At 40.4% G+C, this 72,089-nt stretch overlaps 1 protein-coding gene across 1 annotated transcript; it reads left to right on the forward strand.

Moving 5' to 3' along the window:
- The first annotated feature begins 20,748 nt into the window (after nt 1–20,748).
- OLFM4 (olfactomedin 4) lies at nt 20,749–43,904 on the forward strand. Its single transcript, XM_066313352.1, has 6 exons — nt 20,749–20,841; nt 23,022–23,099; nt 26,649–26,801; nt 32,744–32,956; nt 33,858–34,011; nt 41,685–43,904. The coding sequence occupies exons 1-6, from the start codon at nt 20,758–20,760 to the stop codon at nt 42,476–42,478; spliced, it is 1,476 nt and encodes a 491-aa protein (XP_066169449.1). The 5' UTR covers nt 20,749–20,757; the 3' UTR covers nt 42,479–43,904.
- The last annotated feature ends 28,185 nt before the right edge of the window (nt 43,905–72,089 follow it).

Here is a 72,089-nt window from a genome sequence, read left to right on the forward strand (position 1 = left end):
ACAGTATAAAGCTTGCTAATTTCCAAATAATGGGAAATGGTCTGCCTGACAGGCTTTTCTTTTTGGTATTTATACTGCTTATATAGCAGCAAAATAGCAGGAGCAGAGGCAAAGCTGGGCAGGCAGGGCAGGCTCTCCAACAGCTGCATCAGACCCCTGCTGTGTCTCTGCCAAAGCCCGTGCAGTGGAACAGCGACAAGGAGACAGGCTTTGGGGGTCCCCTTATGTGATTAGCCCTCTCCTTTTGGCCTGAAAAGGGAGAGAAATGTCAGGGTTTTTTAAGAGGAAAATGAAGGCTTCACCTACGTGGGCAGATGGGTTGTTTTCCATATGTTTCCATTCCATGAACAAATATCTCTGAAAAAAAAAGCTTGATTTGCAAAGGCAACTTGGCTAAGGGTCTTGCAGAGCTACATTTTTACTAAACCATTTTTCATTTTCCTATTTCATTTCTCGCATCTGAAACAAGGGGAGGGAATTGTGCTTTGCTTTTTGATGTTATAAAAAGCATATGGGTTGGAGGTCTGTGGATTAATAGAATAGGAGGTGGCTTCCTGCCTTCTGTCAGTGGGACATAAAGGTGCCTTCTCACTTCACATGTCTTTCTGAATGAATCCATGAAGTTTGGTGTTCATAAGAAGAGTGGGTGAAGTGGGTGGAGAGAAGCACTTTTCTGGAGTAGAGTTCATACTTTATACTGACCAATGATGTCATGAGTGTACTGGTCATATTGCTCTGGCAGTATTTGGGATGAAGGGGAATAGGGGACTATTTAGGTAGCTAGAGGTGATTTTTGGGAAGAGGGTTTAGCCTGACTCCTATTTGGCTGAAGAAAAACCTGAGATGGGAAAGCACGAACAAAACCCACCATGCACACCTTCTTTACAAGATATGAAGGTTGAAGAAAGGCTGTCCTATCTACTGGCTTTGGCTGCTCATGTCTTCCCCTGTCTACATGAGAAAGTGCTCAGGAGGCAAAGAAGGATTGGTTCCCCATTGGTATGTAGTAAGACTATGTGGTGGCACTGTAAGTCACTGAAAAGCATCACACATTTTGTGAACCATCTACTCTGCTCTGTAGAGATAAGGTCAAGTGTTCAGTCTTTTCAGTTTCTTACTGAATTCTTTACAGTGACATCTTTTTGAAATCTTTTAGAGAGGTTAACAGTCCCTTAAGAATCCTATAAACTTCTAGACTTGTAGCAATAGAAGATCTTCAAATTTACTGTCCTTTGGGATTTTATACCCCCTAAATCCTAGAAAGCTTTACATGTGACCCAAACTGCAAATATATAGCAAGTAAAGGGTAGGACTCACAGGCCCAAAGAATGTTGATAGCTGGAAGATGCAAGGATTCCCCTTGAGGGCTAGTTGAGTACCATCTGCTCAAGAAGGGCTAGAAAGCTACCTGGTCAAGGAAGGCTTAAAAGGATGAAAGAACAATGAAAAAAAAAGTTAAAAGAGTGTTATGAAATGCCCATGAGAAAAGAAGGAGAAAAGAAGACTCGTATGCTCGTGGGCTTTTAAGGCTTTGTGGAGCAATGGTCAGTCATCTTACATGCTTTTCAGGAGGCTCAATACTGCCTTGTACATGGAAACACACATAACAAATCTTGTTATCTTTTCTGATATGATTACTTTGATTATTCAGTGTATCGTGGAGGAGAATGAGCAATTAAAATAAAATCTAAATGTAGATTTTATTTGCACAGATACTGAAAAGTATCTCTCTTTAGCAAAGCCTTTTGCTATTGCTCTTTGCACCCTAGGGAGTCTTCAGATGCCTGATCATTTCCCTTGGCTCCCCAGCTCTGGGGAAATCATATCTTTTTGTTGGTTCCCTTGGCTTCTTAGGCAATGTGAGGAGCTGGCTCAATGTGGGACATGAATGACAATTCATTGCCAGAAGGGAAGTAATTTTCAGGCCTCCTCCCCTTCTTTTCTTGCTGTGAATGTAATAATACACTTTGGAAACATTACTGTGGTAATCTGAAAACAGCAATGCTGTCAGAATTCAGAAAATGCCTGATAGAACTGATCATTCACATAGCTTAGCTATGATGTTTAGAATTGCTGTACATCATATTTCATTCTTCACTAACATCCTGATGGATTTTTCCCCAGTGAGTTGTCTTTGCACTAAAGCAGTGTAAGAGCACTATAGGTTGGATGTTGTTATTTTTCATCTCCTTCCTTCCTGTCTACCTCTTCTTTTTTCTTTTTTTTTTTTTTTTTCTTTGTGGTTTTTTTCCCCTTTTTTTATCCTTTTTTCTCTTTTCCAAAAAGCTACTTCATGTTGCAAAGATCATCAGATGAAATGAATGCAGCCCAGCTGGGATTTGCTGGAAATGTGTTCAGCTTGGCAACACCTCTCACAGAGTAGCTGGGTCCCTAAAAGCTTTGTTTAAAACGACGAAATGAAAACAAAGGAGACATAATTAGCTGCTGTGTAATAATAGAAAAGGCTTGTATCCAGTTACTGTAAAAGTCATTTAATGAAGGGTAATCTGGACATAAGCCTGCACACTATAGCTGTAAAATATTTAAGCTTTTTAATGAGAAGGAAAATGGAGAGAAGGGTTTGCTAACGTGATTAGGAAAAATGCCTTTCATAACCATTTTTACAGGGGCTTGCAATTCCTAAACTGAGGTTTGAAGCTTTCTTCAAGCCAAAGCAGCAATAAAACTTTTATGCTGCACCAACACTTAAAAGCTACATACATCACATTGGTTTTATATGTCTGAGTGGGAACATCAGCGTACTGCTTTTTATGTCTGCAAAGGGCTACACTGGCTATTGAGTAGCAGCTCCAGTTTCTTCCACTTACTTCAGATTGTAGAGTGCTTGTGGATGAGCAGTCATTAATCTTAAACTGCAGTAAAAGTTGCTTTCAGTGATGCTCTTTCTCATCTCCCTCTCCTTGTTCTGTTTTTGCTGTCTCTGTTCCCTATCCTCCCCTTCTTTCTCCTTCCTGCAAAGCTCCCTTTTCTCATACTCTCTCCACTATTGAAACTAAAACAGATGCTGCTTGGTCTGAGGTGGACCAGCTGCTCTGATGTGAAGAATACATAGCATTATTTTTAGGCCATTGACAGGTTACTAGGCAAAATGCAGGAATCAGCTGGGGATTTTCTGTGATGGGACAATCATAAATGATGTAATAAAACATTATTTTACCCCTTTGTAGTATTTAGAGATGGGATTTACTATTACTATGGTATTTACTGAATCTGAGTGCAAATGTGTCTATGTTTTTGCTGCCTATAGCTGGGAGGAAGGGATAATCCTGTCCCCTCTGCAGGGGACACCTTCTTTCTAATCACGAAAGGTGGACACCTGAGAAAGGTGGGCACATCTGTAAACCCCCTGCATTATAGAGGTTCCTCTCTTTGTTCAAGAAAATGAATGGAGTTTCACAGTGGTACACCAGATTTCCCAGTCTTTTCTAAGATGGCCCTAAGAAGGGCCACATGATATTAAGACAGAGTGAAGGATTATCCATCGCTATCTGACATCTAGGGGGGAATAATGGAGACAGGATGGTTTCTACCCTAAACCTCTCCATGGAAAGTCTGATGGTTGTTGATAGCAGGATGGACACTGATAGAGCCTTCCCTGAGGTCATCAGGGCAGTGACTGGCAAGGGGGAAGGAGGGCTTGGCAATGGGGAGGAGCTGCTGGGCAGTGGTTGGAAGTTTTGCCACTGAAAATTTGAAGGGTGTGAAAAGGAGAAAGGACTGGGAGTTCATGTGCCCTCATTGTGCCAAAATATCGCCTGGCTTATGTGCACTGCCATGGTTCAGCTGCCTTCAGCTGTGCTCTTCCCCTGGTTTCCTAGCTGCCTATTTTCAAGGGCTCCATGAATTGTACTCATTGTCAGTACAGCCAATTAGAGTAATTGTTGCCATTATTTCAGTGATATCTCACAGAAATAACATGCTCACAGACACAGCTTTTTTACTCCTTCAAAGTCATTACCGTGCCATCAGAATTTTAGCTCAAAGGTTTTGCTTCAACATATAAATAATATTTGTAGGTCTGCCCCTCATATTCTTGCAAATTCTTCATTTAAGCTTCCATGTGGAAATGGAGATAATAAATATTCATGCATTTCTTCCTACCTTGATATGCTAATTCTGGTATGAATGGTAATCTAGAAGCAGCTGAAAAGGATGGCTTGATTCTGGTATTATTTATGAATCTTGCTCTGAAATATTGGGCTGGGGGTGTGACAATGCCAGTTAAGAGTGATTTAACAAGAATTGTTCTCTGGAGATACTGTCTTTTCTTTATCCATTGCATAAAATCATTTAAGATTATTGGATTCTCTATTTATTATCTTATTACCTCAGCGAATTGTCTCAAATTAAGTGAAATTGATTATTTGTTCTCCTCTCTTTCACAGCCTTCTAAATAAGGTGCTGAACTCATGTGCTTTGAGGTGTGCACCTAATAGTCCCATTGACAATGAGCTAGTTTAACAAAACCTAAATATTTGTAAGAGTGATGGATCCTTTATAGTTACCAGCTGTAAAGTATAAAATGAAGTTTGTTTCTGAGCAAGATGAGTGAATGTTCAGATTGACTCATTTAGTGTTTGAAGCAGTCACAAAAATATTTTCATATTATTGGAGAATTAAGGGTATGTCTCAAATGAATTTCAAGCACTTAGACTCCCAGGTTTTGTTTTAAAAGCTTTGTATTTGAAAAATCTGGGACAGAAACCTGTTTTTTTTTTGCATTCATATTGAGCAGGGATCCAAGCGCTTGCACTATACTTGATATTGATGAAAATATAGAATCATGACTGTATCTCAGCCATTTATTTGTAGTACCGACCTCAGGACTCTGCTATTGCCTTCAGTGGCAGCAGAGACCTACTTTCATTTGTGCCAGAACGTAATGGAGGTAGAAAAGCAGCAGTGGCTCAAACCAAACCAGTCACTCCAAGCTAACCTCTATGACAGATGCTTGAAAAAAAGGCAAAAGACTGCTGGAGCTACTTCTAAATTGGTAACTCTGATCAGTGTGTAAACTCTGTCATGCCCCATTGCATGTTTGCTAGGTGTCACACAAATGGACAGAATTATTTTTCTGTTCTTTTTTTTTATTTTTAGCATTTCAATGTAATTGCAAATAGCAGGAAGGATTAGAAAAACATATAACCCCGTGGTGGTCAATTTTACATGTCACTAACTTGTCTCCATTTTTAATAAATATGAAATGATGTTTGTCATATCAGCAAACCTTGACTGCTAAAAGATCAAATGACCTTTGAATGTAAGGGGTTAAAAAGACCAGATGCTCAGAATTGAGCTAATTGTACATTCCAAGTGCATAAAGCTAAAAGCCTAAAGACTGAGCTTGTGTTTTCTCATTTGATGTTGCAGGTCACTGGGGTTACATGCTCTTAACTATGTGATGGCCTTGTAAGTATGAAGACTTCTTCCTTTTCATTCTAGTGGCTTAGCAGCAGAATAACCCATTACAGTTATAAATTACAATTTCCTTTTTAAATGTCTGGAAAGACAAGAAGGGCAAAGCTTAAAACCCTGATTCAAATATACCCAGTTTCAAGCTCTTTAATGTGGGAATTGTGAGGATTTTATTTAAGTGGTGGTGGGTGACACTCAATTAAATAATATTAATTTGGCTCATGAGCTGCAGCATCACCAGATGTAGCCATAAACTGCAAACATCCTCTTTATTTTGATTTCCCATCAACATTGCCTAGGTTAAAGAAGAATATTTGCTTTGTAAGCGGTCAAAAATTTTGAAGTCCATAAAAATGACAAAAGTTAGTAAAAATATTTTAAAACATATAGAACAACTAAGTTTTACTTCTTTATGCTCTTTGTAATAGAGTTACTGTAAAATATCAGTACAATTTTCAAACAATGCTTTCCATTTGAAAGATAAGTTGTTTATCATATTTTTTATTATCAATATATTTTATATTGATTTTATCGTGGAGAGGATGGTTTGCCTAATTAGACACAAAATATTCGTCCTGAGCCTAGATTAGCTGGACCCAAATAATGAGATTTATGGAGACTGCGGATGTAAAACTATTTTTTGTGTTTTCTCTAGACCAACCCTAAGAAAAGTGATACTCGCTGCATCAGATTTATGCAGTCTTACTATTGCTATTTCACTGTGCTGCAGGGAAGGCCTGAGTGGGAAGGATTCTGGGCATGTGAGAGTTTAATAATTCTTGGCAAAGATGTACAAGACAATGGAGGGAAGAGTGGGACCTCTGCCAGAGGTGTCAGTCGGAGAAAGTGGGTCATTGATGCCTTCTATCAAAATGACAACTCCCAGTAGGAGTTCCTCATCAGAGCCTGCTTGGGAGCACTGGAAAGGTAGTCAGTTTTGTTGGTGACAGGGGTGATCAGGAGCTGGCATTGTACTCATTGCAACCCTCCCAGCTGTACTGCTGTATGACCTGCTGGTGGGAAATGCACTGTACAAAGACAGGCTCTGCTGGTATGGAAGAAGTCTTGCAGAAGTTGAGAGATGTCAGGAAAGTACTGACAGCTTGTGCTTTTCTGATTTGGTAACCAGCTGATGCATGGCTTGTTTAGCTGTGCTGTGAGGGTAGCAGGCCTTTACATGCTTTTTTTATGGTGCTGTGATAAGTGTGTGCTTCTCATAGATTGGTTTGCTCTGCTGCTGCATGTGGTTTGCTTGTGTTTTTATTACTTTCCGTGTTTTGGAAACCAGATTGTGAGAATTACTTTTGTTTCAGCAAAACCTATCCTTAATTTACCCTTATCATCAATTTAAAGATGCTGTAGGCTATTTCCTACATTGGTCTTACCTAAATATTACTGTCTAAAAATGAGCAGTCTAGCCTATAATTAGATAGCTTGCCTCTGGACTCCACTGCCAGTGGGGGGAGAGAGAGAGTTAGCCCAGCTAGCCTGTTTTTGACAGACTTGACCATCTCTGAACCAGCTCATGCTTTTATGCAAGGATTTGGTGGCTACATCATTGAGAGTTAACAGATTCCTGAGCCTCAGCTTTGCCGTATGTACTGAATGAAAACCTATACTGCCCAACGCTGCAACACTCCACAAGAAATCAACTGTCACTGCTAAAGGCTGACTTAAGAGATTGTCATCTCAGGGAGTGGTAGCATGGAAATCACTTGAATCTGGAAACATTTCTTCTATTCTGTAATCCAGGTATGCACATTTAAAGTGCTTTCCAGATTCTGGCCTCGTTACTGTCTTCATGGGAAATTTTTACACTGCAACTGTTTTGTCCCTAGACACAAAAGGAACGAGTTTACTGTGACACACGGTGACACATTTTGCTAGAGGGATAAAAATGAGTGTTTTACTTTCAAAAAGACCCTGTTAAACAATATCCATCTTTCTCTTTGCAAAATTGGCAGTTATTATTAAGTTATTTCTGTGAATGCCCTTGCTATAATGCATTTTCTTTTGCATTTAGACTTGTTCAGTACCTCTTCATTAACATTGTTAGGTCCTTAGGAAGAGTAATCCATTGTAGTAACTGGCTGGGATACCAGTCACAGGAGCTGACACAGAGTAAAACTCAAATGGTCACTGTCTGCCTGCCAGGAGTGGGAATTGTTTAAAACATCTTTAAAAAGGAGCACATCTTTTCTTGGTGCCCATACCTGTTCCCCTCTGTTCAGGTGAACACTTGCTTTTCACTTTGTCAAGACTGATCTCTTTGGAAAATCTTGTTGATAGTAACAAAATCTCTACAAAAATATTTTATTCTTAGCCTTGAGAGATCATGACTTTTTTATACAGAGCCATAGGATTTTTGGGTACTGAATATTCCTAAATTTCAGCATCTGGAAATGCTGGGTGGTTTTGCATGCTTCAATCCAAAAGAAGTAAGTCTTTGTAAAAGAAAACCAACTTTGATGCAGGCACCAATAAAAGGATTTATTTCACCTCTGAAAGTCAGATGTCCAGTTGAAAGTAGCTGTCTTTCTTCCTCTCTGATTAACAGAAGGAAATTCATATAATAAATCTTTCCAAGACACTTGCCTTAGTGTGATGTATGTCATTCCTTGGAATTGCTTTTCTGTCTACTTGTTTTAGAGATGAATCCCATCCCTGTTTCCCATTGTTTATCCCTTGATATCAATGTGAAGCTGGATGTTGACATAGAAATTAAGCATCTAAATATATTTATGGATATAGGTCAAAGCTGGAAAATTTTGTTTTATGAAGTTCACAAGTATTGTCTTACTTTTTCACAGGGCAAAGGAGAAAAATCTCAGTTCAAATCCTTTCCTTTGAAAAATACTACAATCAACTGAACACCAGTAATTGTGTTTTAAATCTTTATAGCTTTAGTTCTAGCCTTTAAAGTCTATATAGAATAACATATTTAGCTGTATTTCTTCTCTTGCCTTTAGAATGCCAGGCACACCAATAGAACTATATGAATAATAAATTATAATACTGTTTATCATCTAAATTGTTATCATTTAGAATTTTTCTCTCAAGTGTTTCTTCTAGAAATCTATTCAGCCCTCCCTGATGACACATTTGGATGAACATTTTTCAACTGTGAATGCCTAAAGTTAATCATCTAGATCTAAATTTAGGCACAAAAATGAATGACCTGATTTTCAGAGTTGCTGATTACTTATTTTGATGCATTAATATGAATTTAATAGCTTTGCTGTAGGTGCCAAAGTCTTAAGAATGTTGGTTTTTTTCCCATGCACAACTTGTCTATCAAACTGCAGAACACATGCAGAATTAAATTACTAATGAACGATGACAATGTGCCATATAAAAACAATGTTACATTGATTCATTTATTTGTTTACATGGTTGGGAAGGCGAATATTATGCAGAAAGTTCACGATGGAAGCTGATTTATAGTGATTTGAACAGAAAAGCATGCATTTCTCTCATTTCACATCGAGACAATGGTGAATTCTATGTGAAGAAAGCACATCCTCTGTTTATTCTTTGTTGTATGCCAAAAAGAAATCTAATCTGAATACATTTTGTTCATTCTATAGAAAAGCAAACTTAGTTTTTCCTGATGGCTTTCATTGTGCTAAAATTGTGGAAAACTGGATACTGCACAATAAAATGATGCATATTGTAAAACAAAAGCCTTTCAGAAAACATTAACAGCCTTATGCTCATTTTAAAGATATGTGGTGCCGCTTTGAAATGTGGCTTCCTTGCTGTTTGAAGACCTGAATCATCAAAGCTCTTGGCTACTTACATTAAGGGGTCATAAGGATTTGCTTAAAGACATTGCTGAATAGGGGCCTAATAATCTTCTTTCCTTGTCTGGCTGAGTTTGAGAAGGTCCCTAAACTACTTTGAGAATGCAGGAGAGTAAGCACTGTTGAACTGCAGTGTGAGTTGCAGGATCTAGACTTCAAAGATAAGGGCAATAAATACCCTTTGTTCAGCATGTTGGCTGTTTTTTCATTGAATTATTTTTGATGCACACAAGGACATTTTGCAAAGAAATTGAAAGGAGGTGTTCAACAGATGCTAATTTTCCTCATCTTTAAGAGTTGGTCTTTGGGCCCTAATCAAACCAGTGGGGAGATTCTTATGAGCCACGGGGAAAGTGGGTTCAGGATCCCACCAACTGCACTTAATTTGCTTGCAAAAGCTTTAAGGAGAGTGTCTTTAATAGAAGTAAGCTTAGTGAGAGAGGCACAGCTCCACCTGACATTATATTGACAGCAGGTGGCAAACATGGATGGAAGTGCCTGACTATCACTGAATTAAGCACACAGTCCCTTCAGCATCAGCAGCTGTGTGATCACTGGGGAGTTGTTTGGTTACATGTGGTTTTTTCACATCTGTCAATTTATCTAAATTGGTGGTCTAAATGAACAGTGTCATGCACAGGAGCATTGCATGGATTTATGACAGCTGAAATGTATAGCACCTAGAGGATTTGGGTCTGTGAAACAGTGAATTGATTTCAGAAAAAGCATGATTTTCATCTGCGGTAGACATAAACTTGATCCATTATTCAACATGCTATGCAAAAGAGAATTGCACATTGGGTTCACAGGGCAGTCTTCTGGCAGTTCAAAAAGAAGAAAAAGGAATTTGAGAGGAAGATTTATATATTTATGTTTCCTCTGTTCATGATGCTAGCAAAGGAAGTCCAATTTCCTCCTAATTAGATTATAACAGGTGCAAGAAAATCCAACGGAAGGGAAGTTGCTTGTATGCACTTATCTATAGTGCATTTGGTGACTCTAGCAGGGAAATAGGAAGCATCTCTCAGCTGTGGTTTTCCCAAGGTATGGTCTGAGACCTGTCATGTTCTCTGCCATCAGCACTGTTACTGGACTTGGAGAGATGACCTCACCCTCAGGTCGGGTGGCTGAGTTCAGCTGAACCAACTGGGGAAGTGAGATCCCTTCTGAGATTCGTTTCACACTATGCTTTGTTCTTCTAAGAGCTGTATAGCCTCAGGTTCTTCTGTTCCATCTTGCACACCCCGTTTCTTGGAAGCTTGGGGCTGTTGCTTTCAGCAATGTGGGAGGCACTGCAGTCCTTGCCGGCTCTTCACTGTAGATCCTGCCTCAAGTTCTCCTTCCCTCCTCCAAACCAAAGAGGCAGCAAGAAAAGGATAGCACATCCTGCATGCAGACTTTGCCTCCTCCAGCCATTTGAGCTGAGGTATGAGCAGAGAAGGCTTGGAAGTGTCACATTTTCTGCTGTGTTGGTACTGCCAACACAGTGGTGCAGGGGACAGTTGAAGGCAGAAACCCTTAGAAGTGTCATGCCAAGGAATAGCCACAACTTGCCTCTCCAGAGATTTCAGGTTATCTTGGTGTGTAAAGATGGCAGAGTTTCTTTTCCTTTCTCCTCAGACTTGCACTGAAGAAGCTCTCTTGACCTGCCTCTGGTAATGAAACAGAGTCCAGATGGGCAGAAACTGAACAAGTGGTGTAAGAAGATGGATAGATGTTTCACTCCTGTTTTTTAAGCAACCCAGGGAGCAGTGTTACTTCAATTAAAGTGAAAACTAATGAGTTGAGAAACTTTAATTGCATTTTAAAGGAGGGGCAAGCTTTCTACTTTCATTTTGAGTCTATAACTTAATATATAAGAAGGGTGAAGATCTACTTTTTAATTAAACAACTGAAGAGATCAGAACTGAGATCCTAGTTGTCTATGATGCTAATGCTGTTCTTTAAAAAATGAAATGAAATATGTAGAGGAATGCTAATGAAAAATACAGAGGATTAATTTATGATTATTTTAAAAGAATGCACAGAATCATTCATGATGAAGGATTTAATAATTTTCTTGCGGACAAATTGAACTACTCTCATATAATGTTTTGTATTTTTGAGGAAACAAGGTAAAGTCTGTTTCTGTGTAAATGCATTTTACTATTGCTTCAGACTCCTGGCGAGATCATAATGATAAAGCTGCATAAATACTGTCAAAAACTGGCAGAAACCAGCCTGGCAGGAAATTTCAAACCCAATGGCAAACTTCCACAGGCTATTGGAAATTAGTTGCTCTACAGCTAAAACAGCCATTGCGAGTCTTATGGGAAGAGGACTGAGTTTTTAATACATAGACATGCAGATGAGTCCTTGTCAAGTTTATGGTATGGCACTCATTTACCTACAGGGAGAAGTTGAAATCCAGACTATAAAGAAAAAACAAGTTCCAGAGGTTGGATCTGTAAAAAAAAATCCCAACTTTTTTTTTTTGCAGATTTGTTCTTGACTATTCAGAAAGGTATGTGAAGAAGTGCATTTCTAGAAATTAATGGCTAAATAACTGAACATAATAATTACTTTTTATTTTATTTTATTATATTTTTTAGCAACTCGGATTTTTGCTCTACTTCTCTTTCCTTTTGGCCATAATTTCATTTGGTGCTACACTCTTACCTATTTTTGACATGTGTTTTGAGAAATTTCTTCAGACTTGTCTATATAAGGACCAATTAACAGCAATGCATTCTCTTGGCAGATGCACTAATTCCACTGATTGTCTTCTTTTTGCATTAGCTTAACTCCAGTTGGCATGGATTTAAACTATTTCAGACTAAGCCTATTTTGAAATAGGAGAGCTTATCCAAAAATTGAGGAAAAACTTATTTTTCTTTAAAGCTGACACTATCTCAGTTTAAACACATTTTGTGGTGTAAACAAGCCCGAGAGAGCATACCATGTGTTTTGAATTACGTTTGCAAGCTCTTGTGAATACTCCAACTCATGTTCATGTGCAATTCAACCTATAGCAATTCAAGATGCTATCAATTCCCCACCTTCTCTGCTATTTTTCACAGTTGGTCTGTCAGGAGTTCCTGCCAGGGTGGCAGGTAGCAGGTAGCAGACTGGAACACACTGGCTCATTCAAGTTCCAGTGAGAAGTGTGCTGTCTTAGCACAAACCTGGATTCGCTCATGAGTTACACTGGACTATGAACTGGAATGTGATTGAGGATGCAGTTCTGGATTTTTGACTCTTATTTTGGGGTTGCTAAACTGTTGCTGGGCAGCAGATGGATGCAACAAAAGCAATGCTGGAGTGAGATTAACAAGGTGCAGCACTTTGTCAAGATGCCTGAGAGGTGGTATGGCCCAGTGCCTCACCTGGGGTCTGGGCATTATAGGCTCATATTGTTTCTCCCTTCCCTGTAGAAGTCATATTTTATGGTGTCTTTGATATTTTTCTATAAAGAGAACAGCTTTTTCTTGGGGTCAACAAGCAAGGTTTTTCAGCCCCTGCTCTAGGTTCATTTGAATACCTGATTCCTCTGGATGCCAGTGAGGCTGTTCAGAAAATAGCATTCAGAAGAGCTGCCTGTTCTCCTTTAACCTTGTTCTCAAAGCAACAGCAACAAAAAATTGTTCTAGTCCCCTGGAGTCTTAAAAAATCATTAAGGCAGGCACTGAGCTCAGATGCTTGAAATTTGGCTGTATTACAAAGGACTGAAAATGAGACATTTACCCTAGTAAATGTCTTAATAGAGGGGTCATTACCTGGGCTCTCTCTGTGACTGGATTAAGCCCACTGCAGCTGAGGATGGATTGGACTAATAAACTCTGGAGCCCATAGAAAGCCTGCAGTAGTCAACAGTGGAGAAAGCAATCAGGGTATGTGTTATAGTGTGAGCATTATTGGAGGAAAGCTTGCCTTGCTCCAGGGTCCCCAGGGTTGCTTGGGCAGCTCTATTTCCTTCAGTTGTCTGAAAAGTTGAGAGCTGGTATGTTAATTTGTTCTGAGAAGCAGTCTGAGTTGCATAATAGCACCTGCAGGTGACGCAGTGCCTATCCCAGGTTTTCAGAAATCTGGCATGCCACTATATTTACAGTTCAGGTCAATCAGCTGCAGAGAATCTCTCTGAGCATGATCCCCCTTTGTGCTGCCCAAGAAGCACATTCTTGTGTGGTCCATCTGTTTATTTCTGGGAGAGCAGGGCTGCTTTGGCATTGCTTGCAGTTACCATTATGCAAATTATATATCTGGTCGGAAAGGATCATTGTGTCCATTGCAAAGCCCAAAGCACACATGTCCATGTCTACAGGTACTGCAAAACAGAACATTTGAATAGCTTATAAAACCAAATTATGACTTTCTTTTCCAGTGTCAAGTGTTATTTGGGTGTGAGCTTTCTTTCCCCTGAGTGATGAATGTGGCTGAAATGAAGGGACTAGTCATGAGAATAGCTTCTGGTCTGGTCTGTTTGTACAGCCAAGCCCCTGTTCAGCCTGTCTGACATGAATAGATCAGGCCTGTGCCACAAAGTGTGGGGCAGTTTGAAGATACAATGGTCACACCTTGATCCAGGATGTAATAATGCTGTGTTGATACAATGCTCCAAGGAGGCTGAATGAGTAGGTGTAGGATCGGTGTAACTTTTCTGTGCATGCCACAGGAAAGGGATGAGAATATTCTCCTTGCCTGGGATCAATGATGCCTTTGAAATACATGCTACAGGCCTCTTTAGGGATATCTAATATTAATGTGAAAATATGCACAATGCTAAAGGCTAAATAAAGCTGCAGCAGTGTCGAGCTGATAGTCTATAGATTTTCTCATCTCTTATTCCAGCTCTGATATTTTCCATGTCCTCTTCATTGTGATATCTGGCTGAAGATGAAAACCCAAAGGAGGACCTTTTTCTCCAACCATGCCAAGCCCAGAAGATTTTGTCAGTTGAAGAGAAAGTGTTCATTAATTCAGGCATGACTGAACACTTTACATTGTCTGGCCTATAGAGAGGGAAGAGATTATCTGTGTATTTGTGAGAAGGAAAGTATTCATAGAACTATCATGAAAATGCATTTCTCTCATTACCTCTTTAGGCTGGTCAAGACAACACTGATCTGAAATTCAAAATGGGTAGGAAGAGTAAGGAGAGTGCCACAGCTTTCAGGCATGAGATTATGGTGGGGAAGAAGATTATTTTTCTTTCTTGTCCTTTAACTCTGCACATCGAGGTGTGTGCACTTTTAATCAAGGGGTTGCTAACACTTGGTACCTCCAGGCTGGGCTGGAGCCACATTCCTTGTTCAGAGAGCAGCCAGGGCTGCTAGTGCATAAGGCTGGTGCTGTTCTCTGCAACTTGACAGAGGCAGCAGTTTGTCTGCAATGTGCTAAGCCATAAAAAGCATCTGGGAACCTTTCCCTCTGGCCAAGTGGCTGCATTTATATTCACCAGCCACAGACGTGTGCAGGCATTAGAGAAATGGCTTTTGCTTTTTTAATAAAGATCTTATTTTTGTTGGGACTTGTGATTTGGTGGTATGTGGAACAGATGTTTCAAGGGCCTTTCTGTATTAGTCTTTATTATGTAGGTGCTGGTAAGTGTTTGGGTTCATATTAATAACTCAGATTATATCCAAACCATGTTTCCTGTGTTCCTTGGGACCAGGACATATGTATGGAGGACAAGTTTTTCTGAGGGAGTAAGAATTCTTTTCCCTGGATACACTTTTAAGGGGAATGGAGAGAAATAAATGCAAGACTCTCAGAGTATGAACTGAAGTGCTAAACAAATAGCTGCTCAAATGAGAAGACAACCATTATTAGTTTGAGGTCTTTCCTAATTGTGTGTCAACTTTTAGTTTTGAAAATTGTTTATCCACAACATAATACCAAAGTAAATAATTTCTTTCAATGTCATACTGGGTTTGTTTCAAAGATGCCTTTCAAAGGAGCAGTTTTCTGTTGTCAGCAATAACATGTCCCCTGCCTTGTCATTGCCCCAGGTTGTTGTTAAGCAATTATTCCTTCTTCTTTAAAAAAATTTGCATGCAGGTTTCTCCTGCCTTTATAGATGTGGCTAGCTGTCCATGAAAATCTGTCATAATCCCAAGGCAGCAGTATACTTCTTTCATAACCAAAATGTCCTCTAATGCTCCTTCTCCTGGATGTTTTCTTCTGCCTTTCTTTGCCGTGCTGTAGGAATATACACCATTCTCTGGGTTTGCTCTCATTTCTTTTAAGGAAGTAGTTATTTCTTCTTAGGTGTCCTTGATGGGAATTGATTCTCACTCACCACCCTTGTGTATTTTGATATTGATGTCAGTGTTTCATATATACACCCTCACACTCCTCTTCTAGATTTTGCTTTTCATTCATTTTGATGTTCTCTAACAGAATATGCCAGTTTTCATGTATGCTTTTACCATTTTGTCATCCACTCTCCCTTCTGCCTGTTGTCTTCCTGTTTTCCAGACCAGGACTATACTTTCTTGATATCTTTTGGCCTTGAACTCAGGCAGATTATGGTTAAACTCGATTCACTTATCCTAGAGTCTCTGGATTGCTTTATTTCAGGCTAACAAGCTCTTTAGCCAAGCCACAGAATCTGTGGGTAATAAAACTCTCATCATTCCGGCTGGTGGTACCTCAGCTGCTGCTGTCCTGATTTATTGTCTTTCTTAGTGAAGGTTTTTCTTTTTTGGCATTATGGATAATTCTTTTGTCTTTCTTTTTTGGTGGATGAATCAGCCCAGTTGGTGTCCATGGCATTTCTGAAGCTGTAAAGGAAATTTCACCTTTTCTGCAAATTCTACTCTGTTTCTCGTTCTGCTCCAGGAAGATGCCCCTTTCCTAAAGTCTCAGAAAGTTGAGGCTCACCCTTACTAACATAATTTTTAAACTAGGTGTTAATATTTTCCATATACTTTCTTATTTTGAACATGGCCCAGAGGGATGTTTTTTAAAACACTAACCTGACATTCTACTGATAAAAGGATTAAATGAAAGTATTTGCATAATGTCTTCCAAATAGATGAGCTTTATGATAGATGACACCTAAATATATTGCATAAAAATGTGAATCACTTGGAGAGGGAAAAAGTGCAAGCAATTTGTAAAGGGATTAGCAGAGTAAAATGGGCCTATGTCAAACATTAGTATCATGAAATAGATGGATTTTGTGATGACAATTGTTCCACAACACCTTACTGAAGAAAGCTGACCCCTCTAACCTCCTTATTTCACTACAGGATGAGCCTATAATCAAAGAAGGCCAGACTCATTATTTTCAGAAAGAAACACCTTCCGAAAATAAAAAGGAATATTAGTTGTTATGTTCTTGTATCATAGGATGAATTTGAATTAATATTTTCTCCATATTTTTGGCTTTACTTCAGGAATACGTAGTTTGGTGGGAGGAGGGATTTAACAAGCTTTAGGCAAGCTTTGCTAAATCCACAGTATAGAGGGTACTGGACGACATGCACTGAAATGCTGATTCCACGAGGCTTGGAGTCTTATCGCGTCTGCAGGCAAACAGTACAAATGCTTTTTACATTAGACTTGCAAAATGTAATGTGCAGTGCAGTACTTTCTGGCTGAACCATTCTGGCAAGTTAGCACAGTGAGGTACTGCATCCCACTTTGGATCCACTGATTTTTTTTTTTTTTTTGTTTTAAGAAAGTGCAGGTCGTACACCTGTCCTGGGAATGTACTAAAGAATTCAGAGAGAATTTGAAGTTGTGACATCAGCTAGGATAAATGTATGTGTGGATGCTTACTTGATAGATAGAACCACCAAGATACATAACTTACATTCAATTAATCCTGTTATTGGCATAATAAACTAAACGAGTTACATCTTTTTTTTGCCTGTATTTTTGCATGTTTAGTGTGGTCCCTGTTCTCTAATAGTTGAGTGCCTCCTAGTCTTGTTAATGCATAGAATTGCGAAACATGGCTCTGAGGCAGGGAAATACTATATTTTCTAAATGTTGACGGGAAGCTGAGATGTAAAAGGTTATGTTCATGCCACCTATCTCTCTGTTGAATAGTAATCATTATAATCTCTGCTGTAATAAAAGCAGTGATAAGTTAGGCTGGTTTGAGAAGGGGTCTGCTGATCAGGTGTCCGAGAGACATAAATGTGCTTTTCAAGAAGGCATTTTTTGTATAGCTCCCACTGAAATCAAAGTCAAGGTCTGTTGCAAAATAAGGGACCTTGCCCTGAATTGCCCATTGGGACTGTTGCAATCCAGGAAGTACTGGTGAGGGTGCAGCTCTAACAAGAGAAAATTCTTGTATTTCCCTGTTTTCCCAAGTGGAAATTCCTAAGTAGGTGCAGCTTTCCTATATGACATATAAATAAAGTTATAAAGTTTCTCTCCTCTAAAATGTAGAAAATGAGTCTAAGTTATTTTTCCAGATTAAGAGTTCTACATTGATGCAGAGAAAGTGTTTTTATTTAGCATTAATTGTGCTTTGATTTGGAATAAAAATGTATTTCCCCATTGTCTCTGCGAGGTCATGTGCAAATGACAAATACTTTGGAAATTGCCAAAGCAACTGATTAACTATCATTACTTAGCTAATATTTGCTTCCTATCTCAGAAATGCCTTTTAAACATAAAAGAAAAACCGTTGAGGAACTTTCAGGCTTCGTGGGTGATTTGCAGATCCAGCCTCTAAAAGGAACAGAGACTCACTGTTATGCTCAGAAAACAGTTTTTTTTTTTTTCTCCTGATTAGATATCAGGCTCCAAACTCTATGCAATGTCTATGCTGACAGCACAAAGCTGCCTACAAAATTTCACTTGCTTGCTACACAGCAGAGTGTGTGAGTGTGGCCATGTGTGCTGCAAAGCTGCCCTCCCTGTAGCCAGCAGGACTCGTGGTGCCTTAGCAAGGTCAGTGGGGTTGTAGGTGCCATGGGCAGCTGCCTTCAGGCAGTTTGCATGCTGGTAAGGAGTTATTGCATGCATGGGGCATGGAGCATGCTACTAATCTAGAGTCTTCATATACACAGATGCATATGTACTGTCAGCTCGATTTACCTGTGTCTCTGTGTTGTGCTTTCCCATGCTGCTTCATCTATTATGCTAAATGCATTCACCCTTCGGAATAATGCCTGGGCCTCAGGAAAAGTGGCCTCTTTGTATGCTGCTCAGAGCTTGTTCCCTTACAAACAGCCCAGTGGTTTCCCTTGTAACCACATGATGAAACACTTGTCCTCCTAGATCTCTTCTGGGCCCTTTGGTGCTAAGATGTGATCATTACTTTTCTGTGTGGGTTTTTGTAGGTCTTTTTGGTGTGGGTCTTTCTTTTTGTTTGGAGCATCAGAAAGAGCCTGAGGCATGGATTGCCGCCTACCAGGGTGGCATTTTTATAACAAGCAATGTGATAGAAGGGTTTATGTCAGGAGTTGGAGGGCTGGTTAGGACCAGCTAGGGCCGATAGGGAACAAACATCCATGACACATTTAGGGAGTGATCTGTTTCCAGAGTTTCCCTTGGTTTTGTATGTAGATCAGTTGATTCACTCAAAAAAACCCCCCCAAAACCAAGAAAACTCTGGGAAGGAAGTGGCAATTTTGCAATATCAGGATAACACAACCTAAGAGAAGCTCTACCCTGGTGGGCAGTATAAGTTGTCTGCAACATGTATGTGCTGGTTTGCACCTGAACTCTCTGCTGGTGTGGCCAAAGAGTTTTTCTTATAGTGCAAAGGATATTTCACAGCCTTCAGCTGCACTGACAGGGGCCAATCTGCTTCTCTTGGAGCTCAGGGCTTTAGTCCTGACTGTATTTACAGCATCAGTCTCTCCACCCCCTTGACAGCACTGTGATTTACCAAGGAAAGCACACAACTGTAACCTGAGAGGAAGAAGCCTGGATTCATTTTCTTGCTTTACCAGCAAGGCTCTGGTTCTTTTTGCTTACATATTATCACATGCCTTCCAGGTCTTGTCTATCTTACATTGAATTATTATCCATGAAATCCTCCAGTAGAGATGCAGCTTCTGCTGTGAAAAAATGTCTTTGCAAGTAGTTATTATATCCTTACCCTGCAAGATGCTGCTGCCAGCCTTCTGAATATGTCAGGAAGCTTATGCTTATGCAAAGCTGTGGTTAAAAAATATGTTACACCAATGGACATGGCTTCTCTCAAGAGTTTTCTAGTGTGCATTTGCCCTAAGCTGCAGCTTTTCCATTGCCACCTGGAGCTGACAGTGCTGTGGTAATACAAGGAAGCCTTAAGAGCTCCTCACTAGGGAGATGAGTTTCATATGAGGCAGCACTGCTTCGCAGAAGTACTGCTGCTCCTGCCCTGACCTCTGCCAACCAACTTTGGAAAGGAATAGGGATCTCCTATCCTCACCTAGGCACAGCTCCGGCCTTTTGTTGCTGACTCAGTAGAAGAACTAAGCCTGAGAGAATGAAGAAAGAAAAGGAAAATGATGTTTTGGTCATGATAATATTTTGGTCTAGACTTCTTGACTTTTAAACGTGCATGGATATAGCCATTGCCTTAGTCCTGACTAGAACCTTCCTTCCAAACACCAAGCTCATTTTCCCAGTGATCCAAGGAACTCGTGAGAGAAGTTTAAATTTCTTCTGCACAGGAGGCTTGCAACTGACCCTATCAAGGTAGTAGCTTGTTGCAAGTGGAGAATTCCCATGGTGGGTTGGATGCTGTGGGAACTACAGGCAGCTCACTGCCCCTCATAGGGTGGTGTGGCTCAGCTGGGGAGTGTGGGGGCCATGCTAATTGCATGTGACCTTTTTTCATCTCTCTGGATTAGTGCTCTAGAGACAGGACAGTGTATCGTTGTGGTTGGGTGCAGCTCCATGAAAAGAGAGCAGGTGAGTAAGCACAGATGGGTACACAGTGCTAATGCACAAGTAAGCATTAATCGGCACGTAGTGTTAATAATTGACACATGAACCTGCTGGGAATGAAAGGGAGTTAGTCTGTGTCCCACCTGTGCTATGTGAGAATCAAGGGAACTTAAAAGCTGTAGAGACCTTAATGTATTTTACTTATTGGTAAAGGTCTGTCAGCCTTTGGGAAAAGGGAAGAATGGTTCTGGTGTGTGAGCAGACTAACCTGACCTGCTCTTCTCTGTACATGTGAGAAGTAATAAATGCACAAAAAGATGTGTGTTGTCTGCATAACTTTGAAGCAATCTTCAAAGAATCTACAAAATTTTTTATGATTGAATAACAGTAAGGAAAATGTCTGCTTACCTCTTGTAGCAAATAAGCACCTGATGTTCTATAGAATTAGGATTAAGATTAGATACTGTACCCCGTGGAAAAGGCTTCCTGTTAGAAAACTGGAAATAGTTAATTTATGATGGCAACTTGTGTTCTTTGTACGTTAGTAATTTGGTTATTATATGAATTTATGACGTCACTTTCCCAGAACCTGTAAAAATATCATAGAAGTTCCTCAATGTTTGATAGGGGAAATCCCCACACTGTACTATAAAAGACATCCTTTCTCCCTTTGCTGTCACATCTGCAGGCGGAGAAGATGAAGCACACACTTGTAGTTGTGCTTTTCCTCATGCAGGGCATGAGTGCTCTGTCTGCGACGACAGCAGCAGCAGCAGGAGTGGTAAGATGGGGGGGGGTGTCTCATAACCCGAGCTTTGCTGCCTTCTTCTCATGCAGTTTAGATTGCTGAAAATTCTTTTAAGGGTACTGGGAAATTATTAGACAAATGTTGAGGTTCTCTGCATGGAGAAAGTTCAAAGTATTCCTCCATCCTCCCCCCAACTAATATATAGGGACTGGGTAAAAAAATGTAAAAGTGAGGCACAGGTTTAAAGTCAGAGTCAAATTCTGCCTTTGGTTAGATGAGTGCAACTCCCAGTGAGGATCTGAGTGGATATTAAGTGCTCTGTGTAGCTTCTAATTAATTAGCAAAGGCTCATAGCAGGAAGAGATCCACATCTTTGATGTGGAAGGAATTGGGAGGTGGGAGTTTTCCCCGCTTCATGATTGCTGTCATGCTCTGTGACCAGGCACATGAAAGCCATATTGGTTGGCTGTTGTTGGGTGCTCTTCCTTTTCCCCAAAAAGAGAGAAATTCAAAGAAGACCAACTCAATCAGAAAAAACTCAACAATAACTCCCAGCCAAAAGCTATGTCAGATTCAGGGGGGAAGGAAAAAGCTTTGAGAAATACTTTTTTAAAGCCATAAATTATATTAGTGAAAGATAGTTTTGATTTGTATTGTCCTTAAAAAAAAATAAAAAAAAAATTTGAATGGGGCTTCAGGTTTCAGAAAAAGAGTTTGTGAATATCTTTTCAAATGAAGCATTTTGGTTTTGTTTGACTAAAAATGACTGCCTTTTTAGTATTTATTAGTTAAAATTTGAGAAAAAAACATTTTGGCTCCTGATAATTCTTTCTAATTTGTCTGGTTTATTCACCAACCAGAAAATTCCTGTGAGTCCCTAGTTACATTAAAGTTTGGGAGTGTTGTGGATGCAGGCAGTGAAGTTAGCACCTCCTGGGAAGGTGCTTTTATCTGATCAAGAAATGAAAAGATGCAAAATTCAAGATGGAGGTGTAAATATATGTTGATGAGCTGAGAGTAGAAAGCTTAATAGGGGAGAAAGTCCTCCTTAGTCTGCTTAGCTTTAAGCTAGTCCTTAGTTTGTGTAATTTGCACAATTTGTGATGCTCTCTGTCCTAACACTGTTAATTGCTACCAGCTGCCCATCATGGTCAGTGTAATTGTATGAGCACACAAGTGCCTGTTCAAGAGGGTTTATTTGACAAATTGCCCCACAAAGCTTGTTTACACTGTGCCACTTAATAGAACTGCCCTTTGCCGGCCATTTGGATTTCCCCACCATCCCCTGGCTCAGGAACAGGGTTCCAGCTGGGATTTGGGAAATGCAGAGACACAGCAGTGAGTGTCTTGTTGCAGGAGAAGCCCATTTGATGCTCCATCTGTTACACCATTTGACATTGAGGGTGTCTTGCTCCAGTTCCCAGTTAGACACAGGTTTTGGTGAGATCCCACTATGGGTGACAGTGTGCTGCACCACAGGAATGCACCCTGCTCTTCACACTGTGTGGGGCCATGGTAACACCCAGTGTGGTGCAGGGTGACAGCTGCTGTCCTTGCTGCTGCAGGAAGGCAGGCATTAGTCACAGATGGAAGTTAAAGGAAATGTATATGTCCTTATTGCATAAAAGGCTCCCAAGGTGGATCTGGCTGTATCTTTGGCAGTGTGGTGTCTTCTCCTAGTGCTCCCTCTCCACGGTGGGATGCTGTCACCTCCATGCTACTAGTAGCAGAGTGGGACATGTTTCCCAGCCACAACAGCTTACAGCCTGACAGCTTGGTGTGAAAGGGGCAGTGAGTCCTCTGCTTAGAGGCTAGGGCACGAGCTGGGTGGTGAGGAGGGGACATTCCTGCTGGGAGGATGGTATTCTCTGGATTTAAGGCAGAGGGGCATGGCACTGTTCTTTCATGCTGCCATGCAATCTGCCATGGCTGCCTGTCACATTCTCAGCTCACACCTCCTGGACAGGCTGAGCGTCCCCTGCCCTGCTCTGGTCATGCAGAGCCTTTCTTCAAGAAGAGGTGTCTGTGAAGTGACATTGTGCCCAGGGAAACTGTCGCCTCAGCAGCAGATCAGAAATTTTACAGTTTCTCAGGATAGCTTCCATAATAAAATCAAAGTGCTTTGGAGCTGCAGGACGGGGGCTAACTGGTGAGGAAGGGATGGTGCCATATGCAGGAAATCACACTAAGAAAATCTTTCCTTTGCTTTTCAGACTGCTCATCTCAGTACGATGCTTCCATATCTGACTCAGCCTAGGAACATGAATGGCAAATTGCACACTTCCCCAAAGGTATAACCATTACTGTTCTTCAACATAGTCCAGAAAAGACCAAATTTAGGAACTTTTGTCCTTTTCTTTAAATGCTACACAGTCACTTAGTGACTTAACTCTGACACAGGTAAGGCCAGCAGTTGTGCTGCCTGGAAAAAGCATTTATGTATCCTGTATTTTAGGAAGTAGTGAATCTCCAAAATCATCACTACTGCTATCATGTCATTCAATGCCTTCAGTCAGATCCAAAACTTTGGCATTAATCTTGTAGCTACTGAACTGGACCACAGACATGAAACAGATGGGGATTTAATGTCAATGTGGCAAACAGTTTGGTGATTACAGTGTCCCTGAGGAGTGCCCACTTGTGGTTGCTGGGAGCGAGAAAATCTTGATTCTCCCTGTTCCACCTAGTTAAAATATTATCAGCTATTTGATGATAGAGGGACATGAATCTTATTTCTGTGCCTTCTGGTACAGTGCTTAAGTCCACGTTCTGCAGGTTTCAGAGTTTGGTTTCTTTCCATCTTTCTATCAGTGACTGTTTAATAACATGTTCACTTTGAGCAGATTCAATGGGTCACACTTGCTCTGTTTGGTCCTGCAAATTGTTGTCAAAAACACAGTTCATCCAAAGCACAGGTTCAGCTTCCCAGCAGATCTTTTGTATGTCCAGGCAAGACCAGTGTGGCATATGGGGTGTGTGGAGGGACCTCTTCTGAGACAGAGTTGAGTCTCTGGCTCCAGTAGAGCATTTAGAAAGTTAAATGGAGTTAGAATTCTCTTTCAGAGTCTGATTAGCAGGACCCAAACTTTATCCATCTCCTTGCCCAGCTAAGGTGGCTTCTGTCCCTGCTGTGGCCTTGCTGTGTGCTTTCTGAGGATCCCATTCTTTGTCTTAGGATGAGCAAATAGCTGATTTAGAGCTGCAAATGTCACTAGGCTACAGTGACAAATTTCCTGATCTTCAGAAAACTGAGCAACTGCTCGCTCCTACTCCCTTTGTTAATTTGAAGGGATGTGGAGAAGGAGCATTTTTCATAGCTTCAAATATGTATATGTAACAGCTTAATTTTGCAGAGTGGAATGTTGCTGTCAAGTCCTTGCTGTAGGCTAGGACAGTTTGCTCCCTTTTAAGCGTTCTGTGTAAATTATTAAACTTTAAAAACCATACAACACCATCAAAAGTAGCAGTCTATCTCATGTATTTTTCTACAGGATGATGGAAGACATTTTTGTTACATGGTTGTCATTTGGCTGGTATTATATTTTGATTGAAGGACTTATTGACCCACGGGGCTTTTAACTAAACAATGCTTCTTGGTCTTGTCAACATCATGATCCCAATGTTTGTAACGTCAGTGGAAGAATGGAAGCCATTCTGTCTGCCCATGCTGTTTCCACTCTTTTGGGGAAACTACTGGCTTCGATATAAGCTGCACTTCCTGCAGTGAAGCACTACCTTCAACTCAAAGCTCCCTCCTAACTCAAATGTTAAAATATGATTGTTTTTTCACAGGGAAGTTAAAAGCATGAGTTTGAGTTTTTTTGGGAGATATCTGAATACATTTATAAATTTATTTTTAGCACATGAAATAGGAAGGGTAAGTCTAGAAAACTGATTGGTGTAATACAGTTGAGAGTGTAGTTTACACTAGGGAGTATAATGCATACAAAGCTATAGCACACACTATTGCTATACATTGTATAGCATACTCTCCCTTGTATGCATGTACTCATATTTGTGTTACACATAGCAGGAACAGAACACAATACTTTCCACACAAAAAATAGCATACTAATGTACAACAGTCTCAAAGAAGCTCCTATATACTCACTAAGCTGCATTTATTTCTTCTTTTGACGTCTCCCACCTGCTCCTTTTTTTGTTGCTGAGTGACTTGCCTGCCATCCCAACCACACCAGTGCACTGAGGACTCAGAGGTGTAGAAATACCTAAGTGACTTAGGAACTAATTTTTCATAGTAATTTACATACTGATAGACATATCTTCAAAAATACTTGGAAACTTAAACATAAGGTGTTCTCAGTGGGATTTTCAGAAGTGCTTTGGTAACCTGCCTGGCAGAGAAATCAATGAAAGTTATGTGTTGGGACATTCTGGAATGCTATGAGATACTTCTCTGCTTCCTTTCATGTTAAATGTCTTCAGCAGTCTGAGTGAAGTTTTAAGGCCCATGGTGCTTGAATAGCACAGATAAAACAGCTTTCCATGCTTTCTTTCAAAATGAGATGCATGCTGTTTGTTGTGGCTGCAGTAAAGAGGTTGCCAGAAGTGTGAACTGGGATCATTCCTGCTTGCTGCTCTTCTCTTTTTGGGCTCACAGATCAAGACTACTTTGCTGCTTGTCATCACTGTGTGTTCTGGGCTGGTTTTTCAGTGAGGACATTAGTTGAAACCACTGTGAAAAAGCAAGGGAAGAAGCAACGAAATGTCAGCTCTCAGGACATAGTTTTGTTCTTTGTTCTTTTATTTTTAAGAGGGAAAGAAAAAGAGAAAACCCAATAATAACACTGGGATTTCTGCAAGGCAGGAGAGGAGATTATAGAAAGAAGTGTTTTTAAAGAGCAAGTCTGTAGCTTAAAAATATGCAGCTGCATTGAAGTGTGTGCCAGAATATTTTAAAGTAACATCAAATATCTTTATTAATAAATTCGTGATAGGTTTATGAATTGGAAAAATTTTGTGTACAAACAAAAAAGAGCTGTTTCAAACAGACTCAGTATTCAGCCCAGTATTTATAGACTACAGTGAGCCTTGGCTGTAAATTATGGCAAGATCAGGAGGTGCCAGCCCTGACCTTTCTGTCCCTCATGCACATTGCTTGGTAATGATGCTATGAGCATGCAGACAACTGGGACAAGGCAATTCACGGGCGAGAGCTTTGCCAACTATCCACAAGGATGGATGGGTGGGCTGTGATGTGTGGGTGTTATGAGCAATATTTTGTAGCAAAATAAGAATCTCTTCCCTAGGCCAAACCTGCATATTTAATTCATCACCTTTCAGTGGTGTATAATTAAATGCATATCTGTTTGCTCTGACTGGCTACAAATCTTCAAATTAAAGGTTTTTTCTTTTCAAAACATTCCCTGTTACTCGTTCTATTTCAGTGATTTCCTCTCTATGGATGTAAATGACTAAATGATTTGTACAATTTAGATGAACAGAATGGTAGCTATAAGACCTAACTTACTACATTATTATTTTCCTGCTGTTGCCTGCTTTTCTGTCTGCTGGAAAAGTTATTTCATTATCTTAGGAACATTGTCCACAAGATGGGGAAAGTAAGGACTATTGTATGTCTTCTTTTTTTCCAATAGTAAAATCTTTAAAACAATATTTAACTATTTTCAGAGAGATTTGTAAGGATGAGTGATAAAAATTGCTAGATATTTTGAGTTTTTTGGAAGAAGGTGAAAGATGGCTAGTAAAGAAATTGTTGATCTCATGACTGGGACAGTTAGTATCATTGCCAGACATTACTAGGTACTGATTGTAGAGAGGAGTATTAACACTTTTTTCTTACCAATTTGTTTTTGCAGCTCTTTGCCAACGTGTCTGGCTCTGTGAATGATGAGGGAACTTGTCAGTGCTCTGTGTACCTGCCGGACACCACCTTTCCAGTGCAGAAGGCTGAGCAATTGGAAATTATAGCCACAACGCTCTCGGAGAAGTTTGAGGCAGAGCTTTCTAAAGTAAGGTGTTCTTTTGTCTTAAAAATAACAGTTGCATCTTTTCTGAAGAAGGGTTGCCCACGAAAAAGTACAGCAGCCAGCATTTTTCTGTGGTGTGTCTTTCAAACAGTGGGAAAGGGGGCTCCATACGAACAAGGAGAAAGGTGATTTAATCTCTAATCTTGGACATTGTAACGTGTCATACATTTGAATGTTCTCGGGTCTATTTTCTAGGCCTTTTTAGCTAGAGACATATGGTATGTTTTGGAAGAATGGTTATGTTTTTCCTCTTTTGGCTCAGTTTTATTAGGTTGTGATTGCTACACGATGCTATAGGAAGCCAAGCCTCCTGCTCTTTCATGTGTTATTATTTGTATCAAGCCAGCCAGATTGTGAGAAGGCAGTGAAGGGAAAGAGGAGAAAGGTCACCATAGCCCAGAGTGAAGAAGTAGGTGAATAATTGCCCCTTCACTGCTTCTGCTCTCACAGGGAAAAAATAAATAAATTTAAAAAAAAAATCTTTCTCGTCAACATCTGAAGCTGTGGCAGTGAGACTGCTGAATTATGCATTTCTGTTCAAGACAAACACACACTGCTTTGGCTGCTTGTTGCATGAATTGAGATCCATTTTTTGAGGAACCCAGGCAAACCTACAAATGCTGAAGTGCACTGGGTGAGGCTGCCTGTGAAGACAGAAATCTGCCTTTGACTTTTTATGATGGATAGATATTCAAGATTCAGATTGGGTGTCCAGCAGAAAGTGTTTTCTTTGGAAACCAAGCATCTTAAGAAATGAAGTGTCCTTGAATTAATCAGCAGAAAAGGCAAAGCATTAAATTATAAATTCTAATCATAAATATTCATAACCCTCCTCTGGTATAATCAAGAACAGATAAGAAGTTGTGCTTAAAACCCACAACAACAGGCTGTAGGATCCTGTGGTAAGATCTTTCAGTTCAAATAGTTTGTCTTGAAAGAGCTGGAGCTAACAGTGAAACACATTCAGCTGTCAGCAGGCATATGAAGGACAAACTGACATAAATCCTGCTGCCTCCAAGCACAGGAGTTACCTGATTCCTTGGAGCATGGAAGTGCAGCACAGGGTTAATGAGCCATAAAATCCCTGAGATTTCAGTCCTCCATACTGTTCCCACTGTGGTCAGTGCCAGCATTTGAAGGTGACTGTGCTGGGACAGGATGAGGGGTATGATTCTTCAAGGAGTACCACCTTTCCCAGTCTCTTACACTGGTGTAACTTATCTCTTACTGGTATTTTCCTCAGAATGATGCATGTTCCCTTTAGGCTGGTGCCAGGCAGATATGGGAGCATCTCAAGTGCTGCTTGACCTCTCTGTGTGGACAGCCTCAGATCTCCAATGAGTTCAGGCACACAGGTTATAACAATAGATACCTAAAATTAGGTGTCCAGATTTGTACCTGAAACTCACCTCTAAATTCAGGGCAAGCTGAGTCCCCACCCTAGACTTTAATGTCTAATGGTTGCCTGCTGGTGTCAGCTGCTGTGACTATTGTCACCCTTCTGTGCCCAGCAGTGTACCACAGTGTAGACACTGACCTCCACTTGCAATTCTCACTGCAGACAGTGAAAACTCTTGTCCTGACTCAGGCTTCACTGAATCTCGTCCTGTCGAGACCTATCAGCCAAGCAGTGTTACAATGCATCTAGTTGAAGTGTGACATATACTTTGGTATGATACGGGAAAAGAGACACTTTAGGTCAGAAATTGAAATAAACAGATTGAATTCTGGTGTAAATTGATGTGTGTAAAATTTCTCAGTTATAATGTTCCTTTTTTTCTTTTTTTTTTTTTTTTTTTTTTGGTAGAAAGAAGAGAGTTTTTGAGCATTACCCTATTCATATGTGTGTATTCTGAGGTCCTGTTGTGCATAAATCCCCATGCTCAAAAATTCTTTATCTTTCCAGTTGTAGAAAATTGCTCTTTATGCAGTCCTATATACTGCTTCTGTCATGATCATACTCATAGAGACCAGGAAATAATGAAATGGAGGAAACCCAAGCTATCAATATTGATCATTATTAGAAATGATCCTGAGCAAATTCCTAGGGAATTGCATTCAGATGTAAGCTAGTCTTACCACAGAAGTGGGAATTTCTACTGAATGCTTCTTTTTTTGACTCTGAGAATCCATGCTTTGTTGCTCTGCTAAAACACCCTTTGAAGCTAATGGGAACTTTTCCTGGATAAGAGCTGCAGGATTGGACCATCTTAAGGATGCTTTCCATGTGCTAAAAGTCCCAGATAAACAACCTGATTGAATCATTAACCTTTTGCCTGATTGTTGGCTAATTCAAAAAGCAAGGGGGTCCTTTTATAGAATCAGCAGGCAAGGAAGCTTGCAGATAAAGAGATGCTCTCATGTGCCAAGTGAGTACAAACCGTAGGCTGAAAATACCAGACTAATTTTTCCTCTGTCACATCAACCTTTGCCAGCATAATTATGATTACAGAAGAAAATTAACCTTTTAAAGCAAAGTGGGAATTGGCTGTTCCTCTCAATAGGAAAGGGGAGAGGACACTTCTATAACAGTCATGGATCAGCACATTATCACAAGAAGAGAAAGTGCCTTTCAGAACACAGCTCACAATGGCCACAACATCCTCACTTAACAGAAACAGGAGCGGAAAAGCTCCCTGCTTTTCAAAGCAGGTTAACCTGCAATGGCATTTTTCTCCATCTCAGAAGGCAGCCTGCCAGCCTTGTTTCTTATGGATCTGTAGAGGTCAAGCCTGCTCGAAGCCAGGTCTTGGGCCGAATGATATTACAAAGTTGCTGGGTTTGTAATTTCTTTCTTATCTTCCCTCATTCCTCCCACATTTTTTCTTCTACATCTCCATCTTGCATCTTTGTTCCCCCTTCTGTACTCTCCAAATGTGTGCTGGAGAAGTGTCTGCTTTCATGCTGCAAAACCTGTTTTGATAAATACCAGTTGCAGGTAAATGACACACTAAATGAGCATCGCGGATTTTTCCTGCCCTTTTCATTAAATGAAGGTGACAATGCTTGGAATGAGGAAAAACTGAAATTGAGGATTTTTTTCCCCTTACATATGCCCTACATGGTTCCATTTTGTTCCCATAAAGGGCTAATCCAGCCCTATGCTCTCATCATACCCTACTTTAGGCTTTTATGACAAATGCGGCAGCAATCAGTACTAGTTATTGGTCTGTATCCCTAAAAATAGGATATGCACAGAATTTCTGTGCCAGCCTGTCAAGAGACTACAGCCAGTCTGTAGCAGGTAGATGCAGTACAAGAGCAGGGATTACAAACTGCTTAAATCTATCTGCCAATCAATAGAGCAACACTGTGTTCTTTTTTCAACTGATATTTCTAACCCACAGAAACTCCTAAACCAGATCCGAGCAGGTGGGAATCTCCACACTGAGCATTGCAATGCTTAACAGATGTGCTGGATTTATCTGCAAAAGCAGTATAGACCTGTTAGTGCAGCACTGCTGAGAAAATTTTATTTGTCCAATAATTCGCCAGGGGAGCTATTAGCTTAAGCTCTCTGTGAGGCTGGTGTGGCTGTGCAGAGCACTGCAGAGTGATGGTGCTAGTTCAGGCTCAGCTATACTCTGCTGGATGGTGTTGACATGTCCTCAAATGACCTAGATGGCTGACTGAGTGAAAATCCTTTAATATGGGAGGAGAACTTCAGGTCTGCATTCTGCAGTCAGGGCCGAAATAACTATGTATGCCTTGTTCCAGCCCTCAGGATTTTGTCCAGGCTCTGAAAACCCTGGGGAAATCTTCAAATTCACAGGTTTCTCACTAATGAGTAGCCATTACTAATTCCAGCAGCCTGTTTATTTCAGTGGTTTGCAGATTTGGTCTGTATTGCATTATTATTACCAGTATTACTGTGAGAAAGGTTATTAATACCTAGACAGATTTCCAGATACCTCTGGGATAGACATAGCTTCACAAAGCAGAGCAATTTTGCTCAGAAATGGATGTTTCATACTTCTCAGGCTGTAATAATATTCTTTCGTTTTTTGTTGTTGTTGGACAAACTCTAGACACACAGTTTAAACATTTGCCTTTGAATAATTTTTCCAGATGATTTTTTTGAAGTTCTCTTCCAATAACAAACTGATTTTGGTGATCAGTGAAAGTGTGAGGTTCAACTAACCCTGACTTTTCCAAAAGGATTAATTCTTCTGCTATTCCCTACCGGATGATGGTGACAGTCAGGGCAAGTAATCCCAGCTATCACTGTTGCTAGCCAGTTACAAGGAACTAGGCCTAAGTTTTTAGGCTGTTATTTTTGGATCCTTAATTGTATAACTTGAATTGTATAACTTTTGATTCTTAATTCAATAACTTGAAGTTATCCTGGCTTCATCTGGGAGATCTAGAGCATCCAATACTGTGAGCCATGGTGCTTCTGCTACAGCATGTGGAAACTTGACAGTTTTGAGCAGCTCGAAGTGTGTCTGCACACATTTAGAACAGAAGATCTGTTTCAAACTCAAATTCAAAGATTTAAATATGTGGAACTGAGCATCCTGATTTTGGTGTATACTATGTATGTCCATGCAGGGTTTTTGTAGTGGCTTAAGATTTATAGTATAGTTATGCCACTATTGATAATTATACTTCTGAGCAGAGGATCTATCCTTATGCTTCTCCTCCTTAACCCACATCACTAAATAACTTATGATCTTCAAGGATACTCTTCATAAATTTCCATGCCATGAGCTCCCATACCTCTTCTTTGGTACACAAGGGATTCAATCAATATTGAAAGGAATTATTTGATAAATGTGGGCTTTTTTTCTGGGTCCCTGTCTCAAGGGCTGCTGCCAGAGCAGAAAACCAGGGAGTCCATAGTCTTCGCACCATGACAGGATTTCAGACACAATGGGGAAAAAGTTCTGACTTTTATATAATGTTAATATAATGCAAGAAAGCTTGAGAAGATGTAGGCTAAGTCTTTCGGCTGAAGAAATAATAGTAATGGAAATTACAGTGCTGTTGATAAAGGCACAAATACCATCTGAGGGTATAAATATGAAGTTACTAGTGCAACAAACTATTTATATTTATTCCTACATATCTTTTGTGATATAATGATATATGAAGCATATAGGAGAGAAATTATGCCCCTTTACCAAAGCATTAAATTTCAAGGAACTAACATTTCTAAGGGAAGTCCTAATCCATATAATGTTCTTAACATTCTGTTTCACAATGCTTGTGCTGTGACCTTTACCTCAGCATATATATGTGTGAAAATATATTTATCTGGACAACTATTTAATGATTCAAAGACTGAAAAGGCTGCTCTATAAATTACTCCAGCTAATGCTTGCTATATATTTAACACTTTAATTTAAACCAGATTTGATTTTAACACTATGTTTAAATATTTCCTCCCTGCCCAAAGACAAGCATCAAATGAGTTCTGCCAATGTTTGACACAATTAAAATGTGCACAGGGTAAAGTCCTATTTGGATTCAGAGTTAATAGGAAATGAAGCTGAAAAACTTGGGAATTCTTTATTGCATTTTGCAGCCTTCTGTGGTTGCTTTTGAGTGATAATGCACTGCAGATTTCCTAATAAAATTTTCACCAATGTTAGTTGGCATACTGAGGATAAAATTAGCTCACAGAGACAATATTGGTAATGAATTAAAAAAAATGGAAGACTGTGAGTAAAATTCTTCCTTCAGTTATCCCCAGGCATTCCTGAGGGGATTTTCTGAAACTGCCAACAATAAATGAGGGTTAAATTTCATATTTTTTATGTATGTGATGAGAATTACATTTATGCCATTTATGTGAAGAATATATATGGCAAGTATGTGGAAGCTATGCATAGGATACTCAGAAATATAATAAGGATTTCAAACAGGTTTGTCTTATTTGCTAACCTGGACTCAAATATGTATGTCTTTTTTCTTGCTTTCAGGTTAAGGAGTACTCAAAAAGAATTGAACTGTATCAGCAGCAAATCTTCAATCTAACCATCAGAGTGCAGCAAGTGGAGTCGGGTGGTGTATCTTATACAGAATTGGACTTCCAGTTACTAAAAGTGGAAATCCATGAGCTAGAGAGGCTGGTCACTCAGCTGAAACCCAGCCTTGTTGGAAGCAGTGTCATCGTTGAGCAAATATATTTGGAGGTATTGCCAAGGTCTTTATTAGCCACAGAGGGTTCAAATACACAGATAGTCTATTCTCTCTTTAGGTTGAGGAAATGCAGTCTGTCTCTACTGCAGCTAGTGGAATTATTTTAGCATTTAATCAGCATAAATTAAAAGAAAGCTTGACCTTAAGTGTATTAACATCTTATTCCTTGATATAGAGCACAGAAAAGTAAAGAAACCTCAAAGCAAATGGAGTCCACTCTGGTTTTGCCAAATATCTGCCTGTAAGTTAAAAGTTTTGCATAGTGTTAAACACTCAAGCTGATTAAATTATTACAATAAATATTAATTTACAGACCCCCATGCTTGAAAGCTGGTGTGCTTTAATTTAGATAATTAAAAAATTAGCTGCTGGTTGCTAAGGCAGTGGCCCAATCAATATGAAATCAAGAAGTGGGAAAGACTATCACCTTCCTAGCAGACTATAAATCATATTTTCAAAATTGTATTTAATCACTCACCTAGAGAGAATAATTACTTAAGATGGGAAGTAAAATCTCATTTGCTCCATTGTCCTCTAGATCATCAAGCAGGTGATTAAAAACACTATCTTTGCAAATGAAATTTGCAGATACTTGTGTAAGGCTGGAATAAATACTTTTTATGTTTAACAGCTAGTACTTGCCTAAGACTTACTGTATATTTTTACACTATGAGTAAAATAACACTATTTTTGCATACTGTTATACAACTTAGTCTTAAAGCATATCCTTGTGGTTACATACTCTGCTGGAAACATCAAGCTGAGGCTATGAGGATAAGGCCCATTTCTCAGAACCTTCTCTGCACTGTCTTTTGTGATCAGCCCTGCCTGCCAATATCTGTAAAATAACATTGATATTAAACTTGATAAAACCTTAATCTTTTCCCCCTCTAGATCACCAATCTGACAATACTGGTAAATGAACTAGAGTCACTGGACAAAAACAATGTCCTTGCAATTCGTCGACAAATTGCCTCTCTGCAGCAACGCTTGAAAGAGTGTGAAGAGAATGCAACCAAAACTACACCACCCCCTTATTTCCCACCAGGTGAGCATTTCTGTTGGATAACACATAAGAGATAATATAATACAGGGTTAAAACTGTAAATGGAGAGACTTCCCTTTATTAATATTAAATACAATTGTAATGATACTCCTCAGCTCTTGAAAAACTGAGCAGACAGCTCCTAATGTTTCATCAATTGTTCAAAAGGAAAATGAAGGCAGGAATCAATTCTTAGAAACACAGTAGCTGTTTTCAGCTAGAAGTTGCAGTCTTTCTCTTACATATAAGGTGAAAAGTGAGTCTCTGTCCCTCCTAATTTTTTTTTCAGAACAATTACCTGTGGGAAATGATTTTTTTTATTAACTACCTTTGATTTTTAGTAGTTCCTGTGAAAGTGACCTGTGTTCATGGCAATATTTATTGCTCTAATGCTGCTTGGAAAAATGTATGAGCAACTGTTGATGTCCTAAAGCTGTTGATATGCAAGCTCCAGAAGGGAGCTTCACATGAAGATTACTTTTGCTTCACAGTTAAAAGATGTTTCTAAAAAAGATGGACAAAGGACCTAGGGAAAAATTCTAGTCTCAGGAAGATAAGGGGGAGCTTTATTACTGATTTCAATGGACTTAAGATTTTATAGTTTTCCTAACTAGGAAAGTTTGTATTCTGGGACCTGGGTCAGTGGCTCCCAGAGTGCAGTGGTGTTAGGAGTTACAGGGGGTGTGGTAATTAGTTTATAACTGAAAGAACACTTTTATCTTGACAAAAATTTTCAGTTTGAAAAATCACATTGTGAGTGAATCATAGTCTGAGAAATTCTGAGAGTCAGATATGATATACTGGAACAAAACATTTAGGAAACACTAGATTAGATATGCCAGGTCAAGAATCCCAGTTGCTAACAGACAGGAGGATTTCTAAAAGCGTCTTGGTCCCCTGAGTGTTTTATACACAGAGGATTCCTTTAGCCAGAATATTGTAAGAGCAAAAGTGTTGTGTTATACACAATACCCAGGAGAAGATTCTTGTTTTCACGTAAGCTGGTTAACAATCAACTAGAGGAGCCCATAATAAAGGAGGAGCCATGTCCTGCTTTCAATGAGCACAAATTTGCACCTACCAGCATTTACCTCTGATCATCTTGAGGTCAGCTAATTCAAACATCTCATTGGAAAGGTGAGAGGCAGAAATACAAACTTCCCTTAGGGTGAGCAGTCCCTCCTTAGGGTTTCATGGTGGTGCAAGTAGTTGTTGTGTTTCTCTGACCGAATGCATGAGTAACACCTTGTCTGGGAATCAGACAGGAAAGAAATCTGAAACAAAAACCTGCAGTAAAAAATCTCAAGGCCTTTCTCTGCTCCTTACTGGAGGGTTTAAAATGTTTCAATGAAAAAAACTCCACAATGTTTTAGAAGTACTTGAAGGGCATCTCACTGATTTATTGAGGGTGATGGTGTGTGGAAAGAAACAATCTCGTTTTCTTCAAGCCTTCAGCAAGCTTTTGGTGAGAAAGTACTGAGCTCTGGAACAAGAATACTGTGTCCTTCCATGAGTCATGGAGAAGAGGGCTGCTTTTATCATCTGGGTGAATGGTGTGTCTGTGGGATATAGCAGCTTTCACTGTGTAGGAAAGGGGAAACTACATTTAGGGTGCAGCTCCATGCAGGGATAGGCAAGTCATGGTCTAGAGCAGGATGGTAGCTCTGGGACGGGTAAATGGAACTGCATGGAATTGTGACTGTAATTGATTTATTCAGCATTGTTTCTCAGGGTATAGTAGGAAGATGGATGGACTTTATCTGGCCCTGAAATAGTATTGCTTTAGCATTGCCTTTTTCCTGACTGGTCAGACAGCTCAGGCACCTTTGCATATGGCAACATTGCATTGTAGCAGGAAAAGAATGAAGGAGGTTAAACCCCTCCTTGGTATAACAACTTCCAGAGAGTTACCAGAACTGACATCAGCTGAGGACAACCTCTGGTGTTGTCTGTAAGTTTTTCTGTCCAGAGGTAGGAACCTGGGAGGGGTTGGAGGATGTGTGTGAATGTATTATTACATGGCCTCCTTTAGGGTGAGTGTGGTCTCTGAAGAGGACAAAGGACTGGCAGAGAAACTGTTGTAGGCTGGCAAGCTTTCTTTGTGTTGAGAGATGTTAGCTCTACAGATAACCCAGGTGTTTTGTAGGCCAGATCCCTGCTAATCCACACAGGACTAGGATGTCGTGACTTTGTGTGACTGGTGGGGAGCAACTACCATCTGTGCAGAGGACTTTGAAGAGCAGCTACATGTCCTGAAGACTGCAACTGAAAACACTTAGAAGCAGTAATGTATTTTTGCTTGGGAAGACAGAGCAAGTATGTGTGAGACCTGAATCTCCTAGCTGGTCATTTTGGAGGTGCAGCATGGATGCTCACAGCTAGGCCTCTGGAGCTTTCTAGCACCCATTTGTGTGTTTGAATACCATTTCTGTATGTTTTCTCTGCAAGCTTGAGTGCCTTGAATTCCTGCCAAACCTCTTGGCCTTGCCCCGATTTTAGTTCATATTATATTTATAATGTTTGTATTAAACGGACTCTTTGTCCTGCTTTCAGATTGCTTTTTCTTTTCCCCTTCATCCTCTCTCCTGCATATTTTGGGTAGGCAGCCTGAACTAGAGAGAGCTTGGCTAATCCCCAAGCTGTCTAAGATCATGAGTCTAAATGCAACTTTAATTAAAGCTTCTTGCTTCACACTGCTGTAGTATGCAGCCCCTCTGACTCTGTCCCCCAAGGCTTTTGCTGCTGTATCTCTGCTAGTGAGCAGGCCTGTTCTCAAATAATATAGCAGAAAGAAATCACTGGTTTCCATTTGCCTTACCTTCTGACTGGAGAGGTGTGGTGTGTGTCTGAGTGTCTGGTAGGTAGGTAGTCATCCCCATCATTGTCACTGGCTTTCCTATCTGCAGTGGTTCATGGCATCTCTCCTCTCACCACTCCAGTGGGAAGAAATATTTATCCATTCATTTTCCTTTGGGCTGATCTCATGTTGGCTGCATTGGGAGGGTATATAGACAAAAGACCTCAGGATGGTCCTTTGAGGACTCTGCAGCAGATTCACTGAAATTATCTGAGGAAGCAGGAAGAAGTGAGTCAGATGAAATTCAAAGGCAAAATGGAAGGAAAGGAAAAAAGAAGCAGCATTGTCTTTTCCCCCCTGGATTTTATACACTCAAAAATTAAACATTTCAAGCTACTGGTGAGTAGATCTCAGCAGGAGGAATACCTGGAGCAGCCTAATGCTGAAACTCAGGCAACCCTATTGAAGTCTTGTAGTGATTTCACTCTGAGCTTATGTTTTACCTCCTATGGACCCAAGCCATCTGTGTTTTTTGAACATTTTGGGTTGTGTTTTGAACTGAATACATCCATACACAAAGACAGAGACATGCCCAGAGGCACCTGAAAAGAACTGGATGGTTGTCCTCCTCAGGACTTCCTGAGCTGCCCCTGGAGACGCATGCATTTATTCACTGGCATTGGAGGGAGCTGAGTTGAAAGACCTTTGCTGCTTAGTTGCCTTAAGGCATGCCAGCCCTCCCTCCACCTCACTCCTGTTAAATGTTGCCAGCATAGGTCTTCTTTTAGGCAGCTGCTTGTACCTGTTCCCCGTGATACTGGGGGAAGACTGGAATGTCTTTGTGGGTATTCCTGTGTCAGTGAGACAGTAGGAGCCAGGATGAGCCTTTCCTTTCCTCGAGCTGAGAACCTTTCCTAGAGCTCTGTCTTTAGTATCTCAAGCCTTGGGAAGGCTGGTAACATCTAGATGCGGTGGTTCATCTAATGGAAGGGGAGGATGCACATCTGGTGCTTGAGAGGATATGTGAGAATGTAGCACCAGCCTGCTTCTGGTGTCTGTGGGAGCTCCTCGTGGGAGTTCCTTCCAATGTGGGTCCCATCTTGTCTCATGACCTTTGGCTGCATAGCCCAAGGGTGGTCCCTTCTCTTCTGCAATCAGCTGCAGCTGCTTTGGCGGGAGGAGGCTGCTGGAATGTTTTCTTGTATTGTTGGAGTAAGAAGCTGATGTGCTGTGCCAGTGCTTCAGAGTGAAGGGGGTAAAGTGAGATCCAGCAGCATGTGCCTCATGCTCAGTTCTGCAGCCTGTTAGCCAAGCAAGTCAGGCTCCCTTCTGTCCCAACAATTAGGTGTCAGTTCTTTTTCTGATGAATCAGAAGGATTAGTATATAATTGAGATGAGGTACTGGTTCCTTATGTGGAGACAAGTATGTGTGTATGTACCTGTGCCAGTCCTTCCCTGCTCTGTTTACTACATAAGCACAAGACAAAGGAAGGCAGAAATACCAGGACATCATTTATTTGTGGCCCAAAACAATGGAGAAAGGAGTTAAAAACTTGAAAGTTTGAATAATGCATATGAATTTATTTCAAGTACCTTCTAATATTTACAAAATTACATGACGCTTTGTTTCTTTTGTGCATTTTTTTCCCACAAGATCTAGACAGGGAAGCAAGTTTAGATTAAATAAACAACAATGAATTCTTCTGAACCTGTGTGAAAGACAGATCACCCCCGACTACCACAGAGGTTTTTTGTAAAAAAAAAATAAAATTATGAGAATTTTCAAGGAAATAAAAATCAAGCACATACTCTATAGAAACCTCAGACAATTTTTGATGTCATTAAAACAGAACACACTTCTAACTTTATTTTAATAATTCATTGTTTCATAAATAAAAACCAAACAAGTGTTCAGCAGAGAGATCTCTTTACGGGAAGAAATAATAATTTATTATTTCTTTTGTAAAAAAGGTCTCTCTGCTGAACACACGTTTGTTTTTTATTTATGAAACAATGTATAAATTATTAAAATAAATCTGGAATTGTGTTCTGCTTAATGACATGAAAAATTATTTGAGGTCGCATATAGATGAGCTTAGCAGTGCTTCACTACCTGCAAGCTTTGGTGCCACATTTTTTCAAACAAATGAAGAGTTTTAGAGCATTTAATAACCATTTAATTCTGAGATAAGTTTATTGTGATTTAAGCACAGTAATATATTCAATATGTCACCAGTTTTAAATAAGTCCTCATGCCGGAGGTAGCAATACATAATAGAGATATGAGAAAAAAACAGTTCAAATTGATTTATGAAGTTGGCAGGCTGCAAGCCATTTTGCACTGGCTGCCTTAGCTTTCTTCCTTTGCATGAGCTGAGGTGTAAGCACCTCCAAATGCTGGCTGCTGTGCCAAGTGCTGAGGCCATGTTACTAGACATGCTACGTGCAATTTCCAGAGATACAGCCTGGCCAGCCATACAGCAGTGCCTGCCTTGTGTGCTATATTTGGAAATGAGATTTCTGCTCCAGGGCCTCGTCCTCTGTAAAGCGCTTAAGTACATGCTTAAATGCTCATCTGCTCTCAGCCAGGAATGCTGATTCGAATGGATTCGTGGTGGCACGAAGGAAAGCAGCATTCAACCAGGGTCATGCCATGTTTCAGCTGCAAGAAACCCAGGACGCACAAGTGTCTGGGGGAGGAGATGGGAATGTTTACATTTACCATCAGATGGAGACTCAGTGATGAAGAGCTGCTCCCATGGGCAATACTGACCCCAGTCAGGAGAAAGTTGCCAACATGGCCTGGGGACATAGGGATTTATCTCATTATAGTGATTTATATTTAATATAAAAATGCTCCACCTTCCTCACAGATGTTGAGTGGAGGCTGCAGGTGAATCACATATCCATCAGGTCACAGTCCCTAGCATAAGACAGTACAAAACTGTGAGGAGTGAAGGTGTTATGTAGCAGAAGCAGGAGAAAAGTAGGTTTTGAGAAGGGGGGAGACATGCAGAGCTTCACTGCCCAAATTGACTTTACCATCGGCACAAATGTCAGTGCTTGGACACTACTAACATTCAGGAGACAGGTTTTCTAGTCCCACAGGTAGAAAGAACACTTTTCTGCTGGGCAAAGCAGATCAGAAAAGATTTTTCTGCTTTTGCAACTGTGCTTTTTTTTTCAGCAACTATCTTTTTTTCCAATCTTTTTCCAAGTAGATTACTTCACATTGGTCTGCCTCTAATTTTCCTTTCTGTGAGACAGACTGCAAAGTGTTTGAGAACAAAATGTCCCCTAGACCTTTTCTGTCTGTGGTTTCAGAAGTTTCCAGTTCATCTCCGTAAGTATTGCCTGGCCATGCTTAGGGACGGTGAGCTTTGAGGGCAAAAGATAAAGTCTTTCTCTGTTATTCCTCTTTCTTCTTTGTGCTAAGACAGGTTATTTGCATGCCAGACATCCCTTCATATGACTGAGCTTATGAGCCATTCTTGTCATAGAAGCTGCAAGAAATTGTGACATAGTTCCCGCTCAAAGTATTAGAACCTCAGAAGATAGTCTTGACTTTCAGCAGCACCATAGCTGTCACTGCACAGAGTTCTTGTTTTGAAGGAGGTATTATTAACACAAAAATTTTTGGACATTCATTTATTCACTGAGTGATGTGTGAGACTTGGGTCTATTCATATTATACTCCATCTTTAATAAGAAAGACTATCTAGTGGCTAGAACACCCTGTGAAGTGGGAAACATTGCAGTACCACTAAGCTTGTGAGCTGGTGCCAGCCACTTGATATCTCTGTCTCCATTACCTTAGGTGAAGATAACCTGACAGAGAAAATCTGGAACACTTTTGTGGCAATAATACAAAAAGCTAATGTTAACACTTGGAAAGTTCATGCTGGTTTTTGCCAGTGGCAGCTTCACATTCATGAGAAGCCAGGGACTTTTCTGAGTGGAGTTTTTTCCAACCAGTGACTTACAATATTGAGAAGTTATCAGAAAACTAATGTCCTAGGAATGTCACTAATTCAGCATGAGTAAAAGGAAACTATTTCTTGCATTTAAATTTTTTTTCCATGATCCTGAAAGTGGTTTTGCAGTTGATATGTGTAAAACAAAGCTGCTCTGGTTCAGACTGAAGTCATATTTTCTTTAGAGTTGCCTCACATGAAAAGTCAGAGAAAAATCAGTCTACATTTCCTGGGCTGTGATTGTTACAGTCTGCGGATTTCTTTGAGGGCCTGAGGTGGAAGGCACCATGTGGCTGTGACACACAGTTGTAAAGCTGTGATTCTGACAGCAGAATGTTAATCTGAAATGTGACTCTGGAATTACTGCTGCTGCTGTTCGTTTCTTCCCCTCCACAGTGAAATACACAGAAATCAGGTGCTCCTCATTCTTTTTCCCCCCATCTCCCATGCTTTCAGTTCCACTGAGGTAGAAAATAACCTAAAATGCTTCTGAAATTGTATTTTCCAAGGGATTTCCTAATGCATCAGGCTGGCCTGCTTCAAATGGGTAGAAACACAAATCTCTCCCTTGTATGGAACAGCACAGTGAGCACTTACTTTCTGTAAATTAATCCCCCACATCCCCTTTCAAATAAGTGTAATAATACATAGTATAAGTTTTTTTCTGAGTTTTTGAGTCAACTTGTAACAAGGGATGCCATCCAGTTGCTGACCTTGGCCCAAAATGAGCCTTTTACACATGAAGTTGTGCATTTATGTCTGTGCTTGGTCAAAAAACTATTCCCTACTAAGCACAGTCTAGGGGCTACTGGGAGAGGTAGAGGCTCTCTAGGGAGAGGTCTGCAAAACCTCTCTCCTAGTAATGACATTTGGAAAACTTGTTTATTTTTTCTCTTTACTTACAGGTACCTGTGTTCACCGTGGACCAATGAATGTTAGCCAGCCTTATGTTGCCAAGCTGAACTGGAGAGGATTTTCCTACAAATACGGTTCCTGGGGTAGAGATTATGATCCCTCTAACCCACAGAATGAAGTCTATTGGGTTGCACCACTGAACACCGATGGGAGATACTTAGAATACTTCAGAATTTACAATTCCTTTGATGATTTGCTCCTGTTTAAATACGCGTATGAAAGGAGAGTAACATATGGGGAAGGAAGTGGTGCAGCTCTTTATAAAAATTACTTGTACTATCATGCTTATGCTTCGAGATACATGGTGAAGCATGATATAAAAACAAACAGAGAGGTTTTGAGGAAGGAGCTTCCAGGTGCTGCTATTGGTAACCGCTTCTCTTATGCAGGCGTAGCATGGCAGGACATAGATTTTGCCGTGGATGAAAGTGGGTTATGGGTAATATATTCAACTGAAAATAACGTGGGCAACATTGTGATTAGCAAGCTCAATGAGACCACACTTGATGTGCTAAATACTTGGCAGACGAGACAGTACAAGCCATCTGTTTCCAATGCTTTCATATTATGTGGTGTTCTTTACGCCACAAGGCCATTGAACACTAAGAAAGAGGAGATCTTCTACATGTATGACACAAGTACTGGCCAAGAAGGTAGAATTAGTATCATTATGGATAAAAAGTTAGATACAATCCAGAGTATTGATTATAGCCCCACAGATCAGAAACTGTATGTTTACAGTGATAGTTACCTAGTTAGGTATGATGTGACATTTCAGTCTTAGTACCTCAGCGACACGTGCATATGATAAAAGTGGCAGCAACCAATATGAGTGATCAAATGGACCTTTAGATAATTCTACTGCCAGTTCAGAGTTCATCTGGTCTGATGTACTGTATCTGGGGGTGTCGTACAGGTACTTACACTCTTTAAAGGGATTGCCCACTCTGACCACAAATATTGCTGGCAGCAGTTGGCACTATAGGGTTTTTTAGGTTTTCTTTGCTGTTTATTGGTGCTTGGTGCTTTACAATTGTCTTGTCCCTGGGGGTAGATTCAGTGCATAGATTTAGTGCTTTTTGTTTGCAGAAATAGCTGGGCACAGACTATCTGGTGACTGAGTAGCTAATTACCCTCTGATTTGCATTTGTCAGAGTAACACAGGCAAGGCACTCAGAAACAAAATGAATTTCCACTGATCTTCATCAGAGTGAAATGAGGCCTCAGAGAAATTAATTCAAGGATTAAAATAGATTAGGAAGTAGACTTGGTTGGAAGACAGCAATCTATTTGTTAGTTGGAAGCAGTAGTATCTGGCTCAAGACTTCAGGAGGGAGGGTAAAAATGCGCTTTGCTGTGTAAGTCCTACCACAGGAAGGGAAGAGAAGGCATTGTGGAAGGGACAGGGCTCAGTGCCCTTGACAGCAGTGATGCAGTGGGACAGTGGCTCTTGGCCCCCACCTGTAGCTGTCTCCAAGATGTTCAACACTCTCCCAAGCTGCCACACTACCAGGCTGCATTATTGGAGTGCTTGTGGAGGTAAAACTGGCAGTATGGTTTTCATCAGTTTTCTCTTCTGTCCTGCTTTGCTTCCCTTATTAATTCTGTGTGTCTAAACCTGGCCCTATGAATGGTCTTACTACAATCTAGCTATATACTCCATTTTCCAGCCAGTGCAGTGGAAAGAACACTGTTTTCCTTTTCTTTATGATCTTCTAAGTTTATGCAAATCCTCCCATTGACATTATTGGCCACAAGTGGCTCTTGGTCTATATAATACATTGCCATAGAATAACAGACATGTTATTTGATGTGCCTCTTTTCAACATTTTTTGCCATTCTGTAATTAGATTCTTGAGAGCCTTGTTAATCTAGGTTCCAATTTGTTCCCTGGGTAATTCTGTCTTACAGCAAGGTAAGAGGTTTTGTGGAAAACATGAATTTGGCCAAACTAGTTGAAGATATGATATGTTTTTAATTTTTTTAAATGGGTATTGTGTGATAGTTTCTGAATATGTGCACTGTAACAATGTCTTATTTTCATCATGTCAGAAAGCAAGCTAAAACACTGAAATTCAGAACTCTGAAATGACAAAGAAAGCAGTTTATGTGGTTCATTTTCTTCTGTTACTTATGTGTTTATGTCCTCTGATAATCAAAATCAACATGTATGCAAATGATTGCTTTTGTTTTAATAAAAAAACAGTTTCAAAGAATCTCACCTGTTCTGTAGAGCCATTTGAAGCTATTTGTGACAAACAGATAACTTCTGGGATGCAATGGGAACCCTGGGAACCAAATATTTGAAACAGGATCACTTCACTCACTTGGACTCTGTGTGCTTTAGTAGGAAGAACGCAAAGGTGTGAATCTGTATGTCAACAAGTATGGAAGGGGAGCTTTATTTCCCTGCATGGAAATATGTTAGCTGGTTAGGGCTCACACTTCTTCACCAAGCTGAGATGTTACTCAAGATTTTGGAGGCAGATGAACTGATAACATGTTTTGAATCCAGGTGCTGCCACTTATCAGGTATCAGCATCTGTTTCTTGGAAACCTGTGAAATGAATTTGAAAGCCATGGAGGCGTTGGTGCAGTAATCAGATCAGGCAGTACAGGCAGGGCTGCTGTGTGAATAATTTGCAACAGACCAAATAAGGATTTGGCTGAGAAAGGAAGAAGAAAATACTGCAAAAAATATTTTTCTTTTCATCTATGTGTGTGTTAAGGAAGGTGAATAGCTCTCCACCTATTATCAAGAAATGCCATCAGCATGGGCCTTGAGGGTCCTTAGCTTCCCACCTTTTAGGGTGGGAGTTGATGTTAGCATGCAAGTAATAGATTCTAGTGAATTGATTGTGGTTCTCAAGTCCTTCCTTCAATGTCTTTAATGTTTCAATGTCTTTAATGTTTCAATGTCTTTCGGCTGAAGAAGCTTAGATTTAGGTTAGGTATTAGGAAGAAATTATGTGAGGGTGGGGAGATGCTGGAATAGGATGCCCAGAAAAGCTGTGGATGCCCTATCCCCAGAAATGTTAAAGGCCGGGTTGGATGGGGCTTTGAGCAGCCTGGTCTAGTGGCAAGTGTTCTTGCACATGGCAGAGGGCTTGGAACTAAAAGATCTTCAAGGTCCTCTCCAACCCAAACCATTCTATAATTCTACTGTTCTGTGATTCCTGGGGACAGCTTTCTCCCCTTTGGAAACCAGATTTGGCCTGGACTGGAGGCATCCATGGTGAGCTGGGGTCAGAATGCTCTGACTGCCCACCATGTCCAGTTGCAGTGTGGCCCAGGCCCTGTGTGGCATGGGACCAGGCTCCAATTGTGTGGCCACTGAGGGGTGAAGATCGTGACAGCAGCCATCTCTTCAGGATCCCACTCAATGTCACTGGAGAGTAAATAAAGCACAACTGGGTTGACTCTTGATAGTTCAATAGCAGAAGGAAAAACCCTGCTCTTTCAAAACTTTAAAATATCTTGTGTAGAGGGGCTGGGTTGGGATGTTTTGGTGCTGGCAAGGCTGAGTTTGTCTTTTGATTTTTTTCCTGTGCTAATATTTCTCAGGTGGCGGGTGCTGGGTGCAGTGGAGACTCCCCACAGGTCTGTCAGGGCAGGCCAGGCTGCCAGGGACTGTCCCAGTGCCCGTGCCAGGATGAGGAGCCACAAGTAGGTCGGCATGGTGGGAAGTGAGGTACATAAGTGCCCCTAGGGCACTGGCAGTGCTTCTGTTAATAAGGTGCTTTGCAGAGTTGTAAAAAGATCACTATCCTTTTAAAAACAGAAAAAATAAAAGCACACAATGACTTCATTTCAGCACTCAGCCTATTGATTTGGCATTTCCCCATGGAGGTTTTGGGGTCTATAAACAATATTGAGCATAAATAGTTCCTGCCACAGAGGTAGGTGGAGAGGACATCTGTCTGCATGGTGACACAGGGAACTGCAGTACAGGGACTTAGAGGCAATTTCGCTGCTGAGTGGTTTTCACACCACCTATCTCAAAACACTTCAGGTAGGAAACTCAGCTCTGATCCATACATCGATGGCATGTAGGGAGAGGGGGATCTTCTGCAAAGGCCCTTCAAGAAGTGGGAGTAGTAAATTTTTCACTTCTTCTCTTAGACTTGTCCTTTCAGGCCTTGACTGAAGGTGGTTTAGTAGAGCTGACTGTTAAAATTAAAGCATGTTCTTGATCTGGCTACAGGACACAGCCTTAGGCAGTCCTCACTTGCTGTCCCTGTTGCCCCCTCTCCTGTTGCTGGTGCTACCTCTGCTTTGTTTGGGAAGTAGTCCCTCCTTCCCTTCTTCCTTGGATGTGAAGAAGACCCTACCGCATACTTCCCAGCGTGGACTCTTACTGGTTTGGTGGATCTACACTGTTTCTTGAGAAGGCTTTTGCCTGCAATGACATAAGTAGCAAGCAGTCTGGTCCTTTTCACTCAGACATTCCTACCCTCACTGACGTTGTTCTACCTGGTCTATTCAAAGTGCAGTGACATCCTCTTTTGCCTTTTGCAGTCCTTTTTGGTCTCATATTTCTTTAATAAGTTAGATATAAACTCTCTATTATTCTTTGATCCAGGATTTCACATCCTTTCCTCTCAGCAATCAAGTTACCTGACCCTCCTTGCTTTGCTGCCTAAACAATGCAACAATGCCAACTTCTTCATCCTCCAGCTCCCTTGTTCCATACCCTTCTGTTTCTCCCACCTGACACTTTGCTCTGGGAAGCCCTTGCCTGGACTCCTTCAAATTTCTCATTAATTTCTCTGTGAAGCTCCTGATAAATTGCTAACTGGCTACAGTTAACTTGTTGCTTTCAGTAGGAGCCTGGTATTTATATGCATCGTGTATTCAATTAGCTGGCACATGAGTGCATAAAGCTGGCATGCAGAAACTCTCTTATTATTCATTCCCGTATGTCACTCCCTCACTCTCTCTTACATTTGCTTGTTGTATCTTGTCTCAAATAGAGACTACATGTTCCTCAAGAGAAATACCTGTCTTTGAGTTTAGGGTAGTACAGCACCCAGCATAATGGGTTGCTACCTTCCTCCTCTTTCCTGGGTACTTCTGAGAAACAAACAATAAGGAACAACAAGAGCTGGCCAGGGATTGTTGCATGCATCTGTGTTTTTGTCTGAATTTTCGTGCATGCTGTGATGTGTGCTGCATATAAATTGGCTTTGAAAAGTAGGCAAACAATATGCTTCCAGACAACAGTGTAAACATTCTGTTGGAAACTGTTTCTGTAGCTATACGCACATGATGTAGCTACAATGCATCCCTGAATTTGTACCATGTGGGATAGAATCACTTTTTTCTCCTGTAAATATTTGGTTTTTTTCCCTTCTTTCTTTGCATTTTTGTCATTGCACAACAGTTGCTCCCTGAAAGCCACAGACCAATGGCACAAATGCGAGCCATGTGCAGAATCTGCAGCCACAACCTGTTTCATACTGCCAAACAACCTGTCATTTTGCAGGACTAGTAGTTCTCCTAATAGGACAAAATGCTTGCTTTGTTGGTGAGCTGGGCTTGGAGAGATGAGAATTAAGGACTTGCAACATGACGGTTTGTAAAAGTGAGCACGTGTGAGGGTGAACGTGTGTGTCTTCCCCTCTGCTTCCTGGGTTGCTGCCAGTTTGCAAGCTGTCAGCCATGTACAGGGAAGCAAATGGAATGAGGGAGGATGCATGGGCAACCCTTCTTTCAGGCCTTCAGTGGCTCCTGCCACTGGCTACACTCTCCAGCATGTTTGGCCATGCTTGTCCTTGGAACACAAGAGAAGGCAAATCTGGCTTTAAACCATTTCTCTTCCTCAGCAATGAGTCCCCAACTCAGCAGATCCTAAACTTTCTTAACTTCTGCCCTCTAAGTGTGATTCCTATAGAGTAACTGGACACAGCCATATCCCACATATATCTCTCTGCCCTGGGTCCATTGGTTATACTGGAGAGAGAAGGTGTTGGACAACAGTGCTGTACAGGTAGTGGATCTGCTGATGGCAGAAAGTGCCACTGGAAGAAGGCATCTGCTTCTGGAAGAAGTGTACTACTTTTGGCTAGAGCTGTGCAAAAGAGGGCAGAATCCTAGACCCAGGTCCCAGGAGATCTCCTTGTCCACCCCTCTGCTCGAACATAGGAGCATGTATGTCTGAGCTGTCTTTGACAGCTGTTTGAGTAATCCGTTCTTTAAAATCTCTAATGATGGAGATTTCACAGTCTCCCTAGTGGCCTCTTTTGGCACTTAACTACTCTCACAAGTAGGAAATTTTTCATAAACCTTCTCTGCTGAAAATTAAGTGGATTTAAGGAGATAAGCATGACCACATTGCTGAGAGCAAAGGCTCAGTTGCCCCAGCATCTCTACATAGCAGTGGCCAATAACAGAGACTTCACAGGAGTGTATAGCAACAGGACAAGGATGCAGTGATAATCCTTCCACTGGACTTCTGTAGCCTGAAGTCTGGGAATGTTTTGTTGCTCTGACTGCAAGAGGTTCACAGCGCAACTCTCTTAACTCTCTTCTGTGTGAGAACCATTTTTGTCGTGGAGAATGCTTTTCATACAGCTACAATGTCTTCTCTTTTCTAGATAAAGGAAGTCAAAGATTCCTGCCCCTTCCACTTTGGTCACGTTTTCTAAACCTTATAAAGTGTATGCTGATTTTAATTTGTAGTTGACCTACAACTCCTTTAATCATCTTTTAGGAGAATGGGCTGATTACCTGTTAGTCTCATAGTTTATAACACTTTGAATTGGCACCATCTTTTCTGTTGCTGATGAGATTTGGCTCAATCTGGTTTGAAAGGAAATGACTAAGGAGCCATAAAGAGAAAAAAACCAAGAAGATAGGGCTAATGCCCAAGCAATATCCTGAACATGAAGAGTCCCACAGCCTGCCTCCTGCACTGGATGCTCATGAATAGTGTGCATGAGATATACAGAAGCTGCCCTGTAAAGGAACCAGCCTAGTGCTTCTTCCTCAGAGAAGTGCAGAAGAATTGGGCAGCCATTGCCCCTTAGGGCCCAGGGATATTCCATTACTGCATGCATGCTAATACAGTTTGCAGAGGGGGAATGGAGAATTTTCACCCAACCCCAACCCCCATATTATTCCCTGTTGTGCTTTAATGAGAGTTAAAAGATATGTGGATTTGTATGGGGTTTGGCTTCAATGAGAGTTGAAGGATATGTGGATTTGTATGGGGTTTGGCTCTGACTCCTGGTGTTGCAGTGCCAACTTACTGGGAGATTTCATTCTTTGGCATTTCCTTCTGGCTGGCTCAGTGTGTTTGTTGGTTGTTCTGCATCCTCCTCTGAGAAGCTCAGGTCTCTCACAGTGTTACGTGGGGAGCTGCAGACATGTCTGTGCCCTGCAGTGCCAGTCCTTACAGTGGCACTTGAGTCATTCTGCTGTGATGATGCAAAGTTGCCAGTGCCTCTTGGACCAATGACAGAATCCTCTTTGCTTTCATTTGATGGTATAGACACATTCTTGAAGCTGAAACACAGGATAGCTGTTTTAGCAGATGCTAACATGAGCACTTGGCTAGCAGGCTATGCTAATGTGTCTAACTGGTTTCCAGAGTGCAAGCACTCTGCCAAAGAAATGACCCAGCTTGTTTAGAAATTCCTGACGAGTCCCTCAGTGCAGTGTGGCATGGGTACATCAACAGGTGACTTCCTCAGTGCTGGACATGCTGCAACTGAGGGTGGGAACACATTTTGTGCCCTTATCTAGTGAGCTGTAGTTTGGTTAATCTGCTGGCCTTTGGTTCATTTTTCATGCATCTATGTGACTCAATTAGCTCCTGACCTGTAACTAGGGAGGGCCAAAGAATACTCTGGAAAGACCAATGTGATGGTAGATTGCTGCCATTGCCCGTGTGATGGAAGATCATTGTTGGAAAGATTGATGAAAACAGCTCAGGTTCTTGATGTTGATGTGGGAAGCACATACACAAGCTGCTCAAATCATTACCATCTGTATTATGAACAGACCCCAGAGCATTAACCTGTTCTCTTGGTTTCCTATGCTGAAAATACTGTTTTATGTTAGCAAAGCTGATGTACAAATCCTTCTTATGCATAATGCAGGACATTTTATACATTTGACAGGAATGCAATTTGAAACATTTTGAATGGAAACATTCTCTGTGGAATTGTTTTGTTGTGATGAAAAATACCCCCAAGAAACAGTGACGTTAAAGATACTGAGTCTTTGGAACTCAGGAAAGTTTGGAGTGATAAAATGCACCTTCATTTTAGATTTTCTGCATCTCCATTTTGGTCTATTTTAAAGACTGGGAAAAAGGAAAAGATTAGTTTGGCTTTTAAAATGGGAATATTAATGGTTAGCTCTTCATAAAGTGGTTTTTCTCTGTGGGCCACCCACTCTTTCACTAGCAGTAATTTTACTTGGAAACCTCAGTGTGAGGAAGGGAAGATATAATAATAATAATAATCCTCATATTCATGCAAAATTCCATGCCTTTAAAAGTGGAGGAAAAGTCAGCTGGAAGTTGTGACAGATCTCTTTATCTGCAAAACATTCCTTTTATAGCTTCTCTTCCTTTGAAGAATCTACAGCTTTCCAGAAAGGGGGAGAGTCAGGTTTCTGTAGGACAAAATAAGTGTGTGCACCTGAGCTTTTTTCTGCAGACTACTGACACTTTTTTTGCTTTTGACCAATATGACTCCCTTAAAAACTTAGGGGTGCAGTCTGTGGAGGTACACACTATGCCCTGCCATGCAGAACAGGATCCAGGATGGGGAATGGTACTGTTTCTGGCACCACCAGCTCCTGCAGGGATTTCTTAGTGCAAATCTTTGGCAATAACCAGATTATGTTTTGGAAGTGATTCTTTGATGTCTTCTTATTGAGGGCCTGGGGGCTTTAACTGTGTGTCTGTTCTCTGCTGGAGATGGGAAGTATTTTCTCTTTTCTGTAGCTCAGAATAATTCCTGCTTTTCCCTTTGTATCAGCTGTAAGAGAAGTGGCCCAGAGAGATTCAGATGTGCGTCTGTAGCAGAGAAAAAGGCTCAAGGAGGTTGGCAATTATTTTTCTTATTCTGATCCCTGGGGTGATGTCTGGAATCTGGGGTGATGGTCATGGCACAAGAGCCTCAAGACAAAAGAATGATCTGTTGATTTTTATTTTTATCCAGTGTTAATTCTTCATGTTTCTATATGGAGAAATATGAGCAGGGAACATCTTTCTGTTGCAAAGCAACCTTCCTAAAAGCATTTGAATATAGTTAGATCCATAAATAAGTGGCTTTTTAAGTGCACTTATTCCTCCTGGGAATGGAGGTGGATTTATAAGCAGATCACAGAAATTCATTTTTGCAACTCTCAGGAAAAGAATTGGCACTATCTATATTGCAAGAAGAATAGGGCTGAGTCCAAGTGACACAGACTGACATACTGGTGAGACACCCCAGCTCTTTCATAGCTATTTCTTGAAGAAATCTGCTCGGAGAGCAGAGACAGCAAGTGAAGAAACACTGTGTGGATGATCAGCAGTGCAGCATGATTCCTCATCCTTGGATATTTACAAGTAGGAATCTTCTGTAAGTGCATAGTTAGTGTTAGTACATAGCTTCAGCTTCCTGCATTGGGATTTCTGTGACTCAGAGAATATCATATGGATCATATGGATATACCTTTTTTTTTTTTTTTTTTTGAGCTTGGGAAACTGAGCTCCATATGAAACATGTCTATGGAACACGAGCAAGAAGATTTTCCACTGCCAGCCTATAGTGAAATTAGGGCTGAGTGTCCTAAGTGCTGTGTCCAAGGTGGTCTAAGGACGATATTTACAGGATAAAAGTGGAAGTGGTAGACACAGGTTTGAATGATTTGGCTTTGAAAAGCTTTTGGGGGTGAATACATAACAAGGACAGACCACAAGGTTTCTGGGCTTTCAGTTTTCAAGAGAAATAATGCTTAACCAAAATTTCCTGTCAGTTAAGTACTTTGTTAAATAAGTGCTTATACATTTTACCTTTAAATATCATGTGTTTATAGCTTGTTCAAAACATTCACAATGTTGTTTTGGCCAAGAATTATTTTGTACCCATAAAGCACACAAGTTAATTTCATACAGTGAAAAATACCATTTGTTAATTGAACAATGCACTAAACAAGGATTTAGCAGTAGCACCTGTGGAGCATTCCCAGGAGTTAATCCTTCACTTATCTTAGTAAGGAATTTTTAGCAGACTACAACAGGGTGAAAAGCATCCTGCATCAATCCACATTGTAAAATTCCTTCTACTTTGGGGAACAAATTACAGGATAGGTGTTACCATAGGTACTAGTGGCTGTATTGACTGACTTGTATTGAAGATCTCAGTTTTACTGTATCAAAGGTCCAAGTTTTACTGCTGAAATAGGGCACTCTAAAAAGCACTGCTTAGTTTTAGACATTTCAGACATGATCAGCAGAAAAGTGGTTAATGTGCTGAGAGCTGGAAAAGAGATTATGGTTAAATGGAGCAAAAATTGCCATTTTGTACCTGACTCTTCACAATCCTGCCTTCGTTTGCAGCTGTATTGTGTCATCAAACCATGAGCAATCCATGGGGTTTCAGCTGCATGACTCCCATTAATTTTAATCAGAGTCAGGAGAATAAACTGCTGAGCAAAGCACTCTGAAAATGTACCCCTCCATTCTTAACAATTATATTACCCTGCTTTGTGTGGTGGGCAATCTTTAGGAGGCAGAGCCTGAATGCTGCATCATTTCAATACCTGCTCTTTGTGCATAATGAAATCAGCACCGTTTGCAGCCCGCTCCCTACTACAGTCGACAACTGATTTCACTACACAAATGACCAAATGATTGACTTCAGCATTTCTTTCCACGAAACAGATACAAATCTTTAAGGGATTTGTATCAGCCGTCTTTTACAGGATGGAAAGACTGTTTAGGAATATTTGGTGATGTCATCCTTTAATTAAAATTGTTGCCAGGATACTACCAAGTTACAGAGGATAACTGTGACTGTGGCAGTTCTAGTGTTAAAGAGATGAACAAATAACAGCAGTCAGAAGCAGTGCCATGTGTTTAAAGCTGGAGCAGAAGTCCAGGTGCAAGCTGATATATCCCCACCGCCATATTTCCATGAACTACAGCAGGCATGCACACTCTGGAATGGTCCGTGCAAACAGCCTTGCAGCAGTCAGAGCCTGCGAGATGCTGAAAATCCTCATCTCTCATTAGTGTCACTGACTGAGAGGTACTCAGCGCTGCTCAGAACCACAGATAGGCAGCGAGCACGTAGAGCTGGCATCTAGCCCTCTCACTGTATATGTGCTTCCTGGCTTTTATGGCCAGGCTCAATTGTTCTGAGTAAATAACTGCCCTCGTTTACAAATCTGCATTCTGAATAATTTCTTCAGCATTCAAACATGCCCCAACCTTTTACATAACCCTCAAAGTGCAGATAAAACCGCAGAGATTTCCTGTGGGAACTTTAAAAAAACAATAACCACAAACTCCTCTAAAGGACAGATAAAAATGTGGTGAAAGTTTCATTAGCAACAAACTCTAGCCCTTTTAGTTGCACCAGCACCCATATTTTTTGTTTGGTGGGACAGTTTTTGCACAGATGTCAAGTTTTGCTACTTGAGGAATGTGAAAATGAGAACAGAGTTTTCAATGCACTCGGATCAGCAGGCATAATCAGGTCTTAAGACTACCCTTCCTTATCCAGATAAACAGTAATTCTTTACAATGATTTCTGAAGTGTACCATGTTCCCATTTACTCAGACACGCAGTGCTTATAGTGGGAACCATTGAAAAGCGTTGTCCTGCATTATCTGAGGGATTTTGAAGGAAATGAAGCAAATCTGCCTTACAATACATTGTTCCTGCAAGGAAAGATCTCACAGAATCTAATCTTTTTTTCATTCATTTTTTAGTGTAGCCTGCACAAGAGGCAGGCTCTTCAGCATCATTTGTATGATAATAGCATTGTTTTGTCCCAAATATGGTGCACATCTCAAGGACCTCCATAGTTACATCATGGGGATTGTTCAGTCCAGACAAGGGGGAGGCAATTGTGGAGGGAACAAGTCTAAACACAGTGAAGTGCATTTCAAATATTACCGTTAAATCGTTACATTACCTTTCTCATCTGCCACCAAAGAGCCTTTTCAGCCAGAGGAACGTTTGGCTTCCCATGGAATTTCTGCCAGACCAGTATACACTGAGCTTTTCCAAAGGACTTAGTCTCCTGAATGTCACCTGTCTGCCTAATCCTGGACTGCAATAGAGCTTTAGGCAGTCAATAAATACTTAGCCTCCAAACAGAGTTCCTTTTTAGTGTGCATGGGTAATTAAGGACAAATTTCTGAAAATTTTGAGGTGAAGTGGGAAGTCACTTAGACCTTAATGTAGTTTAGGTCTAGAGCAGTCTGAGGTGCTGTGCCTGGTCCCCACAGTATTTCCTGAGGGGTCAGTGCTTCCTGTCTGATAGCCATGATACCCCAGGGTATGTTGCAAGGTCCTAAATACTCACACGAGAGCAACCACAAACTAATTTATTAATGATTTTAATCATCTATAGGGCTAGGAGGGCTTTAGAGAATGAATTGGTGTTTGAGATTGAGGTGTCATACAGGGAAATTGCTTCCATTTGTTTTTTCCCTGTGGATTATGCAAGGACCCCAGGGAAACTGGCCTCCTAATTTAGGTGCTTTTCTGGGAGGCCTAAAGCTGGCAACATGAATCCCCCAAGGGCCATTAAGAACAGTGCCTGGGCTTCCACAAGTGAAACTAAGTGCTGTTATGACTCTATAATGAGTAGGTTTCTTATAACACAGCAAATGATTTGGCATGGATGCTTTAATTATAAAACTGAACCCACTTTTCCTCTTTGCAAAATATTAATGAATAGCTCATGAAGTGCTTGTTGTGACTGGTTGTGTAACATTCGTGGTCCTCTCAGTGTGATGAGTTTGCTACGAATGTTCAAAGTTCACACTTGTTATTGTACAGCAAACCACATAAATTGAATGGAATGAAATTATTATTTTATGCACCTTTATCAATCCAAAACACATATTGCTCTAAGCTAGTTGAATAGGCACTATCCATAGAAAGTATTAGACACTGCCCAACTGATTCGCCTTCTCCTTAAGGAAAACATGAAATAGCCAAAATAGGTAGGCCAGGTAACCCTCTGGAGTGTTTTTGCGTGTTAGGTGGTTTAGATTAAACATGTCAGGTTTACTTCTGTGTCCCACCCTGGTATTTTTAGGGTCATTTGAAGTGCCCTAGTGAATATTGCCTTGCCTCTGTCCGGTCTAAGGAGATGCATTTCCCACAGCCTCTGCCACAAATACCTCTTCTAGGGCACCTCAAACAGCCCCAGGTGCTTATAATGGTGTGGCAGCTGAATGCCTAAACAAAAGTCCCTCGGTTGTTATGGTCACTGAAATTGGAGATTTCCTTAATAATCAGGTGTACGTGTTTACTCTAGGTTGTGCCCAGTACCTTTGTAGTTTCTCTTAGTTCTCTTTTGGATAGACCCCACCTCAGATGCAGAGGCCTGCAATGCATCCTGGACACCTACACATGAATATCTGAATTGCACTGTTGCATTTGGGGGGAATTAAGTTGAATGAGATGAATGTTAGCCAAGGCTGAGACAAAAAAACTGTGAGGAAAAAAAAAAAAAAAGCCACCTCAACTCACATCAAACTGGAGCATGTATCTATTTTGGGGGGGAGATGCAGGACCCCAAAACAATATGATTTGCTCCATAGTGGCGTAACTAAAATGTGTAGCTAACTAGAACCACTCAGTCCCTATATAGTTGAATCCTCTTATTTTTAAATGAGGTCAATTTTGATATGAAAAAGCCATTTGGAAATAAAAAATGCAAAAGATTCCTTTTGAAAGTCTTGAAATGAAATGTGCCATTTTGAAAGTTTCATTCGTGTTTTTTTCAAGTGAAATGTCAAATAAATGCAAATCAAATTTACACAGTTTCTATCATGTGAAAACAACATATTTTATCAAATCTATTATTCACCTATATTTTCAGGATAGATCCATGTCTGATGTGTGAGCAGGCAACTTATAAAACTAGCACAGTGTGAATTCAGTTGTAAGAGGAAGATGACAACTCATTCCCTGTGACTCTCTACATTATAAAAAGAACGACTGAAAATTCAGCTCCCATGGTATTTGTGTTAAAAAGGTTGTCTGTATGATGATTTTTGTGAATAGATTATGAATGGAAAATAATTTTGATTTCTAAGGAAAAAAATTTGACTTCTAAGGAAAAAATTTTGACTGTTTTTGCTTGAATTGAAAACCAGAGCAAACTGAATTTGGTGTAGGAGATGAAGATAAGGTCTAGTTGTCCTACTTTATGTATTTAATTTTAGCTTATATTTTATGCTTCTGTTTAAATGATCCTTCCATAGTAATTGTCTAAGTATTTGTAAGGCTGACTTCTATGGAAATATTTGGGAATGATAAATGTTCTTGAAAAAACTCTAAAGTTATGTAGTCCATCTATATTTGGTCACTTGTTTCGGGTATATAACCTCTCTATTGAAGTCTTCACTACTCCATATTTGCTATATAGGGACTGAAACATAATTTAGGAGATCTGTCTCATCATAAGCCTAGCATTTAAAGCTCAAGATGATTGAATGGATTCTGTTCTAATTGTGTAATGACATTGTTTCCAGACCACTGGCGAGGGTTAGGGAAAGAAGGACTATAGATACCTCTAGGAGGAAAAGAAAATGAAATTAAGTTTCTGCTGATGTGCACATCACTTTCTTAAGTGTGGCCTAAAACTTCAGATGTTAGAGACCTGGGCAGGTTCTTATTCTTGGCAGTGATTTCTTAAATTATGATACCATAAATCTCAGGTTTTGTGTCTCTTCTTCAAAAGCAGCCTGGCAGCCAAATAGGTCAGACTTTCTGGGCAGTGGCACTGCATGACTGGAGACTCAGATGGAGTGAATTCACACCTCCTGCTCAGGGAGCTTGCCTCACTGCACGTACAGAGAGTGTCTCTGATGCACATGCTCACAGTACCCATGGCCTCCAGCATCCTTAAGACACCATGGATTTCTGGAGTGAGTTTCCTATATGACTTTGGACAAGTCACGCTTTAGTTTCCTTATCTGTGGGCTGGGGATTATATTGCTGGAGTGAATGGAGGCTAAAATCACTGATGTTTGTAATTTGTGTTGATATTCTCTGAGGGGAGGCAAGCACAATAGAAGTGCAAATAAATTGTTGTGACTGGTTTGTATTTCAGTAAATGGAAAAACTCTTCAAAGCAGAGTTCAGAGGAAGTATAATAGAGTGGAAAATTACATGTGCGGAGATAAGAAAGACAGAAAGACGTGAGGAAGTAATTTCATTTCAGTCATTCTAGTAATCAATGCGATGTGTACATTTATTTGCCAGTGTGGATTATAATATTAGCAATGAGCCTTTCAAGAAAAACAGTATTGTGTTTGGGCAGGCAAGGCAAATTTGAAACAGGTCCAAGCTTGGTCACAAAAGTTTCCATTTCCCTTTCCATGCTTGTTGTTTATAATTAAGAAGCAGAGCTACTCATTTCTCTAGGAAGGGACAGCTGAGCAGGCTCCTGACTTTAAGATGGACCTGCACTTTCCTTATGAGTCAGGCTACAGGGGACCAAGCATATGATACCCTTTTGAAGAAATAGGGGATGGTTGGAGTTGAGTGCTGGTGGACCTGGTGAGCTGAGACCATCTCTGTGGCTGTAGGTGGAGGGCACATGGATCATGGAGCTTGTGATAGCCCTCTCATCTCAGATGAGCATCTGCCCATCTTGAGGTGGGTAAACACAAGCTTTGTAGACACTGGAGGGGTGAGTTATCTCTGTTGAGTGGGAAAAAGGAACCAGCTTCTGCTTGGGCCATGATGTTGGAAGTCACAGCCATTTGGTGAGGAGGGACTGGTCTGGTGACAGTGCAGGAAGCAGGTTCAGGGAGTGAACTAGGAGAACCAATTCCTTATGGGCAGGTCATATTTGTTGTCATCATCATTATTTCTCTCCTTAAGAGAGCGTGTATTCCTAACAGGGCTGATCAGGGTGTCTGCAAGTGCAGTTTGAATAAAAAAGCTTTCATTTACATATCATGGGCTGTGACTGTGGAAATGGCCATTTGACAGCTTATGGGAAATGATTGACTTTTCAGCCTGGCTCTTAAAAGAAAGGTTATTTCCACATCAGCATTGTCACTGCAATGCTTTGCATTGTTGGGCATATCAGCAAACACATCAGCGAAGAATGAATGTCTTTTGCTCCTATGGGTATGTTTCCCCAAACTCAGCATTGACACATACCATGAACTAAAGTCCTTGTCCTGTTCTTACTTATGCTACATCATTTCTGTCCCTGAGCAAGTCTCCTAAATTCCCAGATTGTCATTCTTGCTCTTGTAGTGAGCAGTTGCTCCAGTTACAGAGAGACGGCAGTGAACCAGACCCCAGAGAGGAGTGTAATCAAACAGGACCTTAGAGCTTGCAGTTGGGTCTATATATCTATATATCCCCCTCTTCAGTTCAAGTCCTCCCGACCTTTGATCTTGAAAAAATATTGGTTACAAGCAGTGAATGAAAACTGCAGTCTTTCCTATATAAAATACATAAGAAAATATTCTGGTGTGGGATAGGTTATAACAGCTCTAGGGCAGTGGGAGAATGATGGTGCACAGCAGGTCATGATAAGTAGTATTTTTTAACACCTATGTATCACACAAATGACAGGAGAGAGAAACCTTGCATGAAGAAAAGATGTGAAGAGGTAAAGAATGGAAAGAATAAAGTGAATCTTAAACCCCTAAAAGGCTCATACCTGAAAGCTATATGAAAAGGCAGAGGAGGTTAGCTGTGCTGAAGAATGAGGACAGAAGTAATCTGAGCTGTGATAATACAGTATTAGGTTATTTAAATAATCTCTTTAATTATTTTTAATTTGTGGGATCTTTCTCTTGGAAACTGGGGTCCTTTTGACACTAAAGGAGTGCTAGCCGTCCTTAAAAAGCTGACCCTGCCACAAAAGGGACTGCTAAGAAAAATTGAAAACAGCTCCTTAACAATGGATGCTTCAGTTATAGTGTGGAAGTGTTGGAAAAGCATGTCTCAGGACTTCCAGAGAGCTGCTGCATAGAGCTGAAAAGCGATTAAGGCTGGCAAATCACTGTATAGTTTTGCACTGCCAGTCTTGAGACTGCCTCAGTAATGGTGTGACTTACTCAATTCAATATAGCCTTGAAAAGGGACCTCTTGAGCTCAGAAATGCTGTTGTGTAGACCACTCATTTGCCTTGAGGGGATTGTCACAACATTTCCATGGCAATTGCTCTTGTAAGCTGAGAAACGTTTAGGAAGCTGCCATAATATAGAAGCTGGATAGTATGTCCTGACTTGTGTGCTTGCATGTGTGTGAGAGAGAATGACTGTCTAATGGAAGATCTATCTGTCTGACCTACCAACAGAGCTGAGCTGGCTGAGGCTTTTCTCTCTGTGCTGTAAAGATCTGCTTTTAGACCACTTGCTAAGCTTTGAGTGGGTTCATTTACAGAAATCTGGATTGTTTTTTGAATTATTTGTCAACAGAAAAAGCGATCAAAATGCATGAGATAATGTATTCATAAGGCGCAGTTTGGCTATTTTAGAAGCAATTATGTTTTTGAAGCCATCAGTGTAAGCTTAATGCAGACAAAATGGAGCTCTTAGTGCCACCCCTCTTCCTTTCCTCTGTCACAGGGCATCATACTTTTCTCACCTGGATCCTTTCTCCAAATTCCAACATACAAGTCATGTTAAAATATTTCTGCTTTTTCCTGTAAAATAACAGTGGTGCTCTCCCCTCCTTCCTGCCACTACTTATTTCCAACCCATGCCACTTCTCATTTCACAAACCATCATTGTGTTTAGACACCTCAGGCAGATTCCTGAAAATTTAGTGCAAAATAGATGCTGGATTGGAATTTTGGGTTACAGTTTCAGCAAAACCTTAGCCATGGTTCCAGTCAGCAGCTGTGCACACTGAAGAGCAGCATTTCTGGAATTTCATAGGACTTAGATTCTGCCAACCAACTGACCTGAACTGGAATCACCAACAGTTTGTGGCTGCAGAGAGATGAGGCAACATGGATTTTGCTACATCCTGAATATACCAGCCAGGTCCTTGGAGCAAGCTCCTGCAGTAGTTTATGGCTGCACTTCAGCTGCAGAGGCAGGGAAAACAATGAAGTCTTATCTAGTGGTGCTATCTGTTCCTATGGTGCTTTTTATTGTGTGTACAATATACTTGTCACCCTATGGCTGCTATTGCCATGTGTAAAGGCTATTGTCACCTGGCTGTGGTTTGTGGCATATCAAATTCCTTTCCTTTTGTTCTGATGACCAATTGTATGTGTGGCAAGGAAAAAAATAGCTGAGATGTTTGGTTATCTTTGAGATACTGCTTTGCTATTATTTTCTTAGCTCTATGTTTGGTACTTTTCTCTACTTCACCATGCAAAATGTTGCTTATTGTGGCCCACCTGGACAACTTCAGAATGAGATAACTGTGAAAATGTGTGAAAAAACCCCTACTCTATCAGTGCTTTTCTTTCTGGGGATAGATGGTGCTGAGAGGAGAAATATATAGGCAAAGGGCTGTGCCAAATGAGAAAGGAATGAGCTGTTTTACACGCCAGCAGGACTTAGCACAAGCAGTCACAGCCTTCAGTTACAGCAAAGAATCAGTATGATCAAGACTTCTGATTTTCTAACTGGAAGGACAGTCAAACACCTAAAAGAATGACTGGGGATAGAAGTCTCTTTAAGGCTGCACAAATATCTGTGAAGAATGACACAAACTTGATTGCTTGTGGTGTGCTGCAGGTTCTAGTCTGAACAGCCTCTTGTCATGCCAGAAGCCCTGTTCTTGTGTTTGTGCATCCATTTCCTGTCTAGTAGATCAGCAATAAGTTTTTCCTTTTTTGACTTACATCAGTTCCAGAATTAGATTTAATACTGAGCTCCAGCTTCAGTCCTAAATTTTGCTAATTGCCACTTAGTGTCTTATATATATTCACAAGATATCTTTGTTTGCTTTTTTAATCACCTCTCGAGGATCTAAACAGTAGCAGCCTGACTAGCTGTGATGCTTTTTACAGTGACCTACCTTGGTGTTCTGTTTTTCTAACCTTGAATCTGTCCCAAATGGCTTTATATACAGTTTCCCAAGGCTTTTTAGGGTATTTCAGAATCGACCTAAGCAATAGATGTGTCATGTAGAGCTCAAATTGTTAACAGCACATTGACAGTTGAAAGGTATTTCACCTCTCCTTGATGACTGCAAAGGAAAGGGAGTCCTGAAATATTTGTAAAAGTCTTTAGGAAAAGAGTAGGTTCCTATTATTTAACCAGTCGCTGTCAGATGACCTGATATCCCACATCAGGGAGCAGCATAGAATTTCTGCTTTCTCTGTTGACATTTGCAGGAACTCATCAAAGGCAGTTCATTTCTGCTTTCTCTGCTGTGATCAGAAGAAAACCTTCTCATATTGAATATCACAGTCCAACTAGTCTGGAATTACATGGTGTTTCAGGGTGTATTGACTTTTCTCTGTGACTTCCAAACCACCTTCTGAGTCAATGTCTGATTTATTTTCTCTAAGTGGCTTGGACACAGTCCTCTGGTTGCACCCTGAACCTCACTGTAACATACAGAGTATATTCATCTAAAATGTCTTTTTATCTTTCTCACTGAAACATGCAGTGCAGCAATTCTGTTTCTCAAAAGTGTTGCAGGGATTTGTTGTTATCTTGCTCTTTTTATATTCTTGGTGGGGTCCTCAGTAGCGACGACACCTGCAAGAAAAAAATTGTATGCTTTCTGCTTTGAAAAACGTGCCCATCATTTGCAATGCTTGTCTGTTTGTGTATGAAAGCATGGGTATATTTATTTCTGACTGGAATCAAGACAGTATAAGGAATGAAAATCTTACATGACAAGCTCTCAGTTGCCAGTAATAAACACAGAACACAAAATCAAATTAAAACCCCGTATGTTCGAAGATAACATTAGGAACAATTTGACATTTATTGAACAACAGATGGCGATTAAAAGAATAAAACCTTGATTGTCTTGCTAAAAGCCAAACCTTATAGTTCTGTCTAAGGAATGTCTAACATTTCAAAAAAAATGCTCAAGGCATCAATGAAATCATATGAAGATCAGTGTAAGAGGGGTTTTTATATACGTTCTTATCAGAAGTGCAGTTAATATCTCCCCTTCAATAGTATCATATTTTAGCTAGGTAGTTTTCTGGAAATGAATCTTCTTGTCCAGAAGATACAGATAGTAAACAAGAACGAGAAACAGCACATGTGTCAAACTATATCAAATGAGGGCTGAACCGAATGCTCTCTTTTCCTTCTACTCTGTTCTTTCAGTGCTGTCCAGCATTTTTGTAAAAGGCTGCAGTGTACAGTCCTGTCCTTCAGAGTGGGAACCCCGTGGCAGTGGGGTTGTCACTCTCACTGGAGTGAATGGGGGGGCAGAGACAAACTCTCCCAAATTATCTGGTAGCCTGTTCTGTCTTCTTTCTCTTGCATCATGCAATTAAGTGCTGCTCTCCAAGGGGTGCCTGCAAACCACATAATAAAGGTGTTTAATCAGTAGCTTTGTGTCACAGAATCCCAGAGGTTTGTATCCTTCCTGTGAGGAATACACGAAAGGTGACAGGCAGTCTATTGGCAACAGATTTATATTCACTTTCTTGTGGAGAATGGGTGGATGCACATTGTACCAGGCAGTGGTCTTGGGAAAGTGGTCCCATTTTACCTCCAACCAGGGTAGCTTGCCTGTCTGATGGCACTCAGAGATTGTTTGCTCTAAATGCACCTTCTGGCTGAGTCTGTCAGTGGACACAGACTGAGATATGCCCAATTTATATTTATAGCATCAGTTATGAAAAGTTTTGCTTCATCCCTTCCCCTTTGTGCTAAACAATTTATCACATCTTTGTGTGCAATCACTGTGGTGCTCTTAGGAGCGATATACTGATAATTAACAATAATTGCTAGACACATTCAGCCTAATTTTTTCATTGTTCCGGCTGTGCATCCTTCTCTCCATGTGTAGCTGTCATGTCATCTGTTGATGGATGAGTTTTGTTTCATTCTTTCTATCTATAAGCCACTCTACACACTTCAGACTTGTTTGCTGTCATGTCTTTCTTTGCTCAGACCATTCTGCTTCTCTGCCTCAACCAAACTTCTTTTTTTTGCCTTCAGCAGCATTTTCACCTTTCCTTTTTCTCCTGTCTTGGCCTTGATTCTGTCTTTCCCACGTTTCACTGACTGGGCATAATGAATTTTCAGTTGTCATTCACACATATTTGCTCTGCCAAACCAGTTTCACAGATTGCATTTGCTGTGTCTAGGAACAATAGCCAACAGCATGGTCCAAGGGACTTGATGATACAAGATATTTCTTGTTAGAAATTCCTTCAAGATCTTTGGAAGTCAATGACTATTAAAGTACAGAGACAGACAGTAGCATCTTAAAAAAGGGTGGAGATGCCCATGAGTGGGGACAAGGAGAGAAAAGCAAATGCAGTAATAGTATGTTGGGACAAGCATCGTAAAATGGCCAGATCTCTCTCTGGAACAATTATACCTTCCCACCAACTATCAGAGTTGGCTAAATAGCTGTCTCAAAGTAGACGTTTATGTAAAGGGAAGTAGAGTATGGCCATGAACTGGAGCATGACACAGTGGGGTTTTAAATTCCATGTGCCAGCATCACTCAGTTTCACCAAAATATTTACATTTTTTTTGTTAACATTATTCAGACTTTGGTTTTTTTGGCCAGAAGGCCCGGGCTTTTTTGCATTTGTTTTCGCTTCTTTTTTCTTTTTTTTTTCTTTTTTCATAACATTGTAGGCATTTTAAGTCAACACCTAATTGCAAATTAGAATGTAACTCTGAGAATTAGAAAGGCTGATAAGAATATATGGTATTTTAACACTAGAAGATAACCCCAATGAAGAATCTGAATACAGCATTAGAAGTATCCTGACCTTGACCTAAAGGGTATGAAAGATGTCGGAAAACCATTACTTCCAGTTAAGGAAATTGCAACAGTACTTACTCATAAGTGATACAGAAACCAATAAGCAAACAGTGAAATTTGGAGGGGAAATGCTGTGATGAGAGAAAGGTGAGATGGAACTTCTGGTGAATGGAACATCTGAAGAGCCTGGGCATTGAATGCTCTGGGGTCCACCTCAGAAGGTGCAGGATGGCTAGTGCAAGCCATCAAAGGAAAACAGAGAATACATGGAGAAAGGCAGAGAAGATTAAATTCTTGCAATGCTCCATGGGAACTTGAGGATTCTCTGTTTTCCAAGGAGGTCAGATCTCAAGCCCTGAGAAAATCTCAATCCTGAGCTAAGTTAACCATGGCTTCATCAGGGTGTCACATGAGATTATTTCAGAGGTGCCTTCCCGCTTCAGCCATTCTATAATTTCATATCTTTTTTCCCCAACTCAATTATAGAAATATGGTATTTTTTTTCTTTATTTTGTCCATCAATAAGGGGCACAGGTTCTTTTCATTGTCATTATGCTCACAAAGGCCTGCTGCTATTATCCTGTAAAATATCATAATGAAGATATAAACTAATGAAATATTCTTTACTATAGAGTTAACATTATTGCATTAGTAGAAAATAGTAAAAGGAGACTGTAAAAAAAAAGGAAAAAAATTTGCTGATGTTTGCAATAGGTAGTGAAAGTATCAGCAGTAAGAACCTATTAAGCTACTTCAAATTAGTATCTGATGTGCTTTAAAAAGACACTCATTATCAGTTAATTCATTAAGGGTATTTGTTGAGGTTTAAAGCATATGAAACAAAAATACCTCATTTGCAAGTAATTAATACAGAATTACTTAAGCAATACAGTTTCACAAATGAAATACTTATATTTGAATTTCTTTTAATCCACTTGAAAGCGATACTTAGATCTTTAATCATCAGTTAAATTAGATGTGTTTTGTTAATTACCTATCAATCAATACTCCAGTTCAGCACCTACATTGCTTGAGAGAACGGCACACAGTTGAGACAAGAGCCTTTTTTCTTCATTAGAAATACTTTTTCATTTGTTTTCTTTGTGCAGCTGGCATTGAGGGTATTAACCAATTCAATTGTTCAATAATTCAAGGAAGAATTACTGTGTTTATTTATTTATTTCTTGCTGTGTTTTAAGTAAAAGTCCCAGAATATTTGGTCATTTATTCCTACACAGTGAAACCTTCAGAAGTAATGTAGTTTTATTTAAAAATCTTATCATTAAGACAACATTGCATTTAATCTTTGATTTCAAGCCTGAGACTGAACTGTGTGGCAATTGTGTGGATCTACAGATTCTGCAGAGGCAGCTCCCTGTCCTATGAATGAACACTCTTGAGTCTGAGTGATCCACTACATCCTTATTTTGTGTAAGATGCACTCAGCACCTGCAAAGGTCGGACTTTATTATTCACTTGATTTTTGGCATACTTTGGAGAACTGGGAAGAAAAGATCCTGGGAGGTTAAACCACCAGGAAAAATTGCCTTCGCTGTGGTTTAAGCTCCAGCACTCAGTAGAAATCCTGCTTTGTTTCCCTGTTGAGAGGAAAAAATGGATCTTTGGATAAAAAGTAGGCCAGAATGTTTCTTTAAAAATTATTCCAAATGATTCTCACCTAGGTTTTAAATATCTAGCAGTCTAAAGCCAGGGATGAGAATTATGTTAATGTCTGACTTGAAAAGCACTGAAAAGCCAGTGTTAATAATGAAATGCTGACACAACTTTATCTATAGCCCTTCTAGCAGAGGAGTTATAATATGAAAAAGTAAGGTTCAATAATATGCAAGGCAGAAATAGCAAATTATATTAGATGTGACATATTAGCCATAAGGCCTTTTCTAAACCACACTGAAAAAATTAGGACAAGGGTATGGTAGTATATTTCTCCCCAAAGCACGAGAAAGGCCTAACCCCCAGAGCATTCCCTCTGAACTTGTATTCTATTTCTAGCATGTGTTTTATTAACTTTTATTTTTGTTTTGCAGGCTAGACACACAGCACCAACCTTAATGTCAAATTAGATAATGAAAAGCAATAGTCATCTTAAGAAAAATCATTCAAATAACTGTCATGTTGTATTATAGTTTTTGCTGCTAGCAAAAGCCTTAATTAAGTCTGCAGAATGGTTTCTTTTCTCATCTTCTGATTTCAAATGCTCTGAGCTTCCTAGGCAATTTTTCTGTTAGAACTGCATCTTTACATTCTTGCAGAAATCATCCTATGCATAGAATTGAGACATATCTAAAAAAATTAATAAATGTAAAGGGGAGAGTTTCACACAGGGTTGTGACATTTAGCAAGCTGCAGGAAAAAAAAGTAAAAACTAGAACTTTGCGTGTTGCTAGATTTAATCTGGAATGATGAACACAAGCCCAATGTCTGCTGCTGTTATGCAGTGATTAACAAATCAGAACAACAGCAAGTGACATATTATGTATGATAACCTGGAAATATGAAAGCAAACTGATCCTGTCCTTCTCAAGCTGCTGTGAGGTTATCCAAGCTGGGAGTAATCCCAGGCTGGTGCAGAACCAAGCTTACCCTAATATAAATTTTCCTAAAAGAAAGAGCACTGGTGGATCATTGTTGCTCTGAGCAATCTCTGACTGAATCAGTAATTCCCAACAGGGAATCTAATTATGCCAGGGGCTGAAATGATGAGTACAGGCACCGGAAAGTGCAAGGAAAATTATGCTGCACCCGGGTGCTGAATCAAGCAGAGCACAGCCAGATCTGGAGGAACAGGCCTAATGAATGCATGCATAACAAATTGCAATTAATATCACTGAAGGAATCATTGGTGTGATAGGCACTACCTACTGTAAATGCATTATTGGATTTAGTAAGTTGAATGTGTTTCTACTGCTTAGGAACCTCCAGCGATTCTCTGTAACCTTAAAAGCAAACTCTCTGTCACATTCTGTGCTTTGGTTTCTATCATGAAGTGATCTCAGCATTCATGATCAATTCGCAATTCTTTTAGCTTGGAATTGGAAATGGTGACTGAGGAGATCACCTGTAATGCATGAGCTGCAGCCAGGCGCTCAGTCCACAGAACCAGACTAGAACTATTTGTAAGTGAAATATGGTTACTGGGATGCCCGAGCCCCTCTGTAGCAACCCCTGTAGATCCACTTCTGGTGGTCCAAAAGGCTTGCTAAAGGCCTTGGAGAGATCCTCTGGCCCTGAACGCAAATTTTGACCGTGCAGGAGCAATTGTCTCTTCTGTCTGACATTTAAATAATGTGGCTACAAAATGTTTCTCGGTCAGAACATTCCATTGCCACAGGTTCCTATTTACACAATGTGCAGTACAAATGACAATGATTAGATGAGGTAGCAAGCTGCAGTGAGCCAGGCTCACATTTTTTTTCCACTGAATCTCTAGGCTGCGTTTTCCCTGACTTTGACTCCTGATTTCAGCTGGATCTACTGCTTGTTGCACCAGTGAAACCAACAGAAATACTGCTGTCTTAAGGCTTGGTTGTGAAGCCAAGTATTGCACATTTCTTCAGGCTATTACAGTAGAGTATGATATTCTAAGATGATATTCAATATTGGCCTAAATTCCCCATCTGCAAGACTGAATGAGTAAAATTAAACTTCCCTTGTACTTTGCCCCTCTACCTCAGTGGTAAGTGCTCTGTAACAAAGGAACATAAAATTATCAGGCCTGTCCATCCTTCTGGGATCATGTGCACCAGGGAGAAATAATGTCTTCCTGGAAATACATCCAGATTTTGAAAAGAGGCCTGATTACCTTAGTCCATCAAGATGAAAACCAACTTGAAGTATAGAAGCTTTGCACAGAAAATGAAAATGTGGTCAAGTGGACAAGAAAAGAAAAAAGTAAAGCAAGCAAACAAAATACTGTTAAGAAATTTTGATACCATTCTTTGAACTTGGGCGCTATAAAAATTTCTATGTTTTGACCAGCTCTAAAAGATTACAGCAGAGCTGGCAGGAGGGGTCAGGGTGTGCCAAGCTGAAACTAGACTATGCATCCTCTAAATGTACTCATGCTTGCTGCACCCAATAAATAGTTTGCTCATAGAGTTCTGAAGCTAATGCCGTCTAGTTCGTCAGAGTTACGACCTATTTGCATGAGAAGAATAAGCCAAATTTAAATATGGGGACATGCAGTCATTTTTTCAAATTTCTTCCTTCCTTCTTTCCTTCCTTCCTGCCCTCCTGCCTTCCTGCCTTTCTCTCCTAAATCAAACCCAAATTTATTCCCTTTACATAGATTTGTTATAACAGAAAAAACACCTCTGTCACTTATCACTACATCAATGTAGTAAGTGTCTTGGCCACTCCTGTACTTTACAGAGCTATTAAAAATGTTTGTATCTGGAATGCAGGCATGATTTGTAACCTGGAAATGAGAAAGTAAGAAAAAGTGTATGAGAAAGATTTATACAGTGAATTGAAGAAAAACTTTGTTCAATAGGGTCTTTGTAGGGTTTTTTGTTTTGATTTTTAGTTTAGTTTGTTTATAGGTCCTGCGAAAATCCATCAGATTAAAACACATCAGAAAATCCCCAGGAACAGGCTGAAAGTGAACAAGAATTTAATCTTTCTTCATCACTGTCAACAGAAATTCTTTCCTCCTGATAAATATAAGTAGATGCTGTTTCTGCTTCTTTATTGATGTTGGTGATCTCAATCCAATAGTGCAGAAGAAAGTGGAAGATTAAGATGTATTGTAAAGCAGGATTGCAAGATTATTGCAATAAAATGGAAAAAACTGTCAGTCACATATTGCCTTAAGATGGAATTTTACAAGGCTTTTGTGGTTAAGAAAGGTTAAAACTCTTCCAAGAAATCTTTCTTAGTGAGAGACTTTCCCTGGAGAAGACCTTGTAGTCATTAAAGTTCTTAGTGACCTGACTATAAATCTGATATCAAAAGCATAAAAATAAACTGACTCGCTAAAGGCTCTTCAATTGGTGAAATTGTAAGTGCCAAGAGTTCTATGAAAGAGGAAATTAGAATCTAAGTAAAAATCAGACTATATCATGTTTTCTGGGCTAATCCCAGCATTTCAATAATATTAAATTAACTAGATGGTAGGAGTTGTTGAATCACAAAGTCCACCTGTTGACCAAGGAAATCAGTGGAAATGAGGTGGAAAGTAACTTAAGCCAGTACCCTAAAGAGAGGACCAAGGTTATTTCGACAAATCATAATTGCTTATGAGATTTTAGCGAGACTCTAAGAATGTCTAGAACCTGCTCTTTGACAATTTCAGATTTAAAATAGTAAAAGTGAAAACAGCATACAAAGAGCTGGGGGTTGTTGTAGCACTCAGACTGTCACCTGAAGAGAGTGTGGGGTGTGAGTGCTGCAGAGCAGAGGATTCTGAGCAGGAAAATCTGAATTATCTGGCAAAGGCATGTGGTTGCCTTTACAGAGGCACAGGGTCTGGAAATGTGCTGTATGCAGAGGCAACTCTCAGTTCAAGGAGAACTTGAGCAGAGCCCTTTCCCAGCACAAAGGTGCTAACACTGAAACCTTACAATAACATCAGGCTTGAGTGTGTTTTTTTCACACACTCTCTGCTTGTGTGCCTTGGATTATTTGTATTGTGAAAAGGACTGGACAGAGTATCACTCCCATTCTAGTACCCTTTGACACTGAGTTGGAAATATTTAAGCCTGCAGGGAGATTGGTGAATGACCCTTTTGAATATGTTTCCATCTAAATCATTGGGCACATGGATAGTGAGGGGAAGAATCCCTGACAACGTTGCATGGCATATGTCTTAACATTTCGTAACTACTGAGAAAAAAGTGACTGACCACAGAAAAACTTGGTCTAAGAACCCAGTATGTCAAAGCATTTCCAAAATGCTTGTGCTCCCTATTTACATCCCTCTATTTGCATGTGAAAGGCCTGTATTTGCAGATGTCAAGATTTCACCAAGGGTCAGACTGAGCCGAAACCCTGAGACTCAAACATTTCAGAAGGCCTATGAAAGCTTGTTTTCATGGCTCTGGTTTGTGTCATTGTTGGAGATAAGCAAGTGAGATGATTCAGTGGAGAAACAAATTCCTCCAGGGTTGGTGTGTGCTTTGGTTTTGGTCACTTCTGTCAGATGGCATTGTCTGATTGTTTTGCTTGGCTGTTAAAGCCTCATACTTGCACATTTTGCTCTCATCTGAAGTGGAGCTTACTTGATCAAGATGCTTCAGTTTACCAGAGAGCTGTTCTACACAACCGCTCTGGGGCACTTTTCAGCATGATCAGACATGCCCAGGATTGGTATGGCAGCCAAAAAATTATGCCAGGAGAGCAAGGGAAAGAATGAGAAGGATGTTTTTGATGTCACAGTGGCTGCTGCACTGCTGAATTCGTGAGGTGAGCTTATACAGGCTCACCTGAGGCAGGGCAGATTTCTCCTGTTGCTATAGTCCTTCCTGAGCAACTCGGAATGCCATGACTGGTGGACTTCCATGTCCCCATGATCCCCCTGCCTGCACAGCCACCCCTACCAGCAGCCCTCCACCGTGGCAGCTCCTTTGCATCCTCAGCAATTGGCTGCGGCAGGGTGGGGCTCGGGGCCACTGCGACACTGCATTTCCTTACCGAGTACTGAGACTGCAAGAATTTGTCCTCATTCCTGGGACAGTAAAATTTGATTTTGTCTGTGCTGCTGTGAATCCTTGATCTTCCCCTGAGGACAGTTCTTAGACTTCAGAATGAGACTATTATTACATTACCATTCAGGGAGGGCTTGCCAACATAATTATTCCTATTAGAAGTGCCTGCATCGCTGCAATTTCAGAATATTGAATTTGCATTACACAAAACTATTGGTCAAGATCTTAGCTGATGTAACCCTTCTTAATTTTCTGAAAGCATTTCTAGTAGGTATAAATCCAGCTATATGTATGTACATGCCTGCATATATGGGTCCAACAAAGAAGGGTTACAGAACACATGACATTGGTAGGAAAAATTCTGCTTTATATTCACTTTGATGCTTCTATGATAGAGACTGTTCTGGAGAACAAGTTTGATTTTCAGACAAAGATTGGAAATTGGTCAGTTTTGCCTTTTAGTAGAATGAAACCTTGAATTATGTACTATAAGTCTTCAAACAAAACACTGCAATTACCTGTACATTCACTTTTCTGTTGAGAGATTTTGTGTCAGGGAGTATGTATGCAGAATGGAATGGAAAATAATGATCAGATTTAAATGAAACTAAAAGACATTCTCTCAGTTGGAGGTTGGAAAAAATTATTCCATGAATGCAGAATTTTGTTAGAAGTCCTTGATGATGTCTGGAATATCATTACATACAGCGTAACATAATAGTGATAAGAGAAAACAAAAACCCCAACCTTTGCTTTAAACTTAGTTCATTCAATGCATGTACATTTTTCATTTTGGCATTGTTTTTGTTCTACACAATGTGTATTTTAAAGAGGACTTAGATGTTTAAATGCATTGAGATCATGCATTATACTCTTTGTCCTTTACAAAAGCAAGTGCACCTGCCAGGAGCATATAATTTAATAAAGAAAATATCATTATAACTAGATTTTAGTGACAACATAATCAGGAAACACAGGCAAGAGGTCAGCCAGCCAAATTGTTTTTACCAGGTACTTGAGAAATGTGGGCTGCTGTTATTTTCAGCTACACCATCATTTTATTTTATTGTGGAGAATAAATCAAAGTTTTAAAAGGAGGTTATTTTTTTTCCATATCTAAAAGCTACAGATGTTGGCACGAGAATTGCTTGTTGCTGAAACTAGCTGTAAGCATATTTAACCCAAGAGAAAATGATCAGGTTGATAGCTTAGAGGTCAAAAAACCATCCTTATGACAATCATGTTCCGTTTGGCATCAGCACAGCTTCTCCTGTGTGCAGTCCTGTCCTTGCTCCTTCATTCTCCTTTACATTGTTTTCTTGTTATTGTGTCCTTTAGGGTGCGGGCTTTGCAGGCTGCTCAGTCAGTGAATGGGTTCAGTCCTTCTCTTCCGCGGAGGCTGCTGAGAAGGGTGTCACTTGTGAAGGCAGATTTGTGAAGAGGCAACTCGCTAATAAGACCCACACTCAGTCAGGCAGCCTGCTCGGTGCCGGCCTCCGAGCAGCTATCAGAAGCTAATTGTGATGCTTATTAAAGACAGCTTAGCAGGGATGTGAAAATGGCAGGCAGAGCTTTGCTATTATCTACACCAGCTCTCAGTCTTCTTACTCAGCAGCTCTGCTCTCTGGGTCTATTCAGG

This window comes from Sylvia atricapilla, chromosome 2 (genome assembly GCF_009819655.1).
Source record: "Sylvia atricapilla isolate bSylAtr1 chromosome 2, bSylAtr1.pri, whole genome shotgun sequence".
Lineage (NCBI taxonomy): Eukaryota > Metazoa > Chordata > Aves > Passeriformes > Sylviidae > Sylvia > Sylvia atricapilla.

Bases quoted from the DNA above. Each gene is read 5' to 3' on its own strand.
- OLFM4 (XM_066313352.1), top strand. From the start codon at position 20,758: ATGAAGCACACACTTGTAGTTGTGCTTTTCCTCATGCAGGGCATGAGT. The intron at 20,842-23,021 runs GTAAGATGGGGG...TTTGCTTTTCAG, and splicing joins CAGCAGCAGCAGCAGGAGTG to ACTGCTCATCTCAGTACGAT. The intron at 26,802-32,743 runs GTAAGGTGTTCT...TCTTGCTTTCAG, and splicing joins TTGAGGCAGAGCTTTCTAAA to GTTAAGGAGTACTCAAAAAG.